Source organism: Nicotiana sylvestris, chromosome 2 (assembly GCF_000393655.2).
Source record: "Nicotiana sylvestris chromosome 2, ASM39365v2, whole genome shotgun sequence".
Taxonomy (NCBI): domain Eukaryota; kingdom Viridiplantae; phylum Streptophyta; class Magnoliopsida; order Solanales; family Solanaceae; genus Nicotiana; species Nicotiana sylvestris.
Window position 1 is genome coordinate 95,657,246 of NC_091058.1, and position 72,089 is coordinate 95,729,334.

Sequence of the window (72,089 nt, forward strand, 5' to 3'; positions counted from 1 at the left end):
ACTTTATTTCTATTATCTCTTAAGGAGGTTGAGTTCATCACTACCTCTCAGTCCATAGTTTGGGCTTGTTACTTACTGAGTTGGTGTACTCAGGTTACCCCCTGCACCTTGTGTGCAGATCCAGGTATCTCGGGCCGCGGTAGCGATTGTTGATCATTATCAGTCGCGGGTTTTCATTGGAAATAACGAGGTAGCTTCCTGGCGATTGCAATCCTGCCTTTCTCCTTCCTTATCTTCCTCTTAGTGTATTGTTGGCTATTCTCAAACTATGTTAGTCTTGTTTATTTCGAACAGTTATAGTATTTTGCTCATGACATAGTGACACCCGAGGTCGGGCTTGTATTTTTCGCATTTTAGTTTTTGAATTTAACTTCTTTTACGGGATTTCTGTATGAAAAGGTTAATATCTGGTTATCAAATGAAATATCAAAATTATTTGGGAATGTGTCGGTTGGCCTAGTTCCATGATAGGTGCCATCACGATCGGGTTAGTTTTGGATCGTGAAAAGTTGGTATCAGAGCCTAGGTTACATAGGTCTCACAAGTCATGAGCGGGTTTAGTAGAGTCTTGCGGATCGGTATGGAGACATCTGTACTTATCTTTGAGAGTCTACATAACCTTTAGGAAACTTTGCATTCTTGAATTCTTATCGTGCGACATTGATTCAGCTTGAAATGTATCTTTTTGAATTCTTTTCACGCGTTCGTATGCGCACATGAGCGCTCGGTATTAGTTGTGAATCGACGGTTTGTGATTCCCTAGATGAGATGCGAGAGGTGTTTTTGTGTGTTGATGTTGGGCCATTTTGGAAAACTTGAGGCTGGGTTTTGTCTGTGGCTTGAGTACTGAGATTTCGATTATGTGAGCACGTGCATTTGGGACTTATATGTTCGTTTGTGTCCTTATTGGTGGGATCGGTGACTGGATGTCTATGGGATGAGTATGATTTGACTACGAGATGTGTTCAGATTGTTCGAATGTGACAAGAAGAGTTTGTTGGAGATGTAGCAAGGGCTATTGGGTTTTTGACTTCTGTTTTGAGTTGGCGTATGGCTTCGAGCTATGGGTTTTCAAGGCCCTTTCGTGTAGTTTAGTTGTGAAGTAAGGTAGATCCTCATGTTGTGTTATGAGTTTAGAATCAGGAGGATTAAGTGATTGCATGATGTACGGTGGAGGGGTATAAAGAGATGTTAGCTTGAGGCGAAGCAGGTGGGTATCTCCTGTAGGGTGTCCTGAGGGTGTGTGATCCTATGTTGTTTTATAGTGAGTCTTCCTTTACCAATAAATTATATGTAGTATGATTTGAGTTTGGATCGTTTATAAGAGTGGACTTGATTGTTACGAGTGTGAATGCGAGATTTGCAGATGATTTGAAACACTAGATGGTTTGTGTTGCATGAGCTTATAAAGGATTTAGTTGAATCTCACTATGGTATTATGGCAGTAATAGAGTATGGGCATTGTGAGTTTTTGTGTGTTTTGATCAATGGGTATGAACCAAGTGGGGGAGTCTGCTATTGATAAGTTGAATGCACGGCTAAGTGTCGTATTAGTATCAGTTTGAGGTATACTAATGAGTCAGCTATGACTGCAGGCGATGAGAGTAAGGATAACTCGAGTAAGGAAATTCTGGATACAGGTTGTATTTCGCTCTATGAGCATGTGGGAGTCATGGAATAATTGAGTGGCTAGTGGTGAAGGATGTGGCGTGCGTAGAGTAGAAGATTGCTCTGTTGCTTAGAAATATGGAATATTTCCTAGGATGTTGGTGTGCAAATGGGGCACGAGTCATTCGGTTCATTTGGTCAAATAATTGAGGCCTGAGTAGAGTGGATGACTCTCGAGAATGGTTCTAATGGATTCAAGATTTATACGTGGCAATTGGGAATCTTCAGGATGTGTGTTGGCTAGAAATTGAGATTTATATGGGAGGATATTAGGACTTGTGGCATTTTTGTATCATTATGGATTCCACATACCAGTATCAGGAAGGCAAAAGTAATGGCTGTAGATTTGCAGAAGGTCTCTTCAAAGCGGGTATCTTAGTCGTGGTACTTTTGGGGGTGCTTCAGAAGAATACAACGGTTTATGAGCCTTAGGGAAGTGTGGTTTTATGCTAAAGTTTGTGGGGCATGTTTAGTTAAGGATAGTGGTGTACTAGCAAGGAAACACATAAGTTTGAAGGTAATTCGGAATGGAACTCAGAGAATTAGGACAGCTTGGTAGTAGGTTGGATCAGCACGGTAATGGATAGGATCAGTTCTTGGGTGCTTATGACGCGGTGGGTTTCTACAGGTATTTCGTGGAAATGCTCTTGGGTTTTGATGGCTTGCGTAGCTTGGTTGAGTTAGAAGGAGTCAATCTTGGTGGTTGGTTTTGTGAAAAGGGGACTCGGAGTGTTCTTGATGATTTCTACCATGGTTGGAGGTGTACATTTTCTACTGGTGTGAGGAGCATGGGATGTATAGTGATTTTCTCCTAGATGGGATCAAATAGGAAAGTTCTTAGCTGGTTAATAGTTGCTTGTAGCTCGGAGTGGACTATGAAGTTCTCATATTTATCATAGGATGGTATGGTATATGCGGTATGTTGTGTGGGGTTGAGGTTTGCATGTGTAAGGTCACGGTTCAGTTTTAAAAGGAAGGTCATAGATTCTTAGGCAGCATGGATAGTTTCAGATGACGAGATAAATAAGATCACTGATTGGTGTAACTTGATGAGGGTATTATGACTTGATGAGGGTATACATTTCAGAAAAAGGGCGATGTGTTTGAGTTATGGATACTTCATTGGTATTGCAGCACTATTTTGTCTGATCGACTGATGATATTCAAAGTTTGCTTGGTGGCATAGAAGAATTTTAGAAGTACCCCTCATGGGATGATCGAGTATTAGGGATATATTAGATATTCGGGCAGTGGAATTGGGATCGGACAAGGTGATTCATGTGCCTTATGGATTTGGAGATCGGGAGTTCTTATAGACAGGTTATGTCGTGGTTGTGGATCGCGTATATCGTTCTTGGGTGGTGACTATTGGAGGTTGGGAGGCCCGAGTGGATTCGTTGTTGCTTAGCATTGTGGATTTTGATTTAATGTTGGGTATGGACTGGTTGTCTCTGTGTCGTGTTATTCTGGACTATTGCGCTAAGACAGCGACATTGGCTATGCCGGGGATGCAACGGATTGAGTGGCGAGGTTCGACGGGTTATGCTCCCAGTAGAGTGATTTCATTTCTGAAGACCCAACTGATGTTTGGGAAGGGTTGTCTTCCTTATTTGGCATTCGTGAGGAATGTCAATGCAGAGACTCCTACCACTGATTCAGTTCCGGTGGTGAGGGATTTTTCGGCTGTGTTTCCTGCTGCCGGACATGCCACCGGACAGGGTTGTTGATTTCAGTATTGATTTGGTGCCAGGCACCGTATCGTATGGCACTAGCGGAGTTAAAGGAGTTGAAGGAGCACTTTCAGGAACTCCTTGATGAGGGGTTCATTGGTAGACCTATATGGATGTGTGTTCTGCATCGAGTCGGCCTTGTTGACTCCAAACTGCTATTGTTGAGGGATGTGCCATTTGATTGTTGTTGAGCCTATTCATGTTCTGGAGTGATCTATGAGTTGCATTTCTGTGTTGCGAGGTGTTATGTTTTGTTGGTCAAAGGCACATATGGTGTGGTCCGATTGGGGTCTCATAGTGGAATTCGAGCAGGAAGAGTATGGGGTATTGCTCGGTGGATGGCGTATTGGTTGTGTCCTTTCGAGTTTGTGTGGTGTTATGTCATTTGTTTCGCCGTGGTTATGATGATTTGCTCTTGGTACTAAACATCAAATTGCACGTGGTTGTTGATTTTGAGCATAGTGACTTGAGATGCTTCATGTGGACCAGTGTTTGGATATGGTTGCAGCGAAGTTATGTGGAGGTAAGATCCTTCGGGTTAGACTCGTGTGTTCTGGGTTCTTAGCATTTGTGTGGTGGTGGTACTGGTGAGCTTGCAGTACGGCTCTCTCATTTGAGTCATTTTTTCATGATTTGAGTATATTTGGGTTGTTGCTTATTGGTGCACGGTTCGCACGGGTGTGGCTCTAGATTGTATCAATGTGTCATGTCCCTAGAGTAATCGCGTTAGATGAGATAAGGTCATTGAGATCTAGAATGAATACTATCGGATTCTATTTCAGTATGTTGGAAGGATAATATCGGGATTCGGCTTAGAAATTTACTATGGTCCTTGCCAAAGGAGAGGGAGTTTCATGAATGGATGATCTGAGGAATGGTTATGACTTTTTGCGTGTTTCTTTCATCATTAGCAGTATACGAAAATGTTGGAATGAAGTTTTGTTTAATAAGAGGTTTATTACAAATATTGTGTTGTTGTGAGCAGCTGCTGTGATTAGAAGTTATCATTATGAGAGTTTGAGTTATGTGTTATATCATGTGATTTCTTGAGTTACGGTTATGGCTTGATACAACTTGTTCGGACTTATACGGTGTATAGATGTGAGATTCTGATCTTATAGATGATTTCGAAAGTGGAAAATTTGTTCTAAGGGTTATGGACTAGGATGGATTGTGAAATTTCAGTTATGTTGTGCTATCGGACTGATATGGGATAGGGTGACGTGGGATCACCCCTGGGTATGTGCTTAGTGAGGATACACGGCGATTTGATGGCTTTTGGAAAAACTCTGGGCACGTTCGAGGACGAACGTATGTTTAAGTGGGGGAGGATGTAATGACCCGATCGGTCGTTTTGAGCACTTGTACTTCGCTCGCCAGTTCTCGAGCATGACTAGCCCCGTATGATGTATTATGACTCATGTAAATCGTCGGTTTTGGTTTTCAGATTAATCGGAATAGATATGGAAGAATGGTTCTCAGCTTGAAGCTTTAAATTTGAAAGGTTTGACCAATTTTGACTTCTTAGTATTTGATATCGGATTTGGATTTTTATGATTTGGTTAGTTCCGTTGGGCGATTTTGGATTAGGAGCGTCTGGAATGGAATTTGGAGGTCCGCGGTAGATTTAGGCTTGAATTGGCGAAATCGGAAAATTTGGCGTTTTCGGTCGCAGTGGAAATTTTGATATTGAGGTCGAAATGAAATTTCGGAAATTGGAGTAGGTCTGTTGTATCATTCGTGACTTGTGTGCAAAATTTTAGGTCATTCGGAGGTGATTTGATAGTTTTCGCCGTTGTTTATGGAATTTGAAAGTTCCTAAGTTCTTAAGCTTGAATCCGAAGTTGATTTAGTGTTTTGGTGTTGTTTTGAGTGATTCGAAGGCTCGACTAAGCTTGAATGATATTATGGGATGTATTGGCATGTTTGGTTGACGTCTTGAGGGCCTCGGAGGTATTTCGGGTGAGTTTTGAGCGAGTATGGGCATTACCGGAACTCAGGCAATGGTTCTGGTGCTTAAATCTACTGCTGGGGCGAAAGTTTTACCGCTGGGGCGGAAAAAGGAGCATTGGCGGTCCAGGGGAGAATCCGCAGGTTCGTTGGTCCGATTTCGAAAGCCTATATCTTTTGATCAACAAGGAATTTTGAGATGATTTAAAAATAAAATTTGTAGCCCTTCGTGTCTAGTTTCCCGAAAAGTAAAGAAATCAAAATTTTGACATCTGTAGAGAAAGTTATGGCCAAAATAATAAGGCCTGTCTGTGCAGCCACCAGAAGCACGGTCAGCGGTGGTTTTACCGCGGTCAGCGGTGATGGGAATCCGAGAGGTGTACTATAAATACGAGATTTGGGGTTTTATTTCATATTTTGACCAAGAGATTTTGGGCTTCGGCGATTTTTTGAGGGATTTTCAAGCAAACCATCGGGATAAGTGATTCTAACTCAATTTTGGCTAAAATACATGATTCTAACGTTGGATTCATCATTTGAGTAGGGATATGGGTTGAAAATTTAGGAAAAATTGCGGAACTTAATAAAATGAATTTTTGGGATTTGAAAGCTGATTCGGAGTCGGAATTGAGTGAAACTAGTATGGGTAGTCTCGTAATTGAATGGATTGTCAGATTTTGAGACTTTGGTCAGATTTTGAGACGTGGGCCCGAGGATCGGGTTTGACCAATTTCGAGATTTTTTATGTAATTTGATTATTTTCGCATGGGCTTTGTTCCCTTAGCATATTTTGATGTTATGGTTCTGATTTTGGTTAAATTTGGGGCATTTGGAGGCTGAGTCGAGAAGCAAGGGCTTCGCGGGTTAGAACTTAGCTTGGCTTGAGGTAAGTAACACTTCCAAACTTGGTTTTGAGGGTTCGAAACCCCGAACTATGTGTTATATGATGGTATTGAGGTGATGCACATGCCAAGTGACTGGCGTGCGAGCGTGCACCATAAGAATTGTGACCAGGTTCATTCCATGGAACCGATTAGTAATTCTATCTTGTTGATATATGTGTTCCTTCATGTGATGAAGTAAATGAACTGTAAATCATGCTAGGGATTTACACCGTTACTGTTGAGACCCGAGGGGTCATTTCTTGTTGTCATCTCATCTCTCCATTGATATTATGTACTTAGTCTTATTCATGCATATCATATCATGACTTAGTCTCAGTTATTATTACTTGGCATATCATATCATTGTTTTGGGCTAGTTCATGGCACTGTGAGCCTGTGTGTGTGAGACTGGAGAGTGATGACTGAGTGGGGCTAAGAGCCTGATTATGAGTGACAGTTATGGGATTGGGCTGCATGTCGCATCGGTTTATTGATATATGCCTTCGTTGGCTTGTGATAGCGCTTAGGCTATAGGAGCCCTCCAGAGTCTGCACAGCCCCCAGCGAGTGCAGTTGATATTATTGAGGAATGTATCTTCCCTGGACATGGATCTTGTCCGAAAACTTATATGTGGAGATGGATCTTCTCCACGAGGCTGGATTAGCCAGTTCCTTGGTACTGCAGACTGACGGTCTATGATGTGTATATATTTCGGGATGGATCTTCCCTAGGCCTTGTGAGCCATATACAGTACCGAGTGGTTGTGAGGTTGATATCGTTATTATTATCTGGAGATGGATCGTCTCCATAGGCTGGATTGGCCTTCCTCAGTACTGAGTGACTACTGTCAGAGACATATATATTCCGGGATGGATCTTCCCTTGGCCGTATGAGCCATATACAGTACTGAGTGGACAAGCATTTGAGATTGTGGGCACATGAGGCACTCAGCATGGTGCATTTCATACAACATGTGCATTGACATGTAGATATAGCACAGTCACATTTCTTTACCATGTTCATATCTTCTATATTCATTGTTTTGAATTGCCTATTTAATTGGAAGCATTCTACGTTTCTGTACTTTATTTCTGTTATCTCTTAAGGAGGTTGAGTTCATCACTACCTCTCAGTTCATAGTTTGGGCTTGTTACTTACTGAGTTGGTGTACTCAGGTTACCCCTTGCACCTTGTGTGCAGATCCAGGTATCTCGGGCCGCGGTAGCGGTTGTTGATCATTATCAGTCGCGGGTTTTCATTGGAGATAGCGAGGTAGCTGTCTGGCGATCGCAGTCCTGCCTTTCTCCTTCCTTATCTTCCTCTTAGTGTATTGTTGGTTATTCTCAGACTATGTTAGTCTTGTTTATTTCGAACAGTTATAGTATTTTGCTCATGACTTAGTGACACCCGAGGTCAGGCTTGTATTTTTCGCATTTTGGTTTTTGAATTTAACTTCTTTTACGGGATTTCAATATGAAAAGGTTAATATTTGGTTTTCAAGTGAAATATCGAAATTATTTGGGAATGTGTCGGCTGGCCTAGTTCCATGATAGGGGCCATTACGACCGGGGTGGTTGTGGGTTGTGACACATAATTAGGATTCCTTTAGTAAAAGGGAGTCTTCATCATTTGTAAAGACCTCACATTCACGAATATCAAAGCAATATAATATTTTTGTCTTTGCTCATCAACTTACTGCTCTTTAACTGTTCTTACTTTGCCAAGCTCGAAGTTTCATTAGCTCGAGGGCATTGACGAAACACTGATTTGCTTTGTATTATTGTCAATTTACGTCATTTATCTTTACGTTTATCAATTAGTATTGTGTGAAATCACATATCCTTAAAATCACATTACAAATGTAATTGTTACTCGATTTTTAGGGTAAACACATAGTAGGTAGTTGCAAACCGAATTTCTTCTACTCTTTAGCAGTGGTGGAGCCACAAAGAAATTAAGAGAAGTTAACATATATTATATACACATAAAATTAAGAATTTAATATATTTATATAATGTAATTTTTCGACTAATGGGTGTCAATTGACTACCCTTGCCAATGAGTGACTCCGGCACTTCTCTTTAGGATTTCTTCCTGTATAAGAGATCGTGTATCGTTATATGAATTTGAGGGTCATAAAAGAGAAAACTAATCGTCAAATCTTAGTGTCATTCTGAGGGTAAGTTCGAACCATAATTAAAAGTAGACCAATTTGCACACATGGAGTCCACTCACTCAATGAAGGAATTCCTTTAATGACAAGTAATATGAGGCGACTCGATAACACAAAGTCACCGAGGACCAAAAGTGTGAGCAATTTCAGGTAGTATAAAGGCAAATTTGGATCTTTTACCTTGTAATTAGTATATCAGCACGAATATACAGACATTAACTATGTCAATTATTTGAGTTATTTGGATTATATGTACATAATCTTAAAATTTAAACATTTTCGATAAATATAGATAATCATTGGTATTAATTAAGAAACACTACGTAAAAAAGATTAACAATTTCTCAAATCTCCTAGTTATAATTTCATTTTTTGGTACTATTTTCACCGGTGTTATTGGATCCTAAAAATAGTCAGAAAGCAAAATAATAACGCATATTTATGGAAAAATAATCAAAGGTTGAGGCTATAAAGGACTCTTTGGATACGACTTGACTTTTTCACTATTACTTGAACTCTTATTTGGTGTGTTGATATCTTTCAAAAAATATTTCTATTTTAAAATTTCAGTTTCTAAAATTTTATTTTTATAATAATGTAAGTGAAAATATTATCCTCAATTCAAAACTTATTTTAGTCGATTATCTAAAAATTTAAAAAATTATTTAAATATAAAAACTTCTTTAACTAGTGAACGTTTTTACTCCATTTTGATATTTGGCATTAACCATGTTAAATATCTGAGTTATTTGAATTATATGTGAATAACCTTAAAATTTAAATCTTCTAGATAATTATAGATAATCTAATTAAGAAATACTAAATGAAAAAAGACTAACACGTTTTCTCAAATCTCGTAGTGATAATTTTATTTTTGCACCATTCTTATGGTGTTATTGGAACCTAAAAATAGGCACAAAGCGAAATAATAACTCGTATTTATGGCAAAGCACAAAGGTTGACACAATATGACGATTCTTTGGTTATGACGTGACTCTTTTACTACGACTTGAACTCTTATTTGGTATGTTGTTATCCTTCAAAAATATTTCTATTTTAAAATTTTAATTTCTAAAACTTTATATATATTTCAATGATATTATCCTTAATTTAAAATTCACTTTAATCGGCTATCTAAAAATTTAAATGATTCTTTAGCCAGCGAAACTTTATTTCAGTATGACTCCGTTCTGAGTTTATCGATATCACTAGCTACAGATTTTAAATTTTGAATACGTTATGCATACAGATTTTTTGTTCTTTGAATCACTAAATATTAAATTAGCTGATTGTTATCATATAACATTGCATATATTATCTGAAATTTGCAAAGTAGTTTTTTCTCGACACCATACTTGGCTTAACCTCAATGCAAACTACTCAAATTGCATTTAAATTCAAAGTCGAATATCATATCAGTTTGTTCGTAATAGTGATTTTTTAAAAACAACACACAACGTAAATTTTAGAAAAATATTCTAAAATATCCTTATCTCATAATCCATGTATTTGAGTTGAAAAAATATTTGAAATCTATGAGATCAGCTTTCAAATTTTTATCCTCAACAACGATGAAATAGAAGAAGAAATTCGTTGTCATTTCTTATTTCTGATTTTTAGATTTTTCATACATTTTTTTTCTTTTATATTATTTTTTATGTCTTTTTATTTTGTTACAAAAAATTACTCCAATTTAATAGAAATTTTCTACATAAGAAATTTATTTATATTTTTAGTTTTTGGTTGAAATTCTTTCATATTTTTCTTTCGGCTTTATCTAATCAAGCTAAATAGGTGCTCACCCAACTACTTAAATTAAAAAATTGAAGGATGTATAATTTATATATAATCCATATATAATATGTGTATAATCGTGTGTTATCGATATATCATCTATGTATATTAGTTATAAAAAATAAACAATACATCTGGCCGGATATTTATGTAAATATTCCATAGGATTTCGGTTTCTTGATTTTATCCATGATATAACTTCTATTATAATAATTTTTTAAACTCTCTACTAAAATTCTAAAATATTTTATCCTTTTATTTTTAAAATTACATTATTTTTTAAAAAATAATCCCACTTCGAATAATTTGTTTACATCTTAAAAACATATTTCACGTCATACGATTTTTTTTTAAAATATACTTTTTGTTACTCTTGAAAATCGTTATAGAAACTATCAATTAGAAACCAATATTCCTCTTGTTGAATTCAATAAAAAAAAATCTTTCACATAATCTAATGATTCAAAACTAATATTCTTCAACGGAAAAAATAGTATACCTTTGCAATGTTGGCTTGACTGCAGCTAAATGAAGAGGTTTCAGCTTATACCCTTCAATTCCTAGAATCACAACTATGGATTCCAATTATTCGATTTTTTCTTTCATCGAATATGATCTACTACTCTTATTTCTTACTCGACCATTAACTTCTTCTTTAAAAAAAGGATTCCAACAATAAAACTGTTTCCACAACTACGAAACGCAAATTTCTATATCTCACAAGGTGCTAAATTGAAATTAATGATAGCAATCGTATAGCCAATATTTTTTTATTTGTTTGATGTCCATTTATACAAATTGACTCTTCAAACAAACATTCTTCAAAATAAAAAGATTTTTTTTTTAATATTGACTGATTTTTGTGATGTTTCTTTCTCCAGCATGTAGGTTTACTTCATTGTATATGTAAGTAAACTTTTATTCGATTTTTAAACTCCTTTTTGTTATCTAGATAAACATAGACGTGTACCCTATGTGTGTGTCTGTGTGTGTCTGTGTGTGTGTATGTCTGTAGGATTTTAAAGAACTATATATCTTTTATTCAAATCTAGATATAGTGTTTTAAAGAACTATAATTATAAGATTTTAAATGTGAAAGATTTTTATAGTTATATGGAGTATTTTTTTTCCTTTTTTGCCAGAGGCGAAGTAGTATTTAAATAATTAAAAAAAATAACAAATATTCCTAACGTGATTGCATATGAACATTAACCGAATCAAGTATGATAACATGATAATAAAAGATAAATTTCTTTTTTTTAATTAAAATTTAAAAACTTTATCTATAAATTCAAAATTAATATATATATATATTTCTTGATTTTATCCATGATATGAATTCTATTATAATAATTTTTCAAACTCTCTACTAAAATAATATATATATATATATATATATATATAGAACAAAGTTACTGTATACTACTGACATATATTAGCTTGCCATTTGGCTTAACCACAATGTCAATTATATATGGTAATTTTATTCCTTTAATATTGTAACGACCCGACCGGTCATTTTGAGATCTAGCACGTCGTTTAGTAGTTTGAAGCCATGAGCAGCTTCACTTCTGGTGTTATGACTCGTACGCGTGGTCGGAATTGAATTCTGGGAAGTTTGGAGTTTATTTGGAATGAAAATTCTCATTTTAAAAGCTTTAAGTTGGAAGAATTGACTAAGATCTGATTTTTGAGTAAACGACCTTGGAATCGGGATTTGAAGATTCCTACAGGTTCGTATGATGATTTTGAACTTGGGCATATGCCCGGGTTGGGTTTTGGATGATCTGGGAGCATTTTGGCACCTATTGTGAAAGCTAGCATTTTTGGAGGAATTTTATAAATTTGGATTGAAGTGCATTTCAATATTATCGATGTTCGTTTGGGATTTCGAGTCTGAGAATAGCTCTGTCTGGTGATTCTGGTATTGGAAGCGCGTCCGGAAGTGGATTCGGAAGTCCGTAGGTCATTTTGGAATCGTTTGGCGAAAGTTAGAAATTTGAAGGTTTTTGAGAAGTTTGACCGGGAGTGAACTTTTTGATATCGGGGTCATATTCAGATTCCGGAAGTTGGAGTAGGTCTGTAATGTCAAATGTGACTTGTGTGCAAAATTTGAGGTCAATCGGACGTGATTTGATTGGTTTCAGCATCGAATGAAGAAGTTTAAAGTTCAGAAGTTCATTAAGCTTAAATGGGAGTGTGATTCATGGTTTTGGCATTGTTGGATATGATTTGAAGGCTTGACTAAGTTCGTAATATGATTTGAGATGTGTTGGTATAGTTGGTTGAGGTCCCGAGGGCCTCGGGTGGAATTCAGATGGTAAAACGGATCGAGTTTGGACTTGAAAAAAGGGTTGTTGCTGCCTTCTGGTGTAACCGCACCTATGAGGTTTTGGCCGCAGGTGCGGACCCGCAGAAGTGGCCAAGAAGGGCGCAGGTGCAATTTTGGTAAGGAGATGCTGAGACCGCAAATGCGATCATTTCGCCGTAGGTAAGGCACAGAAGCGGAGCGAGGAGCTGGGGCATCTCCATAGAAGCGGGTTATTTGCCGCACCTACGGAACCGCAGGTGCGAGGATCGCTGGGCAGTGAGGTCTCTTTAAAGCGCGAGTTCGGCCCATTTTCTCCCATTCTCTCTTGGCTGGACGATTTTTGGAGAGCTTCAAGTGGGGGTTTTTCATCATCAATATCAAGGTAAGTTAATCCCACCTCTTGTTAGTTAAATACATGGTTTTATTATGGATTCAAGCATGAAAATTAATAGAAATTTGAGGGTTTGAAGAAAAACCTAGAAACTGATATTCTTGGATTTTGACCACGAATTTGGGTTTGGAATTGAGAATAAGTTATATATTTGAGTTCGTAACACTATGGGTAAAGTTTATCTTAAAAAATTTTCACGTGGGCCCGCTGGTGATTTTTATCGACTTTTTGATCGGGGTTAGAAATTGTTATAAATAAGATTAAAATGAGTAGTTGATTGTATATTAATGGGTTTGCATAATTATTGCTAGTTTTGGAGCGTTGTGCATCGATTTGAGTTGTTTGAAGGGCTCGGGAGCCGATTATGGAACTTCGGAGCGAGGTAAATCTCCTTTCTAACCTTGTAAGAGGGAATTATCCCTATAGGTGAAATAATTAAATATGTACTTCTATTTGTGGGGGCTACGTGTGCACGAGGTGACGAGGGTCCGTACATAGCTACTATTATGCTTAAGTACGGGTAGTCTAGGACCCAAAAATATGCTTTACTTGTAACATTTGCAACCTTATTGTCAATTTATAATGCTTAAATAATATTGAACTTGGTTAATAAACTTCTAAAAAGCTAAACAGTTTTCTTGATTGTTAAAAGAGGAATTGCATATTCCTTAGATAATTACCCTTTGATGAACTGTTGATTAACTGTTTGAATGTGTTTATCTTTTGTGGAACGGGCTGAACGCCTCGGTAGATTAAATAAATGCATCTATGGTTCGCGCCATTCGACCCTTTGGCAGTGCACAGTTTAAATATTTGTTGGATTGGGTCGTACGACCTCGGCATGATTTGCACGTGCTTGTATTGCTTGCCTTGAAATTTATAAATAATGATATTGCCCCTGACATGAGATAAATTGATAAATGATGAAATATGGTGTAACGATCTGACTGGTCGTTTTGCTTTCTAGAACCCCATTCACCTAAATAAGACTTCCCATACATTCGTTACTGATTTATGACTTGCGGGGATGGTTGGTTCCGGATTTGGAAGAGTTTGGACTAAAATCAGAACACTTGGTTCCTTAATGTTGGCTTAAAAGGCCAAGTTTGACTTTAGTCAATATTTTGAGTAAACGACCTCGGAATCGGGATTTGAAGGTTCCAACAGGTTCATATGATAATTTTGGACTTGGGCGTATGTACGGATTAGGTTTTTGATGACCTGGAAGCATTTTGATGCCTAATAGTGGAAGTTGATTCTTTAAGGATTTTGAAGTTCTTTAAATTTAGTTTAGAGTGGGTTTTTGTTATATCGACCTAGAGTTGTCCCAGTTGCACCGCCAGGGATCCAGCAGGGGATCCTATTATTTAGGAGCAGGGCGAGGTGCCGGCAGCAGAGCCTGCCCCGGTGGATTTCATGACAACGCCGAGCTTTCAGGAGGTCATGGGTCGTATGCTACGGTTCATGGATTCTATGACTCAGGCTGGCTTATTTGTAGCAGACCCAGCCACATCTCAGGCGGGAGGGGGAGCACAAACCCCTACTACTCAGGCTCCTGAATATGCAGTCGCGGTGTATCAGACTCCGGGTACACTACCCGCAGATGGGGCCCAGCCAGTTGCAGCAGTGGCACCTGAGCCCAGACTAGCTGCAGATGGTGATCTGCAGAAGTTATTGGACAGATGGACTAGGCTGCACCCCTATCTTCAGAGATGAGTGTCATGAGGATGCCCAGGATTTCATTGATAGGTACAGGGACAGACTGCATAACAAGAGGATATTGGAGTCTTATGGAGTTCACTTCACTACTTTCCAGCTGGAGGAAAGTGCTCGCAGGTTCCCCTCCCATTAATTGGGGCCAGTTCACACAGCTTTTCTTGGATAGGTATATTCCACCCTCTGAAAGGGAAGAGTTGCGGTATCAGTTTGAGCAGCGTGAGCAGGGTCAGATGTTAGTAACCAACTATGAGGCGAGGTTTTCTGATTTGTCTCGCCATGCACTCATGATACTTCCTATTGATGCAGAGAGAGTGCGGAGATTTGTTGCGGGGTTGCACTCCGGTATTAGGGCCAACATGGCCCGAGAGGTTGAGATGTGGACTTCATAGCAGCTGGTAGTGGAGATTGCTAGGAGGATTGAGGGATACCATCAGAGGGGTAGAGAGAAGATGCAACAGGACAAGAGGGCCCGTTTCTCTGGAGAGTTTAGAGGTCCCTCGACTAGGAGTAGAGGCCAGTTTGGGAGGGTCAGCCTAGCAGGCCCCCATATTCAGCACCACCACCTCCTTGAGGTGCTCCAGCACCCCCCTGTTTCAGCGCCATACCAGAGAGTTCTTACCGCCCACCAGCCATCCAGGGTTCTTCCAGTGGATACTCGGTCACCAGGGTTCTTCCAACTCCTATTTTAGTGCTATATCGGAGAGTTCATGCTACCCACCGGCTATTCAGGCTTCTTCCAGTGGGTCTACAGGCCATCAGGGTCAGATATCAGGGCAGAAGGTCATCGCACTGAGGGGCTGTTTCGAGTGCTGAGATCTCGGTCATATGAGGAGATACTGAACCAGACTTCGAGGCAAGGTAGTGCAGCAGGGTCAGTAGCCCATGATTATAGCACCGACTATCTGGCCGCCCAAAGGCGGAGGGACGACTGGTAGGGGCCATCCTAGAGGTGGAGGCCAGGTAGGGGAGGTCAACCAGCTACTACTCAGTTAGGTGCAGGCCAGCCAGCTGGAGCTCCAGCTAGATTCTATGCTTTTTCGGCCAGACCAGACGCATTGGCCTCAAATGTTGTTATCACATGTATTATTTCCGTCTACGGTAGTAATACTTCAGTACTATTTGATCCAGGGTCTACCTATTCATATGTATCATCTCTGTTTGCTCATTTCCTGGATATTCCTCATGAGTCTTTGGATACTCCTATTTATGTGTCCACTCATGTGTGCGATTCTATGGTTGTGGATCGGATCTATCGGTCTTGTATGGTCACATTCTGTTGTTTCGAGACTATAGAGGATCTCCTTTTACTTAATATGACCGAATTTGAGGTCATCCTGGCATGGACTAGTTATCCCAGCCATCCTAGATTGCCACCAAGACTGTTACTTTAGTGATGCCAGAGTTGCTGAGGTTGGAGTGGAAGGGTTCCTCAGTTAGTACATTTAGTCAGGTTATCTCTTTTCTGAAGGCTCGACATATGGTCGAGAAGGGTTGTTTGGCTTATCTAGCTTATGTTCGGGACACCACCGCAGAGTCTCCGACGATTGATTCAGTGCCAGTGGTCTGGGAATTTGCCGATATATTTCCTTCTGACCTTCCAGGCATGCCACGCCAACGGATCGTGAAATTAATTTCTATATTGATTTGGCTCCAGGCACTCAGCCTATATCTATTCCACCATACTGTATGGCTTCAAAAGAGTTGAAAGAGCAGCTTGAGGAATTGTTAGCAAAGGGGTTTGTGAGACCAAGTGTATCACCTTGGGTGCACCAGTTTTATTTGTGAAGAAGAAAGATGGGACTATGCGGATGTGCATTAATAACCGCCAATTGAACAAAGTTACCATTAAGAACAGGCACCCGTTGCCGCACATTGATGATTTGCTTGACCAGTTGCAGGGTGCTAGGGTGTTTTCTAAGATCGATTTGAGATCGGCATACCATCAGGTTGAAGATTCGGGACTCAGATGTTTCGAAGACTGTGTTCCGTACTAGATATGGCCATTATGAGTTCCTAGTGATATATTTCAGCTTGACTAATGCCCCGACAGTGTTTATGGACTTGACGAACCGAGTGTTTAGGCCTTATATTGATTCTTTTGTCATCTTCTTCATCGATGACATCTTGATTTACTCACATAGCTTAGGGGAGAATTAGCAGCATTTGAGAGTGGTGCTTCAGACATTGAGGGAATAGAAGCTATATGCTAAATTCTCCAAGTGTGAGTTTTGGCTATAGTCTGTGGAAATCTTAGGGCATGTCGTATCAAGAGAGGGTATTAAGGTGGATCCCAAGAAGATTGAGGTAGTTCAGAGTTGGCCACGTCCCACTTTGGTGACTGAGATTAGGAGTTTCCTGGGGCTAGCAGGTTATTATCGCCGATTTGTGAAGGGTTTTTCATCCATTGCATCACCTTTGACTAGGTTGGCCTAGAAGGGTGCTCCTTTCCATTGGTTCGATGATTCAGAAGCTCAAGACAGCTTTGACTACAACACCGATTCTAGTGTTGCCTTCCGGTTCGAGGATGTATACTGTGTATTGCCATGTTTGGGTTGTGTATTGATACAGGGGGGCAGGTTATTACATATGCCTTATGTCAGTTGAAGATTCATGAGAAGAATTACCCTGTGCACGATCTAGAGTTAGAAGCAATTGTTCAAGCTCTTAAGATATGGAGGCATTATCTATATGGGGTGTCATATGAGGTTTATACTGATCATCGCAGCTTACAACATTTGTTCAAATAGTGGGATCTCAATTTGAGGCAATGTAGATGGCTTGAGTTACTGAAGGATTATGACATCACCATTCTTTATCATCCGGGCAAGGCAAATGTGGTCGTGGATGCCTTAAGCAGGAAAGCAGAGAGTATGGGTAGCTTGGCATTCATTTCAGCAGAGGAGAGGCCACTAGCTTTGGACATTCAGTCCTTGGCTAACAGACTTGTGAGGTTGGATATTTTAGAGACCAGTCGAGTTCTTTCATGTGTTGTTGCCCAGTGTTCATTATTGGGGCAGATCATGGCTCGGCAGTTTGATGATCTGCATTTGGCAGTTCTTAGAGAGACAGTACTACAGGGTAGTGCCAAGGAGGTTTCTATTGGCAAGGATGGTGTTCTGCAACTCTAGAGTCGCTGTGTGTTCCTAACGTTGATGGTTTGTGGGAGAGGATTCTAGAGGAGGCACATAGTTCATGGTATTCTATTCTTCCAGGTGCTATAAAGATGTATCATGATCTGAGGCATCATTATTGGTGGTGGCGAATGAAGAAAGACATAATTGAGTATGTGGCTAGGTGCTTGAATTGCCAGCAGATTAAGTATGAGCACCAGAGACCAGGTGTCCTACTTCAGCAGATGTCTATACCTGAGTGGAAATGAGAGCGCATTACTATGGACTTCATAGTTGGGTTGTCGTGGACCTTGTGGAATTTTGATACGGTTTGTGTCATTGTCGACAGGTTGACCAAGTCGGCACACTTCATTCCGACTGTGACTACCTATACTTTAGAGAGGTTGGCCCATATTTATATTCGGGAGATAGTTCGGTTGCACGGTGTGCCTATTTCCATCATATCAGATAGAGGCCCTCAGTTCACTTTCCATTTCTAGAGAGTCGTACAAAGTGAGTTGGGGACCCCCATAGAGCTCAGCACATCATTTCACCCACAGATCGATGGGCAGTCGAAGCGAACAGTATAGATATTGGAGAATATGCTAAGAGCATGTGTGATTGACTTTGGAGGACAGTGAGATCAGTTCTTGCCTTTGGCCGAGTTTGCCTACAACAACAATAATCAGTCCAACATCGAGATGGCTCCATTTGAGGCCTTATATGGTCGGCGATGTCGTTCTCCTATCAGGTGGTTTGAGCATGGTGAGGCTAAGTTATATGGTACAGATTTGGTGAAAGATGCCTTGGAAAGGTAAAGTTGATACAGGAGCGACTTCGCACAGCACAATCCAAACAGAAGCATTACGCATATGGGATGTATCATTCATGGTCGGTGAGAAGGTTCTCTTAAAAGTCTCGCCGATGAAGTGTATTATGAGATTCGGAAAGAAGGGCAAGTTGAGCCCCAGGTTTATAGGTTCATTCGAGGTGTTGCGGCGAGCTGGGGAGGTTGCTTATGAGCTTGCTTTACCCCCCCCCCCCCATCTTATCGGGAGTTCATTCAGTTTTTCACGTGTCTATGCTTCGGAGGTACCACGCCGACTTGTCACATGTGTTAGACTTCAGCACTATTCAACTAGATGAGAGCTTAGGTTATGAGGAGGAGCCAATTGATATTGTTGATAGACAAGATCGCCAGTTGAGATCCAAAAGGATTTTTCCGGTAAAGGTTCATTGGAGGGACCAACCAGTCGAGGAGGCGATTTGGGAGTCCGAGGAGGACATACGGAGCAGATATCCACTTTTAGCACTTCAGGTATGAATCTTAACCCGTTCGAGGACGAACATTTGTTTAAGATGTGGAGAATGTAATGACCCGATTGGTCGGTTTGCTTTCTAGAACCTTGTTCCCCTAAATAAGACTTTTCGTACTTGCTTTTACTGATTTATGACTTGCGGGGATGGTTGGTTAGGGAATTGGAAGAGTTTGGTTTGAAATCGGAACACTTGGTTCCTTAAGGTTGGCTTAAAAGGACAAGTTTAACTTTGGTCAACATTTTGAGTAAACGACCTCTAATTCGGGATTTGAAGGTTCCAACAGGTTCGTATGATGATTTCGGACTTGGGCGTATGTCCGTATCGGCTTTTGGATGACCCGGGAGTGTTTTAGCACCTAATAGTGAAATTTGGTTCTTTAAGGATTTTGAAGTTCTTTAAATTTGGTTTGGGGCGGGTTTTTTTAATATCCAGGTCTGAACGGAATTCCGAGGGTGGGAATAGTTCCGTAGTGTCATTTAAGACTTGCACGCAAAATTTGGTATCATTTCGAGTAGAATAAGTACATTTCGGCACATTGGAAATAGATTGAAAAACTTGAAGTTCATAAGTTTGATTCAATTGGTTTTAAGGTATGATTCTTAATTATAAGATTGTTTCGGGCCTTCCGAGGGTTCGAGTGAGTCCGTTTTATGATTCCAAACTTGTCAGTATGTACGGGCGGGGCCCCGGGGCCCCAAGCGTCAATCGGACGAGGCTCGAACTAAGTTGAAAATTTTAAAAAGGAGTTGAAGCACCAGTTGCTGTCATAACCGCACCTGTAGTTGGCCAGCTGCAGGTGCGAGCTCGCAGGTGCGGTTGAAGCATCGCAGATGCATACAAGGAGAGGAGCCCAGGTTCCGCAGATGGGGCTCCTCTTTCGCAAAAGCAGAACTGCATGAGCGGTCACTTGGCCGCAGGTGCGGCCCCAGCTGGACCAGCCCATTTCCATAGAAACAGATAATCGTCCGCATAAGCGAGACCACAGATGCGGTCAACGCACCGCAGGTGCAAAAATCGCTGAAGGCAGTGGCCTTTATTTAATATGGGAGTTAGTCATTTTTTACTCATTTCATTCCATTGTTGGGCGATTATAGAGCTTCTTGAGAGGGTTTTTCCACCAAGCTTTAGGAGGTAAGTAATTCCTACTATATGTGAGTTAAATACTTAGATTATGGGTTGATTAACATGTAAAGATTAGTGAAGTTTATGGGATTAGAGGAAAACCTAGGGTTTGACAAGAATGAGATTTTTACCACGAATTTGACCATGAAACATAGTAACAATCATATATTTGTGTTCCTTGGGTCTTGGGTAACAACTTTCTTCGAAAATTTACGGAATCCGAGCATGTGAGCCTGGGGGTGAATATTAGGATCCTTGCAATATGGGTTGGGTAATCACTCTACTAGTGGGAATATGAACTTTTGAGCCTATATTAATTAGCTTTTATGTTATTTGGATAGTTTCTGATTGTTCGACACCAAATTAAGGATTTGGGCTTAAGCTTGGACCGGAAAGTAGACCTTGAAGCTAGGTAAGTCTCCTTTCTAACCTTGTAAGAGAAAATTAATCCCCATAGGTGAATTAAATAAATGTATGTACCTATATGTGGTGGGCTACGTATGTACGTAGCTACTATTATGCTAATTTCCAGGTAGTTTAGGACCCGTACCATGCTATACTTGCAATGCTTGCGTCCATACTTGTTACTATAATCAATTAAGTCATGCTGGAAATTGGTAAAACAAATATAGACGGTTATACTCACTTACTTAAGAATTTGTATGAATTACTTGATTGTAAATGGGCAAATGTGTGTTTTTTTTTTTTGAAAATAAATTGTTATTTGTGGATGGGGTTGAGCGCCTAAGTAGTAAATAGATGCATTTGTGGTTCGCACCATTTGACCCTCTGGTAGTGCACAATTTAATATTATGTTGGATCGGACCTTACAACCTCGGCATAGTTTGCGCATGTTATCTATTTGGAGCTTCCCATGATTTATACTGCCTAAATGCTTTGAAATGTAAGTTGTTACATGATATGACTGAAATTGACATGCTGTTTATGAAAGAATATCTAGTAAGTGTCAAGTCGACCCATTGTCACTACTTCTTCGAGGTTAGACTGGATACTTACTGGGTACATATTGTTTATGTACTCATACTATGCTTCTGTACTTAATTGTACAGGATCTGAGGTAGGTGCATCTAGTTATCCTCCAGGCGTGCCTACTTAATTCGGACTGAGACATACGGTGAGCTGCCCCCACCCTAGCCGTTCAGCAGCATACCAGAGTTTCTCTTTTGCTAGTACCTATCTACTTATTTCAGATAGTAGGGTAGTCTTCTTTTGTATATTCTACTAGTTTCCCACACAGTTGTAACACTAGATCCTTGGCACTTATTAGTAGACTTGATTTTGGGTTGTATTCCTATAATTATGATTTCCTTTAGTTATTTCCGTTTCAATTGCCTTAAAAATTCATTATTTATCTAATGTTTTAAATTTAAGTTAAGTAAATGTTGGGATTGTTTAATAAAATAAATGGGAACTCACTAGTTGATCAGTGTTGGCTTGCCTAACAACAATGTTGGGCGCCATCACAATCTATAATGGAATTTGGGTCGTGACAATGAATGTCTAGATTTGGATTGATGGAGTAATGAGACTTGGTATTTTCGAGCGTGGTGGAATTTTCGTCGGTGATGTGGTGTCGTCACCCTTGATTGAATGTGTTAAGTTCGCCAGTGTTATGGTTCTCTTCAATTAGCCTTTGGGGTAGAATATTGTGAATAGTGCCGAAGAAGCGGCTATCAAAGATTGCAGTGTGCGGTGGTTCAGGAGTGAATCGCTGTTTCTTGTGTTGATGACTCGAGAAAAATGACCTTTGAAGGGGTTTAAAGTTAGTAGCGATCTATTGGTTCGAGTGCTACAGAAATAGATTTTCATTTAAGGCAATAACTGGGTAGCGAAGGATGAAGAAGTACATGTGGGGGGGTGCCTTGTGGTGGTTAAATTTTCTATAGGGTTGAGAGTGAGGAATGGAAGTAAAATAGTTGCTTAAAGAAGAGGGTTTGGCTAAAGTGGGAGTGTGGCAGAGTAGCATGTGGGTTCTGTGGTAGGATGACTTCACGTCTTGGCAGGAATTTACAGTGATTTGGGAGTTCAGGGTGGTCAGTGACTGGGTTTACGGGCTTGAGTTGGAATATTGGATATTATACGGCGAGAGGTTGGATGCAATATAAGGAGTTGTTGGATATGAATAAGGATGCAGTATAACTTGGGATTGGAATATATTTTTGAACATTTAGTTGATTTCCATAAAGTGTGAACGGACTGGTACAGTTGGTGAATGGGAACGGGTTCAGGATGGGTTATTGATTCTGTAGTGATTGTACCCCATGCAGCGACGTTGGAAAATGTCGGCATGTAAATTCCATAGGTGGGTTATCTCCTGTGAGCAGGTCAACGGTCGCGTGGTTGGCGAAGCTTCTGCGAAGGATTTTACTGACTATCCAGTAAGAGGTCGAATATGCAAATGTTGCTAGAGATTCAGAGTGTTCGTGAAATGCTAACAGAAGGATTTCGAGGAATTTGGCGGATTGGTTGTGCAAGATCATGACAACAATAAAGAAAGAATCTTGGTGGTTTCCAAAGTTGTGTAATAGTGGCTTCAAGCTAAGTGGGAGAGTTCCACCGCCTACGATTCGGTTGCATCGTTATCTACTTGTGAGGTTTCGGGATTACTAGCATATTGGTGAGTTATTATAGCTAAGGGAAAAGAACATAATTGGTAATTTGAGCAAAAGAATTGATAAAGGTGCGCTATAGTTGGCTTTATTGACTCATGTTCGAGCTTTTGTAGCGTATTAAGATAAGAGGCATGGAATGTTCTATAACATTTTTGACTTGCAGTGTAGCTTTGGAGGAAAAAGAGAAAATAACTTCGAATTCGTAGAGTAATTATTAGAATGGGCGTATCAGTTGAAGATGCGAATGTGCGTGCAAGGAGGGTATGAAAAGGTTCATGGGTTTGTAGACAATGTGGTCTCGTGGAATGGGGTCACTCAAGATGAGAGCGGATTTAGGTTGGTGATGTGAGGAATGGAGCTATTATTATCTCTAAGGCAAATTAAGGATGAATTAGAAGAGGTTAGATTGGTTAGTCATGGTTGAATTGGCATAATGGTGGCAGTGATCAGTTCCTTCAGCGTGATTAAGTTATGCATGTGATTTATGGCGGTACGTGCGAGGTTTGACGTCCGCCGTAATTGATTCTATTTGGAAGTATTCAAGTATTATGGCATGTTATGTTTAGGCAGATCCCGGAAGGGTTATGGTGGTTTAGACCACTGCTTGAGGATTTGAATGTTCTACTGTTATGAGAATTCACTCGTGTGTTGCTATGGTTCTCTTGGAATCAGTTAAGTAAAAAGGTTTCTATATGATGAAGTATTTACCCTATAAGTGGTTCAGGAGTTATGATGAAATTCTTGTACTATCACATATTGGCATGTTAGGTGCAGTGAGTGGTATGAAATTTGAAAGTGAGGGTCAAGGTGGTGGTTCGGTGTTGGCAATGATGTCATGAGCTCGGATGAGCAGGAAAGGATTTAGATGTCTAAAGTTAGCTGGTATTGTTTTCAGCGTCACCGAAGATCGATGTCTTGTGTAAAAGGTTTTGCATACCGATTGTGGATTCTCGATTTGAATCATAGTATTAGTATGGCCGGTGGTATGGGTGTGCAGACTTGTTACCCGGTGCAGGAAGTCGTGGAAGCGTGTTCCACGGGAAGATTGTATAAGTATGGCATGTAGTCACTTGATTGATCGAAGATCGAACCAAGTATGGAGATTGTGGTGATATCGTTAATTGGAGAATTTATGCCTGGAGGGCACTCGGTTTATTGGGTTGTGGACTGTGGAGGTTTACTCCGGTTATGATGGTTGTTCTTGTGAGTTATACGAAGGAGGGGTTATTATGGACCCTTGAAAGGTTATTAGCCTAGTACGGAGCTATCAGAATCGGCTTGTGGTCTGTGAATGGATTTAAATATGAATATGGGATCTATATTAGGCCAGATGTGTTCATTTCAGCATAGCGCTCCTTATGGAGGAGTATTCTAACGTTGGATGTTATTTTCATCGTCGGCTATTTCATGTAATACTGTATTATGCCGTGTGAGTTGTGAAACGGCTTGATAATATTCTTATGTGTTGAGGTTCTGTGTAGCGATGGTGTTATGTGAGAAGGATGGCTCTTGAGATTCAGATCATATATTGCACCTCACTTGTGCTTGAGTTTTGTGGCATGTAGCTTTATCTATCTCCCCAGGGATGGTATTATGCACATAGCGAGCTTGTGGCCAATATTCGATATTTTCTAGTAATGAGCAATTTAGCTCGGTAAGTATCTCCTTATGTGAATTTAATGTGTGGATCGGGTGGCATGCCGCCACGGGTATGTTGTTTGGATCGGGTTGCACGCCGAACAACGAGATGTTGAGTACAGCCCCCTATATCTATCCTCGTGTGTTTTGTTTTTTATTTCCTGAGGAGGATTCATATCATCCCTTCGATTGATTAATTAGTCGTGTAGGCTGAGTAGTTCTTTTTAGAGTTCATTTTCCCTATATCTATATATCATTCGAGCTAGTAGCTTGTTAGCTCATTGTGGCATCATATGAGACTTTTGGTAGTGTCTGATGTGGCTTATTGCCTGAACAGCTTTGGTTCAAAATGAGGTAATAGTTCCTATCAGGAGAATAGACTCAAGGATTCGTCGACTCCGCAGTCGGTTATGAGTTTCTACACATTTATTCCATCGTGGTGGTATTGCAAGAGTTGGAACAAGGCTTATATATGTCATGAGGTGCATTGTGAGCATCAGATTCGGGCAATATCAGCTATTATGATCAGAGAGTGTTATTATGGTCATGTGAATGATGTGGTACATGGTGTGAATTCAGCAAAGGTATGCAGTAATGTTCGGGTACATCGTGTAGTGATTGATACGGTGTTAGTATGTTGGAAGCAGGCCTGGTAGAGAATTCTAGATGTCGGAATTGGGCTATAAGGCTTATTTGCCTAAATGAAAGAGGTTATCATTAGATTTGATCGAGCTAATGTGCTCAGCTGAGTTGTGGTAGCACGGGTAGGTGCACAAAGTGTTAAACAGTAATTTCATACTACTCCAATGCAATTATAAGCATGTTCGAGGACGAACGTATGTTTAAGTGGGAGAGAATATAACGACCCGACCGATCGTTTTGAGCTCTAGCATGTCATTTAGTAGTTTGAAGCCATGAGCAGCTTCACTTCTGGTATTATGACTCGTACGTGTGGTCGGAATTGAATTCCAGGAAGTTTGGAGTTGATTTGGAAAGAAAATTCTCATTTCAAAAGCTTTAAGTTGGAAGAATTGACTAAGATCTGATTTTTGAGTAAACAACAACAGAATCGAGATTTAAAGGTTGTAGCAGGTTTGTATGATGATTTCGAACTTGGGAGTATGTCCGGATCGGGTTTTGGATGACCAGGAAGCGTTTCGGCACCTATTGTGAAAGCTAGCATTTTTAGAGGAATTTCATAAATTTGGATTGAAGTGTATTTAAATGTTATCTATGTTTGTTTTGGGATTCTGAGTCTGAGAGTAGCTCCATATGGTGATTTTGGTATTGGGAGCTCGTCCGGAAGTGGATTCGGAGGTTCGTAGGTCATTTTGGAGTCGTTTGGCAAAAGTTAGAAATTTGAAGATTTTTGAGAAGTTTGACCGGGAGTGGACTTCTTGATATCGGGGTCGAATTTCGATTCCGGAAGTTGGAGTAGGTCCGTAATGTCAAATGTGAATTGTGTGTAAAATTTGAGGTCAATCGGACGTGATTTGATAAGTTTCGGCATCAAATGAAGAAGTTTGAAGTTCGGAAGTTCATTAAGCTTGAATGGGAGTGTGATTCATGGTTTTGGTGTTGTTGGATGTGATTTGATGGCTCGACTAAATTCTTAATGTGATTTGGGATGTGTTGGTATAATTGGTTGAGGTCCCGAGGGCCTCGAGTGGAATTTGGATGGTAAAGCAGATCGAGTGTAGACTTGAAAGAAGGGTTGTTGTTGCCTTCTGGTGTAACTGCACCTGCGAGGTTTTGGCCGCAGGTGTGGAGCCGCATAAGCATCCAAGAAGGGTGCAAGCGCGATTTTGGTAAGGAGATGCTGAGACCGCAGATGCGAGACCACACCTGCGGAAGAGAAGGCATAGAAGCGAAGAGGGGAGATGGGGGCACCTCCGCAGAAGCGGATTATTTGCCGCACCTGCGGAACCGTAGAAGCGGTCAAGTGACCGCAGGTGCGAGGATCGCTGGGCAATGAGTTTTCTTTAAAGCAGGAGTTTGGCCCATTTTCTCCCATTCTCTCTTGGTTGGACGATTTTTGGAGAGCTTCAAGTGGGGGGGTTTTCATCATCTATGTCAAGGTAAGTTAATCCCACTTCTTGTTAGTTAAATACATGATTTTATTATGGATTCAAGCATGAAAATTGGTAGAAAATTGGGGGTTTGAAGAAAACCCTAGAAGTTGGTATTCTTAGATTTTGACCACGAATTTGGGCATGGAATTGGGAATAAATTATATATTTGAGTTTGTAACGCTATGAGTAAAGTTTATCTTCGAAAATTTTCAGAATCTGGGCACATGGGCCTGAGGGTGATTTTTATCGACTTTTTGATCGGGGTTAGAAATTGTTATAAATAAGATGAAAATGAGTAGTTGAGAGTATATTAATAGGTTTGCATAATTATTGCTGGTTTTGGAGCGTTGTGCATTGATTCGAGTTTTTTGAAGGGCTCGGGAGCCGGTTATGGAACTTCGGAGCAATGTGAGTCTCCTTTCTAACTTTGTAAAAGGTAATTATCCCCATAGGTGAAATAATTAAATATATGCTTCTATTTGTGGGGGCTACGTATGCACGAGATGATGAGGGTCCGTGCGTAGCTACTATTATGCTTAAGTCCGGGTAGTCTAGGACCCAAAAGCTTGCTTTACTTGTAACATTTGCAACCTTATTGTCAATTTAAAATGCTTAAATAATATTGAACTTGGTTAATAAACTTCTAAAGAGCTAAACAACATTTTTCGTGACTGTTAAAAGAGGAATTGCCATTTCCTTAGATAATTGCCCTTTGATAAACTGTTGATTAACTGTTTGAATGTGTTTATCTTTTGTGGAACGGGTCGAATGCCTCGATAGATTAAATAGATGTATCTATGGTTCGCACCAATCGACCCTCTAGGAGTGTACAATTTAAATATTCATTGGATCGGGTCGTTCAACCTCGGCATGATTTGCGCGTGATTGTAATACTTGCCTTGAAATTTATAAATAATGATATTGCCTCTGTGGCCTAAGATAAATTGATATCGATTAAATATGGTATAATGACCCGACTGGTTGTTTTGCTTTCTAGAACCTTGTTCCTTTAAATAAGACTTCCCGTGCTTTCTTTTACTGATTTATGACTTGCGGGGATGGTTGGTTCAGGATTTGGAAGAGTTTGGGTTGAAATCGGAACACTTGGTTCCTTAAGGTTGGCTTAAAAGGCCAAGTTTGACTTCGATCAATATTTTGAGTAAACGACCTCAGAATCATGATTTAATGGTTCCAACAAGTTCGTATGATGATTTCGGACTGGAGCGTATGTCCGGATCGGGTTTTGAATGACACAAGAGCATTTTGACGCCTAATAGTAGAAGTTGATTCTTTAAGGATTTTGAAGTTCTTTATATTTGGTTTGGAGCGGATTTTTGTGATATCGATGTTCGAACAGAATTCCGAGATGGGGAATAGTTCCATAATGTCATATAAGACTTGCACGCAAAATTTGGTGTCATTCCGAGTAGTATAAGTACGTTTTGGAGCATTGGAAGTAAATTGAAGAACTTTAAGTTCATAAGTTTGATTCAATTGGTTTTAGGGTGTGATTCTTAGTTTTAATGTTGTTTCGGGCATTTCGAGGGCTCGAGCGAGTCTGTTTTATGATTCAAAACTTGTCGGCATGTTCGGGCGGGTCCCCGAGCGTCAATCGGACGAGGCTCGAACAAAGTTGCAAATTTGAAAAGGAGTTGAAGCTCCAGTTACTGTCATAATTGCACTTGTGGTTGGCCAGCTGCAGGTGCGAGCTCGCATGTGCGGTTAGACCACCGCAGATGCGGCCTAAGGATAGGAGCCTAAGTTTCGCAGATGCGGCTCCTCTTTCGCAGAAGAGGAACAGCAAGAGCAGTCACATGTCTGTAGGTGCGACCCCAGCTGGCCCAGCCCATTTCCATAGAAGCGGACAATTGTCTACAGAAGTGGGACCGCAGATGTGGTCAACGCATCGCAAGTGCGGAAATCGCTGAAGGCAGTTGCTTTCATTTAATACGGGAGTTAGTCATTTTAGGCTCATTTCACTCTATTGTTGGGTGATTTTAGAGCTTTTTGAGAGGGGTTTTACACCAAGCTTTTGGAGGTAAGTAATTCCTATTATATGTGAGTTAAATACTTAGATTTTTGGGTGGATTAACATGTAAAGATTAGTGAAAATCATGGGATTAGAGGACAATCATGGGTTTTGCAAGAATGAGATTTTTACCATGAAATTGACCATGAAACTTAGTCATAATCGTATATTTATGTTCCTTAAGTCATGGGTAACAACTTCCTTCGCAAATTTCAGGAATCCGAGCACGTGGGCCCGGGGATGAATTTTAGGAACCTTGCATTTAGGGTTGGGAAATTACGTTAATAGTTAGAATATGAATTTTGAGCATGTATTGACTAGTTTTTACCCCATTTGAATAGTTTTGGATCGTTCGGCTCCGATTTGAGGATTTAAGCGCATTCTTGAGTTTAGAATTAAGCTTTGAGGCAAGGTAAGTCTCCTTTCTAACCTTGTAAGAGGGAATTAACCCCATAGGTGAATTAAATAAATGTATGTACCTATCTGTGGGGGGCTACGTACGTACGTGGTGACGAGAGTCCATACATAGCTACTATTATGCTAATTTCCAGGTAGTTTAGGGCCCGTACCATGCTATACTTGCAATGCTTGCGTCCATACTTGTTACTATAATCAATTAAGTCATGCTGGAAATTGGTAAGACAAATATAGACGGTTATACTCACTTACTTAAGAATTTGTATGAATTTCTTGACTGTAAATGGGCAATGTGCTTTCTTGAAAATAAATTGTATTTGTTGATCAGGCCTAGCACCTCGATAGTAAATAGATGGATCTATAGTTCGCGCCATTCGACCCTCTGGCAGTGCACAATTTAATATTATGTTGGACCGGACCGTACGACCTCGGCATAATTTGTGCATGTTATTTATTTGGATCATCCCATGATTTATACTGCCTAAATGCTCTGAAATGTAAGTTGTTACATGATATGACTGAAATTGACATGTTGTTTATGAAAGAATATCATACTTCTCCTTGTTCTTAAACTATCATTATTATTCATGCTAGTCATGCTTATCATGACACTTAAATTATATTATTATTGACCCTAGTAAGTGTCAAGTCGACCCCTCGTTACTACTTCTTCGAGGTTAGACTGGATACTTACTGGGTACATATTGTTTATGTGCTCATACTACGCTTCTTTACTTAATTGTACAGGATCTGAGGCAGGTGCATCTAGTTATCCGCTAGGCGCGCATACTTGATTCGGACCGAGACTTACGGTAAGCTGCCCCCACCCTAGCCGTTCAGTAGCATACCGGAGTTTCTCTTTTGCTTGTATCTATCTACTTATTTCAGACAGTAGGGTAGTCTTCTTTTGTATATTCTACTATTTGCTCACACATTTGTGACACTAGATCCTTGGCACTTATTAGTAGACTTGATTTTGAGTTGCATTCCTATAATTATGATTTCCTTTAGTCATTTCCGTTTCAGTTGCCCTATAAATTCATTATTTATTGAATGTTTTAAATTAAGTTAAGTAAATTGGGGATTGTTTAATAAAATAAATGATAACACACTAGTTGATCAGTGTTGGCTTTCCTGACAACGGTGTTGGGCGTCATCACGGCCTATAATGGAATTTGGGCCGTGACAACATGGTATTGGAGCACTAGGTTCACGTAGGTCTCAAAAGATGGCAAGTCCTAATAGAATCTTGCGGATCGGTATAGAGACGTCTGTACTTATTTTCGAGAGGCTATAGGGTGTTAGGAAACTACTCTTTATTCATCTTCTATCGTGTAGTTGATGGTATACTAAATTTTCTTCTTCTATTCCATCACATATGGTGAGGACGCATACGGCTGACGTTCCAGACTCGGGAGGAGCTACCCTCTCCCTCCCGATTGCTAGAGGTTGAGATTGAGGCAGGGGGAGGGCACCGGCCCGAGGTAGGGGACGAGGGCATCCCAGAGCTGCCCCAGTTGCACCACCAGTAGATCCCCCAGGGGATCCTATTGTTGAGAAGCAGGGAGAGGTGCCCGCAGTAGAGCCTACCTCGGTGGATTTCATGACAGCGCTGGGCTTTCAGGAGGTCATAGGTCATATGTTGCGGTTCATTGATTCTTTAACCCAGGCTGCTTTATTTCCAGCAGACCCAGCCACATCTCAAGCGGGAGGGGGAGCACAGACCCCTACTACTCAGGCTCCTGGATATGCAGCTGCGTTGTATTAGATTCCGAGTACACCACCCGCGGATGGGGCCCAGCCAGTTGCAGCGGTGGAACCTGAGCCTAGACCAGCTACGGACGGTGATCCACAGAAGTTATTGGACAGATGGACTAGGCTACACCCTCCTATCTTCGAAGGTGAATGTCATGAGGATGCGTAGGATTTCATTGATAGGTGCAGGGACAGACTGCACAACATGAGGATATTGGAGTCTCATGGGGTTGACTTCACTACTTTCCAGCTGGAGGGCAGAGCCCGTAGATGGTGGCAGTCTTATGTTCTTGGAAGACCAGCGGGTTCCCCTCCCATTACTTGGGGCCAGTTCACACAGCTTTTCCTAGATAGGTATATTCCCCCCTCCGAGAGGGAAGAGTTGCGGTATCAGTTTGAGCAGCTTGAGTAGGGTCAGATGTTAGTTACCGGCTATGAGGCGAGGTTTTCTGAGTTGTCTCGCCATGCACACATGATACTTCCTACTGACGCAGAGAGAGTGCAGAGATTTGTTGCGGGGTTGCACTCTGATATTAGGGCCAACATGGCCCAAGAGGTTGAGATGGGGACTTCTTATCAGCTGGTAGTGGAGATTGCTCGGAGGATTGAGGACTACCATCAGAGGGGTAGAGAGTAGATGCAGCAGGACAAGAGGGCCTATTTCTCTGGAGAGTTTAGAGGTGCCCCAGTTAGGGGTAGAGGTCAGTTTGGGAGGGTTCAGCCTAGCTGGCATCCATATTCAGATCCACCACCTCCTCGAGGTGCTCCAGCGCACCCCTATTTTAGCACAATACCAGAGATTGCTTGCCGTCCACCAGCCATCCAGGGTTTTTCCAGCTCCTATTTTAGTGTTATACCAGAGAGTTCATACCGCCTACCGGCTATTCAGGTGTCACGACCCAGATTTTCCCTCCCTCGGGAGTCGTGATAGCGCCTACTCGTAGAAGCTAGGCAAGCCACGAAATATAGAAATTCTAACTCTTTCATTTTAATCCTTTTTAACAACATGAATTAACAGGTAATCAACATTTAAAAATTTATTATAAACAGAATAAGCAGAAAACTTAAATAGCTAAGATAACCAAGCCAGTACTACAATGCCAATACACTCCTCTACTCGGAATCTGGTGTCACAATATTCACGGACGGACTAAGATTTACTACAACAAATGTCTGAAAGAAATACAATCTGTCTCGAAATCTAAAGAAAACAAAGTACATAATGAAATAGAAGAGAATGTCGGGCCTGCGGATGCCTGCAGGACTACCTCGGGATCTCTGGATGGACTAAAGGCTGACACCCCATGTGCTATTGTCCAAAATCTACTCCGGAATCTGCACATAGTGCAGAGTGTAGCATCAGCACAACCAACCCCATGTGCTGGTAAGTACCTGGCCTAACCCCAGTGAGGTAGTGACGAGGCTAGGACCAGACTCCAGATAAACATGTGCAGCATATATAGTATACAACAGAAAATAAACAGGAATAAACAATTAACATGGGAGGGGGTACATGCTATGGGGAAAATATCAAATCCAGCAGAAACTTAAGAGAAATATGAGAGAACAATTCAAAATCTACAATAAAACAATAATAACACTGTTGCGGCGCGCAACCCGATCCCTTATCATTTAACACTGTTGCGGCGTGCAACCCGATCCATTTATATCACGGTTGCGGCGTGCAACCCGATCCAATTTAACATTATTGCGGCGTGCAACCCGACCCAATATAACATTGTTGCACCGTGCAACCCGGTCCAATATAAAATTATTGCGGCGTGCAACCCGATCCAATATAACATTGTTGCGGTGTGTAACCCGATCCAATATAACATTGTTGTGGCGTGCAACCCGATCCAATATCACATTGTTGCGGCGTGCAATACGATCCATATATTTATGTACCTTTAATAACAACCATACCACGAGTCCCGGCAAAGGATCAACAATAAACTACTCTATCCCGGCAAGGGAGAAACAGCTATAACCAATCTTAACTCAACTTCTACTCATCTCAGCTAACACCAATACTCAATCATGAGTAATTTTCACAGAAACAACTTAATCCTTGCTCAATATCGAGATCATCAATTGAAGCATCCGTAGTATCATTTAAGAACACAACAAATTCCAATTTAAGACTCACGGTCATGCTCGACACCAACGTATAGATACTCCTCACCATGCCTATACGCCGTATTCAACAAGCAGCAAATAGAAAATAGGACACAACTCCTAATCCCTCAAGCTAACGTTAGAACAAACACTTACCTCGAACTTCCACGGCCAACTCAAGCCTCAAACACCGCTTTCCCTTTCGAATTCAGCTCCAAATCAATTGTATCTAGACATAATCGACTTAATAACATCAATAAATGCTAAACAATCCAATTCCAATGCTTAATTATAGCTTTCCAATCATTCTTTCCAAAAGGTCAAAAATCGACTCCGGACCCACTTGGTCAAAACACGAGGTTCGGACCACCACCCGATCACCCATTCACCCACGAGCCCGAATATATAATTTGTTTTGAAATCCGACCCCAAAATGAGGTCAAATTCCCAAATAATCAAAAAGCTCTAACTCTACCCAAATCCCTAATTTTCTACCCTTAATCACATGTTTTAGGCCTAGAAATCTAGTGGGTGTTGATAAAAATGGAAGAAAAAAAGTCAAAGATTACTTACCCAAGAGGTTATGGTGAAGAAGTTCTTCAAAAATCGCCCAAGAGGTGTGGAGAAGAAGAAGTTTGTGAAAAAATGGGTTAAATCTCGTAATGCATTCTGTTTCTGGACTTTTAAAATAACTGGGCGGATTTGGTCATCGCGTTCACGACGAGCTCATCGTGTTCGCGATGAGTTAGGTCTGACAAACCTTTGTGTTCGCGAAAGACGGCTCGCGTTCGCGGAGAAGTTACTCCTCGAGCCTTTGTATTCGCGTCCAGGTGGTCGCGTTCACGTAGGTATAAGTTTCCCTCTCCCCTGACCAGGCCATAAGCCTTAGCGTTCACGATACCAGGCCTGCGTTCGCGAAGTGAAAACCCCCCAAAGATTTACGTTCGCGACTTGGGTTTTGCGTTCGTGTACAAGGAATTTCTTTCAGCATAATTAACTCACCGTGTTCGCGAGGGTCCTCCCGCGAACGCGAAGAAGAAAATACCAAAATACCAGCAACTGAAAACCTGCAACTTTTTAATAGTTTAAAACCTTCCGAAACACATCCGAAACTCACCCGAGCCCTCGGGGCTCCCAACCAAACATACGTACTAACTCAAAAACATCATATGAACTTATCCGTGCAATAAAATCGCCAAAATAACATCATTAACATCGAATTAAACCTGATAAATCAATGTATTATTTCAAAGTTCTTAAAACATCAAATTTTTCATTCAAGGTCTGAATCACATCAAATGACATCCGTTTCTCACCAAATGTCACAGGATCGTCTTAAATCATATATAAGACTTGTACCGGGTGCCGGAACCAAAATACGGGCCCGATACCAATATGTTCTAATTAAAATTCATTTCCAAATCCTTTAAATAATTTCAGAAATAAATTTTCTTTAAGAATTCATTTCTCGGTCTTGGGACCTCAGAATTCGATTCCGGGCACACGCCCAAGTCCCATATTTTTCTACGGACCCTCCAGGACCATCAAATCATGGGTCTGGGTCCGTTTACCCAAAACATTGACCGAAGTCAAATTAATTCATTTTATAGTCAAAATTTATCATTTTTCACATATTTTCACATATAAGCTTTTCGGCTACGCGCCCGGACTATGCACGTAAATCGAGGTGATGCTTGAAGAGGTTTTTAAGGCCTCGGAATGTAGAATTCAATTTAAAAACAAGTGATGACCCATCCTCGAACGGACATAAGAAGGAAGTACCTGAGTCAGAGAAAAGATGGGGATAACAGCTCCGCATATCGGACTCGGACTCCCAGGTCGATGCCTCAGTAGGATAACCTCTCCACTGAACATGAACAGAAGGAAAACTCTTCGACCTCAACTAGCGAACATGTCGGTCTAGTATAGCTACTAGCTCCTCCTCATAAGACAAGTCCATGTCCAACTGGACAGTGCTGAAATCTAGCACGTGGGATGGATCGTCGTAATACTTCCGAAGCATGGACAAATGAAACACTGGATGCATGGCTGATAAGCTCGGCGGCAATGCAAGTCTATAAGCCACCTCTCTCACTCGATCAAGAATCTCAAACGGACCAATAAACCTAGGGCTAAGCTTTCCCTTCTTGGCAAATCTCATCACGCCCTTCATAGGCGACACTCGAAGCAATACCCGCTCACCAACCATGAAAGCCAAATCGCGAACCTTGTGGTTGGCATAACTCTTTTGCCTGGGCTGAGTTGTATGAAGCCTATCCTGAATAATACTGACCTTGTCCAAGGCATCCTGAACCAGATACGTACCTAATAACCAAGCCTCTCCCAGCTCAAACCATCCAATCGGAGACTGACACCGCCTACCATATAAAGCCTCATAAGGAGCCATCTAGATACTCGACTGGTAGCTGTTGTTGTAGGCAAACTCTGCTAAAGGCAAAAACTGATCCCACGAGCCTCCAAAGTCAATGACACAAGCTCGGAGCATATCCTCCAAGATCTGAATGATCCGCTCGGACTGCCCGTCCGTCTGAGGATGAAACGTTGTGCTCAACTCAACCCGAGTGCCCAACTCTTGCTGAACTGCTCTCCAGAAGCGTGAGGTAAACTGCGTACCTCGGTTCAAAATGATAGACATGGGCACACCATGAAGGTTAATAATCTCCCGGATATAGATCTCAACTAACCTCTCAGAAGAATAGGAGACTGCCACAGGAATGAAATGTGCTGACTTGGTCAGCCTATCAACAATGACCCATACCGCGTCGACTTCCTCCGAGTCTGCGGGAGTGCAACAACGAAATCTATAGTGATCCGCTCCCACTTCCACTCGAGAAGCTCAATTCTCTAAAACAAACCACCGGGCCTCTGATGCTCATACTTAACCTGCTGACAATTCAAACACCGAGCCACATATGCAACGATATCCTTCTTCATTCTCTACCACCAATAATGCTGCCACAAATCCTGATACATATTCGCGGCGCCCGGATGAATAGAGTACCAGGAGCTATGGGCATCCTCTAAAATCAACTCCCGAAGCCCATCCATATTAGGCACACAAATTCGACCCTACAATCTCAAAACTCCGTCATCATCTAAGGTAACCTGCTTGGCACCTCCGTACTACACTGTGTCTCTAAGGACACACAAATGGGGATCATCATACTGCCAATCACGGATACACTCCAATAAAGAAGAATGAGCGACCGTGCAAGATAACACCCGACTGGGCTCAGAAATATCCAACCTCACCAACTGATTGGCCAAAGCCTGAACATCCAAAGCAAGCGGTCTCTCACCGACCGGAATATAAGCAAGACTGCCCATACTAGCTGACTTCATACTCAAAGCATCGGCCACCACATTGGCCTTTCCCGGATGATATAAGATGGTGATATCATAATCTTTCAACAACTCCAACCACCTCCTCTGCCTCAAATTCAACTCCTTTTGCTTGAACAAATATTGAAGACTCTTGTGATCCGTGAACACCTCACATGCCATGCCATACAGATAATGCCTCTAAATCTTCAACGCATGAACAATGGCTGCCAACTCCAAATCATGAACCGGATAGTTCTTCTCATGAATCTTCAACTACCGCGAAGCATAGGCAATGACCTTGCCATCCTGCATCAACACTGTACCAAGTCCAATACGAGATGCATCACAATAAACTGTATAAGGCCCTAAACCTGTGGGCAAAACCAATACCGGTGTCGTAGTTAGAGCTGTCTTGAGCTTCTGAAAGCTCGTCTCACACTCATCCGACCATCTGAACTGGGCACCCTTCTGGGTCAACCTGGTTATCGGGGCTGCAATAGACGAAAACCCCTCTATGAACCGATGATAGTAGCCTTCCAATCCGAAGAAACTCCGAATCTCTGTAGCTGATGTTGGCCTAGGCCAGTTCTTGACTGCCTCAATCTTCTTCGGATCAACCTGAATACCCTTTGCTGATACAACATGACCCAAGAATGCAACTGAACTCAACCAGAATTCACACTTCGAGAACTTAGCATATAACTAACTATCCCTCAGCGTCTGAAAAAACCACTCTGGGATGCTGCTCGTGCTCCTCTCGGCTATGGGAATATATCAAAATATCATCAATGAAGACTATCACGAACGAGTCCAAATAAGGCCTGAACACTCGGTTCATTAAATCCATAAAAGCTGTTAGGGTATTTGTTAACTCAAATAACATAACCAAAAACTCATAATGCTCGTACTGAGTGCGGAAAGTTGTCTTAGGGACATCGGATGCCATAATCGTCAACTGATGGTAGCCAGATCTCAAGTCAATCTTCGAAAATACCTTGGCACCCTGAAGCTGATCAAACAAATCATCAATCCTTGGTAATGGACACTTAATCTTGATTGTAACCTTGTTCAACTACCAGTAATCAATACACATTCTCATCGACCCATCCTTCTTCTTAACAAACAACACAGGCGCACCCAAGGTGAAACACTGGGTCTAATGAAACCCTTCTCGAGCAAGTCTTGCAACTGCTCCTTCAACTCTTTCAACTTAGGCGGGGCCATACGATATGGCGGGATAGAAATGGGTTAAGTGCTTGGAGCCAAATCAATGTAAAAATCAATATCCCTGTCGGGTGGCATACTTGGCAGGTCTGAAGGGAATACCTCAGGGAACTCACGAACAACGGGCACAGAATCAATGGAAGGAACCTCAGCACTAGAATCACGAACATATGCCAAATAGGTCAAACACCCCTTCTCGACCATGCGTCGAGTCTTCACATAAGAGATAACACTACAGGTAGAATGACCAGGAGTCCCTCTCACTCTAAACGAGGCAAACCCGGCAAGGCTAAGGTCACAGTCTTGGCATGACAGTCCAAGATAGCGTGGTATGGTGATAACCAGTCCAACCCCAATATGACATCGAAATCAACCATGTCTAAAAACAACAAATCTACACAAGTCTCAAGACCCCCAATCACAACTATACAAGAGCAATGGACTCGATCTACCACAATAGAATCACCCACCGGTGTAGACACATAAATGGGAGCACTCAAAGAATCACCAGGCATGACCAGATATGGTGCAAAATAAGATGACACATACGAGTATGTAGACCCTAGATCAAATAACACTGAAGCATCTCTATCACAAACCAGAACAGTACCTGTGATAACCGTATCTGAAGCCTCAGCCTCGGGCCTGGTTGGGAGAGCATAACATCGGGGCTGGGCCCCACCACTCTGGACTACCTCTCTGGGACGGCCTGCAGCTGGCTGGCCTCCACCTCTAGCAATCGGAGCTCCACCTCTAGCACCTCTACCTCCACCTCTAGCACCTCTACCCCAACCTCTAACTGGTTGGGCGGTCTATGGAACATGTGGTGCCTGAACCATAGCACGGGAACCCTACTGTTATGACTGAGTACCCACCAATCTCGGACAAGCCCTCCTAATATGACCATACTCACCATACTCAAAACATCATCCTGAGTGTTGCGGCTGAGGAAATTGAGACTGACCTTGGCGACCTGAATGACCACCCCGAAAACTCTGGAGCAGCAGTGCACTGAAAGGAGCTGGTAGTGCACTGTAGGGCTACTGATCAGAATACTACATGTGAGAACCACGGCCACCTGACGCACCGTGAGAAACCTGAAGTGCCGACTGAAAGGGCCTAGGAGGATGGCCTCTACCATACAAATCCCTACCTCTAGACGAGGCACCACTGAATCTGCCAAAATGACGGGGCCTCTTATCCGACCCATAACCATCTCTCTGTGACAGAACCATCTCCACTCTCCTGGCCACATTAGCCGCCTCCTGGAAAGTAATCTCACTCCCAGTCTCCCTAGCCATCTAAATATGAATCGGCTGAATAAGACCGTCAATAAACCTCTTCACCCTCTCTCTCTCTATCGGTAGAAAGTATGATAAGAGCATGACGAGCCAAGTCGATGAATCTGGTCTCATACTGGTAATAGTCATAGAACCCTACTGGAGATGCTCAAACTACCTCTGATAGGCCTCTATCTGAGTGATGGGGATAAACTTCTCTAGAAATAGCTGTGTAAACTGCTCCTAAGTCAAAGCTAACGATCCGGCTGGCCTAACCAAACAGAAATCCCTCCACCAAATCTTGGCGGATCCAGATAAGCGAAAAGTAGCAAAATCGACCCCATTGGTCTCAACTATCCCCATGTTCCTGAGAACCTCATAACAGCTTCCTAGATAATCCTGGAGATCCTTAGTAGATGCACCGCTGAAAGTAGTAGTAAAGAGCTTGGTAAACCTATCCAGCCTCCACAAAGCATCGGCAGACATAGCTACTCCATCACCGGTCTGAGCTACCACACCCGGCTGAACTGCTCCAACTAGCTGAACCGCTGGAGTCTGAATCTAGGGAGCTACCTGCTCCGAAGTGCGAGTAGCAGGAGTCTAGGCTCCTCCTCCAGCCTGAGAGACGGCTGGTGCTATAAGAAGCAACCTCGCCCGGGTGACACTCTCCATAAGGCCCACTAGACAGACCAGAGCATCCTGAAGAACTGGGGTAATAATAAACCCCTCTAGGACCTGAGCTGGGCCCACTGGAACTGCTGGGGCCAAAACCTCATCATCAAAGTCAACCTGAGGCTCCGCCGCTGGTGCTGCTACTCTGGGCTGAGCTCTACCCCGGCCTCGGCCTTGCCCTCCGCCCCTCGTGGGAACTACTGCTGGGGGCTTGGGATGCTGGTAGGTGGATGAGGAAGCACGTGTTCTCACCATCTGTGAAAGAACAGAGTAAAACTTCAATTAGCATTGAGAAACCAAACTGCACGACAAGAAAGGACAAATGTGAAGTTTTTCCTAACTCTGTAGCCTCTGGAGGATAAATACAGATGTCTCTGTACCGATCCCTCAGACTCTACTAAGCTTGTCCATAAATTATGAGACCTATGTAACCTAGAGCTCTGATACAACTTGTCACGACCCAGTTTTTCCTACCCTCGGGAGTCGTGATGGTGCCTACTCGTAGAAGCTAGGCAAGCCACGAAATATAAAAATTCTAACTCTTTCATTTTAATCCTTTTTAACAACACGAATTAACAGGTAATCAACATTTTAAAATTTACGATAAACAGAATAAGCGGAAAACTTAAATAGCTAAAGATAACCAAGCTAGTACTACAATGCCAATACACTCCTCTACCCGGAATCTGGTGTCACAATATTCACGGACGGACTAAGATTTACTAGAACAAATGTCTGAAAGAAATACAATCTGTCTCGAAGTCTAATGAAAACAGAGTACATAATATAATAGAAGAGAACGTCGGGCCTACGGATGCCTGCAGGACTACTTCGGGATCTCTGGCTGGACTGAAGGAAGACTCCCCAAGTGCTACTGTCCAAAAGCTACTCCAGAATCTGCATATAGTGCAGAGTGTAGCATCAGCACAACCAACCCCATGTGTTGGTAAGTGCCTGGCCTAACCCCGGCAAGGTAGTGATGAGGCTAGGACCAGACTCCAGATAAACCTGTGCAATATATATAGTATACAACAGAAAATAAACAGGAATAAATAATTAACATGGGAGGGGGTACATGCTATGGGGAAAATATCAAATCCAGCAGAAACTTAAGAGAAATATGAGAGAACAATTCAAAATCTACAACAAAACAATAATAACACTGTTGCGGCGAGCAACCCGATCCCTTATCATTTAACACTGTTGCGGCGTGCAACCTGATCCAATTTAATATTGTTGTGGCGTGCAACCCGATCCAATATAACATTGTTGTGGCGTGCAACCCGATCCAATATAACATTGTTGTGGTGTACAACCCGATCCAATATAACATTGTTGCGACGTGCAACGCGATCCAATATAACATTTTTGCGGCGTGCAACCCGATCCAATATAACATTGTTACGGTGTGCGATCCAATATAACATTGTTGCGGCGTGCAACCCGATCCAATATAATATTGTTGCGGCGTGCAACCCGATCCAATATAACATTGTTGCGGCGTGCAACCCGATCCAATATAACATTGTTGCGGCGTGCAACCCGATCCATATATTTATGTACATTTAATAACAACCAAACCACGAGTCCCGGCAAGGGATCAACAATAAACTACTCTATCCCCGCAAGGGATTCAACAGTAAAAGTAATTACGTCCCGGCAAGGGAGAAATAGCTATAATCTTAACTCAACTTCTACTCATCTCAGCTAATACCAATACTCAATCATAAGTAATTTCCACGGAAACAACTTAATCCTTGCTCAATATCGAGATCATCAATTGAAGCATCAGTAGTATCATTTAAGAATACAACAAATTCTAATTTAAGACTCACGGTCATGCTCGACACCAACGTATAGATACTCGTCACCATGCCTATACATCGTATTCAACAAGAAGCAAATAGCAAATAGGACACAACTCCTAATCCCTCAAGCTAATGTTAGACCAAACACTTACCTCGAACTTCCACAGCCAACTCAAGCCTCAAACTCTGCTTTCCCTCTCGAATTCTGCTCCAAATCAATTGTATCTAGACATAATCGACTTAATAACATCAATAAACGCTAAACAATCCAATTCCAATGCTTAATTATAGCTTTCCAATCATTCTTTCCAAAAAGTCAAAAATCGACCCCGGGCCCGCTTGGTCAAAACACGAGGTTCGGACCAACACCCGATCACCCATTCACCCATGATCCCGAATATATAATTTATTTTGAAATCCGACCCAAAATGAGGTCAAATTCCCAAATAATCAAAAAGCCCTAACTCTACCCAAATCCCTAATTTTTTTACCCTTAATCATATGTTTTAGGCCTAGAAATCTAGTGGGTGTTGATTAAAATGGAAGAAAACAAGTCAAAGATTACTTACCCAAGAGGTTATGGTGAAGAAGTTCTTCATAAATCGCCCAAGAGGTGTGGAGAAGAAGAAGTTTGTGAAAAATGGGTTAAATCTTGTAATGCATTCTGTTTCTGGACTTTTAAAATAACTGGGCGGATTTGGTCATCGCGTTCGCGATGAGTTAGGTCTGACAGACCTTTGCATTCGTGAAAGACGGCTTGCGTTTGCAGATAAGTAACTCCTCGAGCCTTCGCGTTCGTGTCCAGGTGGTCACGTTCGCGTAGGTATAAGTTTCCCTCTCCCCTGACAAGGCCATAAGCCTTCGCTTTCACTATACCAGGCCAGCGTTCACGAAGGGAAAACCCCCAAAGCTTCACATTCGTGACCTAGGTCTCGCGTTCGCGTAGAAGGAATTTCCTTCATCATAATTAACTCACCGTGTTCGCGAGGGTCCTCCCCCGAATGGGAAGAAGAAAATACCAGAATACCAGCAACTGAAAACCTGCAACTTTTTAAGAGTTTAAAACCTTCCGAAACACATTCGAAACTCACCCGAGCTCTCGGGGCTCCCAACCAAACATACGTACTAACTCAAAAATATCATACGAACTTATCTGTGTGATCAAATTGCCAAAATAACATCATTAACAATGAATTAAACCTCAAAATCAATGTATTATTTCAAACTTCTTAAAACATCAAATTTTGCATTCAAGGTCCGAATCACGTCAAATGACATCCGTTTCGCACCAAACTTCACAGGATCGTCTTAAATCATATATAGGACCTGTACCGGGCACCAGAACCAAAATACAGGCCCGATACCAACATGTTCTAATCAAAATTCATTTCCAAATCGTTTAAATAATTTCAGAAAATAATTTTCTTTAGAAATTCATTTCTCGGGCTTGGGACCTCGGAATTCGATTCCGGGCACATGACCAAGTCCCATATTTTCCTACGGACCCTTCAAGGCTGTCAAATCATGGTTCCGGGTCCGTTTACCCAAAACGTTGACCAAAGTCAAATTAATTCATTTTATAGTCAAAATTTATCATTTTTCACAAATTTTCACATATAAGCTTTGAAGCTACGTGCCCGGACTATGCATGCAAATCGAGATGATGCTAGAAGAGGTTTTTAAGGCCTCAAAATGCAGAATTCAATTTAAAACAAGTGGTGACCTTTTGGGTCATCACATCAGGCTTCTTCTAGTGGGTCTACAGGCCATCAGGGTCAGACATCAGGGCAGCAGGTCATCGCACTGAGGGGCTATTTTGGAGTGTGGAGATCTGTTACTGCCCCAAACTTTGGGGCAAGGCAGTGCAGCAGGATTAGCAGCCCATGATTTCAGCATTGGTTGTCCGGCCGCCCAGAGGCAGAGGGCAGACTGGTAGGGGCCGTCTTAGAGGTGGAGGCTAGGCAGGGGGAGGTCAGCCAGCTACTGTTCAGTCAGGTGGAGGCCATCCAGCCGGCGCTCTAGCTAGATTCTATGTTTTTCGGCCAGACCAGATGCATTGGCTTTAGATACCATTATCACAAGTATTATTTCTGTCTGCGATAGGGATGTTTTAGTACTATTTTATCCAGAGTCTACTTATTCATATGTATCATCTTTGTTTGCTCATTTTCTAGATATCCCTCGTGAGTCTTTGGATACTCCTGTTTATGTGTCCACTCCTATAGATGATTCTGTGGTTGTAGATCAGATCTACTGATCCTATGTGGTTACATTATGTGGTTACAAGACTAGAGCAAACCTTCTATTACTTGATATGATCGACTTTAAGGTCATCCTGGGCATGGATTGGTTATCTCTATCACATCCTTGATTGTCATGCCAAGACTGTTAGTTTAGAAATGCCAGAATTTCTGAGATTAGAGTGGAAGGGTTCCTCCGTTAGTACATCTAGTCAGGTTATCTCTTTTCTAACGGCTAGACATCTGGTCGAGAAGGGTTGTTTGGCGTATCTAGCATATGTTCGGGACACCACCGCAGAGTCTCCGATGGTTGATTCAGTGCCAGTAGTCGGGGAGTTCACTGATGTGTTTTCTTCTAACCTTCTAGACATGCCATCGGATCGTGATATGATTTTTTTATGGATTTGGCTCTAGGTACCCAGCCTATATCTATCCCATTGTACCGTATGGCTCCGAAATAGTTGAAGGAGTTGAAGAAGCAGCTTGAGGAGTTGTTAGCAAAGAGATTTGTGAGACCAAGTGTGTCACCTTGGGCTGCACCAGTGTTTTTTGTGAAGAAGAAGAAGGAGGATGGGACTATGCGGATGTGCATTGATTACCGCCAAATGAACAAGATTACCATCAAGAACAAATACCCATTGCCGCACATTGATGATCTGTTTGACCAGTTGCAGGGTGCTAAGTTGTTCTCTAAGATCGACTTGAGATCAGGGTATCATCAGCTGAAGATTCGGGACTTAGATGTCCCAAAAACTGCTTTCCGTACTAGATGTGGCCATTATTAGTTTTTGGTAATGTCCTTCGGCTTAACTAATGCCCCAGCGGCATTTATGGATTTTATGAACATGGTGTTCAGGCCTTATATTGATTCCTTTGTTATTGTCTTCATTAATGACATCTTGATCTACTCACGTAGCCTAGGGGAGCACGAGTAACATTTGAGAGTACTGCTTCAGACATTGCGAGAGTAGAAGTTATATGCTAAGTTCTCCAAGTGTGAGTTTTGGCTAGAGTCAGCAGCATTCTTGGGGCATGTTATAGCGGGAGAGGGTATTAAGGTGGATCCCAAGAAGATTGAGGCAGTTCAGAGTTGGCCACGTCCCACTTTGGTGACTGAGATCAGGAGTTTCTTGGGGTTAGCAAGTTATTATTACCGATTTGTGCAGGGTTTTTCATCCATTGGATCACCTTTGACTAGATTGACCTAGAAGGGTGCTCCTTTCCGTTGGTCCGATGATTGTGAGGCGAGCTTTCAAAAGCTCAAGACAGCTTTGACTACAGCACCAGTTCTAGTATTGCCTTCCGGTTTGGGGATGTATATTGTGTATTGCGACGCCTCATGCATTGTTATTGATTGTGTATTGATGCAGGAGGGGCGAGTAACTGCAAATGCTTCACGTCAGTTGAAGATTTATGAGAAGAATTACCTTGTGCATGATCTAGAGTTAGCAGCGGTTGTTCATGCTCTTAAGATATAGAGGCATTATCTGTATGGGGTGTCATGTGAGGTTTATATTGATCATCGCAGCTTACAGCATTTGTTCAAGCAGAGGGATCTCAATTTGAGGCAGTATAGATGGCTTGAGTTACTGAAGGATTATGACATCACCATTCTTTATCATCTGGGCAAGGCAAATATGGTTGCGGATGCCTTAAGCAGGAAAGCAGAGAGTATGGGTAGGTTTGCATTCATTTTAGCGGAGGAGAGACCACTAGCTTCGGACATTCAGTCCTTGGCTAACAGACTTGTAAGGTTGGATATTTCAGAGCCCAATTAAGTTCTTTTGTGTGTTGTTGCCCAGTCTTCACTATCGGGACAGATCAAGGCTCGGCAGTTTGATGAACCGCATTTGGCAGTTCTCAGAGAGACGGTACTACGGGTAGTGCCAAGGAGGTTTATATTGGAGAGGATGGTGTTCTGCGGCTCCAGGGTCGTCTACGTGTTCCTAATGTCGATGGCTTGAGGGAGAGGATTCAAAAGGAGACACACAGTTCATGGTATTCTATTCATCTAGGTGCTACGAAGATGTATCATGACCTGAGGCAGCGTTATTGGTGGAAATGGGAATGCATTACTATGGACTTCGTAGTTGGGTTGCCGCGGACCTTGCGGAAGTTTGATGCAGTTTGGGTCATTGTCGATAGGTTGACCAAGTCGACACACTTCATTCCAGTTGTGACTACCTATACCTCAGAGAGGTTGGCTCAGATTTATATTCGGGAGATAGTTCGGTTGCACAGTGTGCCTGTTTCCATCATATCATATAGAGGCCCTCAAATCACTTCCCATTTCTGGAGAGCCATACAGAGTAAGTTGAGGACCCGCGTAGAGCTCAGCACAGCATTTCACTCACAGACCGACGGGCAGTCGGAGTGGACAATTCAAATATTGGAGGATATGCTAAGAGCATGTGTGATTGACTTTGGAGGGCAGTGGGATCAGTTTTTGCCTTTGGCCGAGTTTGCTTACAACAACAGTTATCAGTCCAGCATCGAGATGGCTCCATTTGAGGCCTTATATGGTCGGCGATGTCGTTCTCCTACCAGGTGGTTTGAACCTGGTGAGGTTAAGTTATATGGTACAGATTTGGTAAAAGATGCCTTGGAAAAGGTAAAGTTGATCCAGGAGTGGCTTCCACAGCATAGTCCAAACAGAAGAGTTACGCGGATCAAAAGGCGTGGGATGTATCATTCATGGTCGGCGAGAAGGTTCTCTTGAAAGTCTCACCGATGAAGGGTATTATGAGATTAGGAAAGAAGGGAAAGTTGAACCCCAGGTTTATAGGCCCGTTTGAGGTGTTGAGGCGAGTTGGGGAGGTTGCTTATGAGCTTTCTTTACCCCCCAGCCTATCGGGAGTTCAATCGGTTTTTCACATGTCTATGCTCCGGACGTACCATGCCAACTTGTCTCTTGTGTTAGACTTCAATACTATTCATCTAGATGAGAGCTTGGGTTATGAGGAGGAGCCAGTTGCTATTGTTGATAAACAGGATCGCCAGTTGATATCCGAGAGGATTTCTACAGTAAAGGTTCAATTGAGGGGCCAATCAGTCGAAAAGGCGACTTGGGAGTCCGAGGAGGATGTGCGGAGCAGATATCTACACTTATTTAGCACTTCAGGTATAAATCTAAACCCATTCGAGGATGAACGTTTGTTTAAGAAGTGGAGAATGTAACGACCCGACTGGTCATTTTGCTCTCTAGAACCTCATTCCCTTAAATAAGACTTCTCGTACTTGCTTTTACTGATTTATTACTTGCAGGGATGGTCGGTTCGGGATTTAGAAGAGTGTGGGTTCAAATCAGAACACTTGGTTCCTTAAGGTTGGCTTAAAAGTCCAAGTTTGACTTCAGCCAACATTTTGAGTAAATGACCTCGGAATCGAGATTTGAAGGTTCTAACAGGTTTGTATGATGATTTCGGACTTAGGCGTATATCCGGATCGGGTTTTGGATAATCCGGGAGCGTTTTGACTCCTAATAGTGGAAGTTGATTCTTTAAGGATTTTGAAGTTCTTTAAATTTGGTTTGGAGCGGGTTTTTGTGATATCGAGGTCTGAACGGAATTCCAAGAACGAAAATAGTTCAATAATGTCATATAAGACTTGCACACAAAATTTGGTGTCATTCCAAATAGTATAAGTACGTTTTGGCGCATTAGAAGTAAATTGAAGAACTTGAAGTTCATAAGTTTGATTCAATTGGCTTACTCTTATTGTTGTTTCGGGCATTCCGAGGGTTCGAGTGAGTCCTTTTTATGATTCTAAATTTGTCGACATTCAGGCGGGGCCCCTGGGACCCCGAGCGTCAATCGGACAAGGCTCGAACTAAGTTGAAAATTTGAGAAGGAGCTGAAGCTCCAGGTGCGAGCTTGCAAGTGCGGTAGAGCACCGCAGATGCGGCTTAAGGAGAGGAGCCCAGGTTCCGCAGATGCGGCTCCTCTTCCGCATAAGTGGAACCGCAGGAGAGGTCACCTGTCCGCAGGTGAAGCCCCAGCTAGCCCAGCCCATTTCTGCAAAAGCGGACAATTGTCCGCAGAAGCGGGACAGCAGATGCAGTCAACGCACCGCAGGTGCAAAAATCGCTAAAAGCAGTGTCCTTCATTTAATACAAGAGTTAGTCATTTTTGGCTCATTTCACTCCATTGTTGGGAGATTTTAGAGCTTCTAGAGAGGGGGTTTTCACCAAGCTTTTGGAGGTAAGTAATTCCTACTATATATGAGTTAAATACTTAGATTTTGGGTAGATTAACATGTAAAGATTAGTAAAAATTATGGGATTAGAGGAAAACCTAGGGTTTTGCAAGAATGAGATTTTTACCACGAAATTGACCATGAAACTTAGTGATAATCGTATATTTATGTTCTTTAAGTCATGGGTAACAACTTCCTTTGAAAATTTTGGAATCCGGGTACGTAGGCCCGGGATGAATTTTAGGAACCTTGCATTTAGGGTTGGAAAATTATGTTAATAGTTAGATATGAACTCTTGAGCATGTATTGACTAGTTTTTACCCCATTTGAATAGTTTTGGATTGTTCGGCTCCGATTTGAGGGTTTGAGCGCATTCTTGAGTTTGGAAGTAAGTTTTGAGGCAAGGTAAGTTTCCTTTTTAACCTTGTAAGAAGGAATGAACCCTATAGGTGAATTAAATAAATGTATGTACCTATCTGTGGGGGACTACGTACGTACGTAGTGATAAGAGTCCGTACGTAGCTACTATTATGCTAATTGTCCGGGTAATTTAGGACCTGTATCATGCTATACTTTGCAATGCTTGCATTCTTACTTGTTACTATAATCACTTAAGTCATGCTGGAAATTAGTAAAACAAATATAGACGGTTATACTCACTTACTGAAGAATTTGTATGAATTACTTGACTGTAAAGGGGCAATGTGTTTTCTTGAAAATAAATTATTATTTGTGGATCGGGTCGAGCGCCTCGATAATAAATAGATGCATCTGTGGTTCGCGTCATTCGACCCTGTGACAGTGCACAGTTTAATATTATGTTGGACCGGACCGGACGACCTCGGCATAATTTGCGCATGTTATTCCCATGATTTATACTGCCTAAATGCTTTGAAATGTAAGTTGTTACATGATATGAATGAAATTGACATGTTATTTATGAAAGAATATCCTACTTCTCCCTGTTCTTAAACTGTCATTATTATTCATGCTAGTCATGCTTAGCGTAACACTTAAATTATATTATTATTGGCCCTAGTAAGTGTCAAGTCGATCTCTCGTTACTATTTCTTCGAGGTTAGACTGGATACTTACTAGGTACATATTATTTATGTGCTCACACTACGCTTCTGTACTTAATTGTACCGGATCTGAGGCAGGTGCATCTAGTTATCCGTCAGGCGCACATACTTGATTCGGACTAAGACTTACGGTAGCTGCCCCCACCCTAGCCGTTCAGCAGCATACCGGAGTTTCTCTTTTGCTTATATATGTCTACTTATTTCAGACAGTATTCTACTAGTTGCCCACACACTTGTGACACTAGATCCTTGCACTTATTAGTAGACTTGATTTTGGATTGTATTCCTATAATTATGATTTCCTTTAGTCATTTCCGTTTCAATTGCCCTATAAATTCGTTATTTATCGAATGTTTTAAATTTAAGTTAAGTAAATTGGGGATTGTTTAATAAAATAAATGAGAACTCACTAGTTGATCAGTGTTGGCTTGCCTAACAATGGTGTTGGGCGCCATTACGACCTATAATGGAATTTGGGTTGTGACATATGGAATTTGAAATCTCTTATTACCAAACGCATTGTTTACTTGCTTCATGATTCGCTTGAGTTTATTACTGTTTTTAATAAACCCACGATTGATTATTTTATTGATGTCCATAGTAAGTGTCGAAGTCGACCTCTCGTTACTACCTCTTCGAGATTAGGTTGGATACTTATTGGGTACACATTGTTTTTGTACTCATACTAAACTTGTTGTGCATTTTGTTGCACAGGCACATGTATGTCTAGTGCCTCGTTGGGCGCAGCGGCATGGTTGATACAGAGACTTAGGTGAGCTGCATCTCTCGTGACGACCTGCAGCCACCAGAGTCTCTTTCAGGGTATTGTATTTTGTTTTCTGTCCAATTTGTATTCCGGACAGTTGTTGTTTTACATTTTATTTTCTAGAAATTGCTCATGCACTTGTGACACCGGGTTCTGGGATGTATATGGGATTATTCAGTATTGAAAATTTATTAAAGACATTATTATTTACTCGGTGAAGTTCATTATTTATTGTTTAATGCAAGAAAAAAATGATTTCAAAAATACTAAAATGAGAATTTAATTAACTTCTTGGTGTTGGTTTGCCTGACAGTGGTTCTGGCGCCATCACGACCGTTAATGGATTTTGGGTCGTGACATATATATATATAGATAGATAGAGAGAGAGAGAGTCAAATATAGAATAAAGTTACCATATACAATTGGCATTTATTAGCTTGTCACTTGGCTTAACCACAACGCCAATTATATATGGTAACTTTATTCCTTTAATATAGATATAAATATAGATAATTAACAAATCAGCTATGTTTAAATTTATATTAAATCAACAAAACGTACTTTCGATATTGGTTTGGTATAGAATGAAGGTAAATTCACCTACTTGCTATGTTCTTTCTTATTCTTAACAAAGGGAAGTGATGAAACAAACAAATAATTAAGGAAACGATACAGGAAATTGGAATAGTCTTGACGCGTGATATCGTAGATAACTGAATTTTCCGATAGAAAATGACCATGCACTATGCTTTAAACTTCTAAATGTGATTGCATTGGGTGATATAATTCATTACCACATAGGCACATACAATTTATCTTTCTTTTATAATGACCGACCAGATGTACTAAATTTTTAAGCATACTTCTTAACAAATCATCAAATAATTATATATCAGTTAATACTATATTGATAGAAGAAAAAAAAAGAGTTTCTGACTTGAAAGAAAGAAAACCGTGTCATATTGTTTTTCTATTCTTAGGAAGGAAGGGTATTAAATTTAGAACATTTTACAATATCTTTTTGGTATTTGGTAAAGAAAACACAGTTTCTTTTGATTTGGAAGCTCTCAGTCTATTTCTGCACCACAAGGAAATAACACGCAAGTTTTAGATGTAATGAAGCTTTTTCGCCTTTCTTAACATAATTATGCTCCGTTTTTCCTTTCGATCTAAGCTTAATATCAAGTTTCGGCCAGTCAAGCATTATTTCAGCTAATTTTGTTTCATAAATTGACATTTTCGATTGAAGCAACATAAGACCTAGAAGACATGATTTGTTTGGATGTTTGGTCTGATACTAATCGGCCTCTTTAATTAAAACGGTTTTAGTATACTAAAATCAATAGTTGGCTGGTGTACCTCAAAAATACTTTTTAACAGATAACCAAACTATAGTTTATGCTATTGATGAATTTTAACTAAGGCCAAATACATATACAACTCATTCAACGTGGCCCCATTTTTTAAATTGGCACTCTATCTCAACCCTGTTCCATTTTGGCCCTCCAACTCTATTTTATATGTTTTATTTTGGCTCTCCAACTCTATTTCTTATGTTCCACTTTAACACAAAAGCTAAAACCAGTGCAAAAAATATAACGCGAGTATATACACAAATCTGAGGTGTAATAAATATACAATTAAATGTTGCCACATAATTTTTTCATCGATGTCAAACGGTTCAATACTAAAATATCCAAACCCGACCATATTTTTTCATCCACTATTGCCACATCTTCATTCTCAAAGTTCCAAAGCTTTCATCTACCGATTTCATACCTGTCCATCTAAAAAATTTCAAACTTTTGCAATTTTATAGTTCGTTTATTTATTCTGATTTTTTTTATGGGTTTATTTCATCTAAGCTTGAAGTTTGAAGTGAATCCATGTCTCAAAGAAAATTATATTTTCATAATGGAATGAATATTTGTTCTTGTGGATTTCAAGTTGAACTGAAAGTATCATGGACACCAAAAAATCCAGGTCGACGCTTTTATAGGTGTAAATTTGACAAACTAAGTGAACCATTTTCGAATTTCATTTTCAGTGTTGTCATTTTCTTGAGAAGCGGACTTAATTTTACCCAAAAATGATCGGGTTTAGATATTTTAGTATTGACCCGATTGACATGGATAAAAAAAATCAGGTGGCAACATTTAATTGGATATTTATTACACCTCAGATTTGTGTATGCATACACGCTATATTTTTTGCACTGGTTTCAACTTTTGTGTTAAAGTGAAACATAAAAAATAGAGTTGGAGAGCCAAAATGAAACATATAAAATAGAATTGAAGGGCCAAAATAGAACAAGGTTAAGATAGAGTACCAAAATAAAAATTAGTGCCAAGTTTAAATGGCTTATTTAAGTAAAATATAAAATAGAAACAGAAATGCAGTATGCATGCCAGTAACTCTTAAACTTTGCACTAATTTGTCATTTAAGAAGACATTTTACGGTACACTGATGCTTCTTTCTTTTTACAAATATTGCCATTCAACTTATAATACGAAAATAGCACCTTGTTGGAGTATGATGATTAGCACATTACACATAAGTTCTATTCTTGTTCCAGTTCCATTCATAGCAACAAAGCCATACTATCTATTAGTGTACATAAGCGAGGTGATTCGAATTTTGCAATTACCAAATCAAATCAATTGTTTCGGATTATTAAATTTAAAGATCAAACCAATAAAATTAGGATTTTTCAATCTCGGTTTTTCTCGGATTATCCGGGTTTTTCTGAGTTTTTTTCAGTAAAATCTTCGTGGCACAAAACATATAATATGTGCTCAAAATATTTTTTAAATCCTAGTAAGATACAATTATATAAAGTATTTTCCAAGAAAATAATATAAAATATGAGATGTATCATGGCATTATCCTAAAATATTCAACAATAAAGACATTAAAATTATGTAATATAAATATTGTTAATTAAAAAGACATAATAAAAATAAACATAATCTAAAAGTACTAAGTCATGCTAAAATAAGTAGACTAATAATGGAGTATTAATTAGATGACTAAACACTTAAAAAAATAGGTTATGCATTTTTATCTAAATTATTGCAAAAAAAAATAGATATTCAATACATTGTCGTTCGTAGTATTGAGTTGAATGTCTTTTGTTAGCATTAGTATTGATTTGATTTTGGTTTAGGCTTTTGTTAGCATTATTTAAGGGGATTTTTACCTAGATATATTATAATAGAAACTTATTTACTACCTTTATTTAGGTTCCTTATTAATTACTTTATATACCTATATTTACTAGTTTTATACAAAACCATAAAAAGGAGGAAATGAAACATACCTTAACTATTGGGTATTAGTTACACATAATCCCCTACATTTAAGATACTCTTCCTTTTTCCAAGGAAAACTATATCTGTCTTTGTACTTACCCAAAATCATCACCTCTCTTTGTACTTACTCAAAATCATCACCGTAAGAAACCAACTGAACCCCAAAATCATCACCTCTCTTTGTACTTACCCACAGTAAGAAACTCATTGATACTCATAATCTTTCTAACCCAAAAATCTCGCTTACTCACCCCTCTTCCACTATTATCCCAAAAAATTGCAGATTCTTTCCTCTTCCAAAGCTGTTGATATACGATTTCTCTCTTTAATCGTCCAAAATCTCTTTCTTATTTATACAATACAGAAGAAATTCGAAGATTTGCTCTACAATTAAGTTGTGGGTAAGCTTCACTCTACATTAAAGTTGGTTTTAGGTTGAATTTCATAATGAAACTCGAGGAAGATGAAGTTTTGAAATTGTATTACGATTGTATGATAAATGTATCATAAGTATCTGAGTTGTATTTGATACATCAATATCTAAGACAATTCTGATACAATACTAATACTATTAAAATACAATATTGTATTATAATTTAAGTTTAGAGTTGGTTCTAGGTGGATGTTTTAAATTGAAACTTGAAAAAGATGATGATCGAAGTTGTATCATAATTTAGAATTGTAGCACAATTTGTACCTAAAACAATACATGATACAATACTAATACAAGTATAATACGATATTGTATCAGTTTAAGTTTAGAGTCGGTTTTAAGTTGTATCATAATTGTATCAGAATTGTGTAAGAATTCTTTTAGGATTATATCAAATTTGTATTTGAATTATGAGCAGTTGTGAGATCGTGACGAATTTCACAGTTTGTATCACAAATATATGATAATTATATATTAATTTATTAGTATTGTATTAGGTATTATTTTGGATATTAACGTACCATCTACAAGTTATATAATTGTGATACAAGTATGATACAATTACGTTTTACGTATTGATGTATCTGATACAATTTAAATGCAATTATGATACATTTATCATACAATTCCTGAATATTTCTTCATTTTCAGTGTTGTCCGGTCTCCCGGCAAAAGAACGATGTAATTGATGATTTAATAATGTAAAATTGTCGGCAATGGTGGGAACAGAGAAGATGGAGATTCTGGACGTAGATTAAGGAATCGTGTTGTAAAAAAAGGAGAGAGAAGAGGAGAGGGGAAAAAAAGGAAAGAATACAATTAAATCCCTTAATTGAAGGCACTAATAATGGGGTGGGAGCCTTTTAAGGAGCAATCTACACAATTTGTAAGAAAAACCTAGATAATTATTAAAAACTACAACACATAGAGAACATTGGTAAGTTTCTAATATAGTATAACTAAGTAAACGTCCCTTATTTAAGTTACTTAATAGCTATAAAACTTATTGGAACATTCAAAAGTTCTAAGTTCAACCTTGAAATAATACCTTAAAAGATATAATTATGAAAAAATTTAAGAAATATTTATAAGTTACATCAGAATAAGTATATTTATATATTACATATATCTAAAATTCCTATATAGGTAGGTAAGGTCGGGTTGGTTTTGTTTCGGTGTGACTTTCTTTAGTTAAAACCAAACCAAACCAAACCAATTATTGTCGCTTTTTTTTCCAACACTAAACCAAATCAAACCAAACCATAGTCGGATTTTTTTTTCCGATTTGACTCGGATTATCGGGTTGGTGCGATTTGTCGATTTCCTTTGTACACCCCTACTAACTATGGGACGGCAGGGGGAAACTTCTGTAAGAAAAAGAGGAAATATTACTTTTACAAATTATTATTATTAAGTTCTCAACTAGCTGAAGAAGGGGCTCTACCCATTCATGGAGATGAAGTTTCAACATGATAACTGGAAGTTCTTTCTATTAATTACCCGGCAGCCACTGTCGAGAAACATAGTTCAAAACCTACTCAAAGAAAATAACTTTAATCCACATTAATTCTAGAAACACAATTAAGCCGTTATAAAAACTTTCAAGAACTGGGACAGGTGCGCGGTGGCGTTTATTAGATCACTTGGTAATATAATCAGTTAATCACCAACAACAAGGCACGATAATATTTATTGAACATTCCAGCCAAAGGCCGAAGCCCGCAGACATCCATTAAAAACAAAGCATATGTACAAAACACTATGTAGGGATTACCAACTCCAACTACTACAACAATATGCATCGAACAAGAAAGTAGCACACAAGCCACACATAAACACTAGATACTTCAACCTTTATTAAATCCTGCAAGAGCGGGCAGGCCACAAATTCTTCAGTGCAATACCAAACAATCTTGAGGCATATGTGAGGCAACTTGCGGACCAGGAGAATCTGGAATTTCCTTCTCTGGGTCTAGTTCTGGATTGATGCTTTTATCCTCCGCTTCTTGCAAATCAGCTGCTTCAGAAATATAACCCTTCACCTCTTCAAATCTCTCCTCCGATAAAGAAACTTCAGAAAGAAGTTTCCATGCATATTCCTCTGACGCATCATTGTAATCTTTTCTTCGCTTAAGCACCATATGTCCACTAATTTCCCACACAGCAGGGTTCACCTGAGTGTCGAGGAGCTCCTGGTCTACAACTCCAAGTGCTTGCTTCTCTGCATAGCACTAAGCAATAATCCCAGAAAAAGATGAAGTAAGCTTCTTTAACCATCAGAGAGAGATTTGAAAGCACAAGTCCCAAAAATTTCTATTTTCAAGATGAAATCATGTGTTCATGCACCCCTGCTATTCTACTATAGCTCAAACTCGGTTTTAAAACCAGCTAAAAGTTGAATGTTTCGAGATCCCTCGCAACTTAATTGACAACTAATGCTAAAAGATCAAAAGTGTAACTAATTGCTTTTATTTTCGTTATGATATTGGTGAAGAACCTTCTTTCTTTTATGTGCAGTTGTTGACAGACACTGAGAATTCATGGGAATAAAAACATTACTGAGAATTCATGGGAATAAAAACATCATATGTGTGAAGGATATAAAGATAACTTCTACTTGCATCTGATACGAATGCAGATTCTAGTGGAAACATCCATATCTCCAAAGGTGTGCCTTGAGGCAATGGTTGGCAAGGCCCAACCAGGTAGACCGATGTCCAACAATGGGTTTCATAATGAGCTTGTCCTTTATGTTTTTAGCTGAGGTTTCTGCTTTCTTGTGCTTATAGGATGTGTGGCTTTTGGAATTTTTCGTCTTTTTTTGCCCTTGAAATTTCTGACCAATAAGGGGGTAATTCAGTCATCCTAAGCCTATCTGATTTGTTTGCTTAGTTAAATTTAAAGAAAAGAGCAAACTAATCAGCAAGCCCTTGTCTGAAACCCTCTATCTGCCATCTCTCTATGATCCGGTTGCAGGTAATTTTCTCAACATGAATCTACAAAGTTTGACTCAGATAAATCAAGTTCTTGTAAAACCTCATCTAGGTTTTGCATTTGCCAACTAGAAAGCAACGAGAGGACAAAAAATATAGTTTGAATCTGGGATTTGTCCAGAAGCATATTCTTGAAATAACCAAGTAATAAATGTGACTCATTGTCCGCGTCTCATGCAATTTACCTTGGTGCTTGTAGAAGTGGCTTCTCCTCAGGAGAACCCAAGTGGGTTCAACAGGATTAAATAAATTGGCATGCACTATCTAATCTGACTAGCTAAATCAGATGATCATTTAAAATAGCAAAACTTACATATGAAACCCCTGGATCTAAAGCCTCTATCTGTCTCCTCTCTCCCTCTTATTGCTCTCTTTCGATTGTAACTGCTGCACTGGCAAAACCAATAGCTGGTGCTCAGATATGTTGCCTATCTATTCTCTGCTTTTTCATGCTCTGTTTCTCTCTATTCATGTTACTTTTCTCTGTTTCTACTTTTTTCCCAATTTTAAATAATTTATTCTGTTAATTTACTGGAAAATGAGTCCTTAAAAGGCATTCACATTGCACCATGAGGCATGCACCTTGACTTGCCTCCCTTGCCCTTTTTGGCTTTTATCCATTGTCTTCGCCCCTTTCCCTATGCACTGCCGCTTCCCATCAGGCCATCACCCCTGTTTTCCCCACCAAATCCAAACCCCAAACCACCGCCCAAACTACAAATCCACATCCAGTTGACGAACCAAACATGCAATGAAAGTACATCAATCCCATCACAACCCTGTCAGGTATCACTAACAATCCCCTCATTATAACTCGTTCCAACATCATTATAATTCTGCCATATTATAATCCGACTTTATCCTGTTTCCAATCCCTAGCCCGTAGAGATTTGTCAAGCAAAATTGACTTCCTACATATGTTCACTGATTTGCAATCAATATGTATTAACTGATCAGCTATGGATTCTTCAGTCGCATCTTAATTGGTATATTTGCATTCTCAAAAAATCTGACAAGTATTTTTTTTATCGAACAAGTATTCATAAAAGCTTCTCAACAGCAGAGTATGACAAATTCCATGACTGTACTGGTGAACCTAAGAGAAAACCTTCTAAAAGCGCTCTAGCAACAGTCTACGAATTTAAAGAAGGGAGATTTATTACCTGAGGAAACAGAAATATCTTCTTCCCACACTGAGCAATGAGAATGTTGAAAGGTATATTCTTATTCTGAAGGGAGATGCAGGAATTGACAACAGCATCAGACAAATCACGCACTGTACTTCCATTTCCACCCTCAAAAGAAAAACCTCGTACAGGGTAATTTAATAACTTGGAAACAATCACTCCAGCGTCACCCAGCCCCTTCCCTCTCATTATCCTACGCATTGGTGCTTTCTCAACTGGAAATGGCACTGACAAGTAATATGCCTGTCATGAACAGCAGTAAGAGAACGTCATATAGACAGTTACCTCATGCGAAACAAATAATTAGACATTATTTGGTTAACCTATAACCTGGAAGTGGAGGTGGTTTATGGTGGCGAAAGCGCCCAAACTGTTATAACCAACCCTAAAGAAGGGATCCGCCAGTTCTCTGGCGAAATGGAGAGCAACTGTGAAACTATCACGATCAATTCTCTGAGGTAAGTAATCAAGAACTCGAGGTATCAAAAGTACATGGCCATACTCAATTGGGCTCACCTGAAAAACAAGATTTCATCAGCCAAAATGCATCTGATCATAACTATCAGAAAAAGCACCAAAGTAACAGTTTCCTTACATTGATAGCAACAATACTAGGTGAAATACCAACATCTACTCCCACGCCCGAAAAGTAGCGGGCCTTGTAGTCAGTACTTGGCTCAAACCTGAAAAGCACTTCGTCCTGGCCCACTTTGGTAAAATTGAATTTGTTCTCGTCAAAAGGCTGAAGAACCTGATCAATGCGAAACTCTGTTGGTCGCTTCTTCAGGTGGCGCCCCTCATTCAGCTGTGCAATAAAACCATATCTCCCAGGAATGACTTTCGTCTCACAGGTTGTCACATCATATCGAAACAGTCCCTGGCTCATCCGCTCTTCCCATAGACCTAACAGCAAATCGTTCAGAAAAGATATCTGACAATCCTCCCCAGGCAAGGTATCAATATTGTTTTCAATTGGCTCATTGTCATCATTCTTGAATGCATATAGAGGAAGCCTGGAAACTGAAATCAAGCAAGATTTATCCATATACATAAAACTGCAAATGACTACAATATAAAATGCATTTTTAACACTTTTAACTTACTAATATTTAGCCTCTAAGGAACAAGAACCAAATAATTTATTATATAAATAAAATCATCAAAGGCACTCTCCTTTCACTTTTGAGTTCCTAAGAAAACACGAGATATTTGCTAAAGTGATAAGTCTGCATTAAAGAATCTGCGAAGTGATACTTTTGCCTCAAACTTTCAAGTAGGGGCAGAATTAGGAGGCCGGACGGGGAACCCCTCTCGCTGGAAAATCACACTATATATATAAGGTAAAATCCAATTTGTGCCTCTATATATTATATTTTGAATACCCTTGACATAGCCCAAAAGCATAGCTCAGTGGTCAAGGGGGGTCAAAACCTTTCTGAGGTCGCTTGTTCAATTCCCACTAGCCACAGTCTCTTTTAATTTTTAATTTTTTTAACCCCTTAGCGTTTTTTATTTTTTTAACCCCTTAGCGGAAATCCTGCCTCGGCCACTGCTTTCAAGTTTCAACTTTCAACTACGATATACACGAAGTTATATCAGCAGTAAGCAACATCAACGCCACAAATAGTGAACTACAAGTTCACCATTTTAAAAGCTAAATTTCGCAAAATTGTTAAAATACAAACTTTTTCCGTAGATTGTCTGCTAAATTCTAACTTAAAGCAACCATCTTTTTGTTAACCATTATACCCACATAAAAAATAGTATTAAACAAAAACCAGTGTAACTTAAACCAGACATAAAGGAAAAAGGCCACCCAACTTCTGTTGCGCAAAAGCTACACGAGCTTAGCACTAAGAAATTAATAATCACGGCAATTCATAAAAGATAAGAGAAATTTAAGAATAGAAGACAAACCAGGCAAGCAGCAAAATCCAAGGCAATTGCGGCCACAACCCACTACGTTGTTGCTTTCGGGAACATCCTCTTGGTAATTGGAAACAAGGGTCGGCACCCTTTTAATAGTCAGCATCCCCTCCTATTATTCTTGGATGGATAATGAATAATATATTTTCTGCGTATGCTATACGTAATATACAGCAGTATCTAAATCCGTATGTGCGCTTTACAAATAAGAAAAGTTAGGAGAGAGGAAGAAGGGACCGCCGCCGGCGAGGAAGAGGAGATCGGAGGGGCAACCGCCTTCAGAAGGAGATGCACCCCTACCGCCGTGAGGGGAAGGGATCCGGTGCTTGTCGTCCACCAGAAGACTTGGATTGTCAACGGTCACCACTTTCCGGCGATGATCAATTGTTAGAATAAAAGCGAAAGATCCGAGAAGAGCCGTGATTGAATTTTGTAGGATCAACGAATGATTAGCGGGGGAAATCCTCCTTCATTGTTTTTTGGGAAGATCAAATTGGAATTATACAAAAATTGAATTGAATTATAATAATAAAGATTAAAGGGGGTGCCCCGGTGCTCTCTCCTTCGCCGCTTTTGAGCGCTCTCTCTCTCTCTCTCTCTTTTGGGTATAGTGGTTGGTCGTCAGTTTGAACGTTGAATTCATGCTCTTATTGGAATGGCTACTTTTCCAAATGACCAAATTTAATGCAAATTACACTTTGGATCATGGCTCGGGGGCCCAATACTATTTTAATGCTGTTGGACAAAAAATAAACATAAATAAAGAGAAAATAAGATAGAATCGTGAAGAATTTTGGTGGAATCAAAATATGTTTAGAGATACATTTTTAAGGAAACTAGTCTTAGGGCACGCGCGTTGCGCGTGTATCCCGTCTCGGTGAGTACAAACTTTCAAAAAATACTTATAATGTGTTAAGTTATAAAATAAAATTTTAAAAAAGTGTATGTTTTCAAAAACTAAGACTATTGATCATATTTAGCTAATTTAATATAGGAAGCCCCGTAAAAATCTTTAGTCTTCTCAGTCAATCTATTTAATTTAAAATTTGTCCAGTTTTATAATTGCTTACTTCAATTTCAGAAGTAATCATGGGCAAAAACACATAGCTCTTGAATATTTAAGAGGTTTTTTAGTTTTTTTTTTTTTTTTTGGAAAAGGCATATTCTTAAGGCAATACCCCATCACCTTGGAGTTTATGGTCGCACTTTATTCTAGAAGGCATAAATACTTAAATGGTGTTAGTTAATAATGGAAGCAGTCTTTTTTTCTCGTGAGCAAAATGCACAATATTCTAATTTCATTAATCAATAAAATATACTTTAGGAATTATTTTCAACAAATTAGAAAAGAAAAGTTTTCTATCGCAAAAGAAGAGTCCAACCTATCACCTGAATCATGATTATCGTTCCTGAATGAAAAAATAACAAAGAAATATAAAAAGCTACAAAATGTTTACAAAAATTATGGCTCAATAATTGTGCATCCAACCTCAAGATTATCAATTATTTTTTATCTTCTACAAGTCTTTACCCAAAAGAAGTGCAAACAATACTCAGTGAACAAGCAGGCACTGTTGTTCTTACTTATGGTGGCAATGAAATTAATCCAATAATGGGAAAAATATCTTGTTGTCACTTGGATCCTGAAAGTCCATACACCAAAGCCAAAAAGTAGTTATACTTCAAAGTTTCGAATATATTAATTTAGCTAAAGTTTAAGATATTAATATAGTTACAAGTTTGGTTGTAAATTTACCTTTTAAAGGATATAATGTTGGTCAAATAAGGAAAGCATTTATATAAGATAATTTTAATTGCTTTAAAAATCCTAAATATTTGAAGTTCCTGCATAATTCTATCAAAAAATTAATATGTAAAATTTTAATTGATATTAAAGTTCTAAATATTAGGAAAATAATAAAATAATAATTTTATTCAATGTAAAATATATTTTAAAATTATATAAAGATCAATATTTCGTAATGGGGTTTTGTGCTACATCATATTAATGACTACATAATGTTAAAAAGATATGTTAATATTGTTGATTAATATATATGAGTTATAAAATAAAAATTTAAAAAGTGTAAGTTATCGAAAAGAATAAATGTTATCTCTCGACTTTCATGAGTGACGATTGAAAAAATTTATAATTATGAAGTTCCTTACTTCTATGTCATTTAAGTAAGGAATATATTTATAACCAGTGCCAATTAAAAAAAGGCAATAATTGAGTTTAGTTTATATAGATGTCAAGCCATCACAATATACATGTCAGAAAAGTCCTAAAATTTTCTCGGTTTCTGCTATGTACTTTTGGTCGATTAGAAACCAAAAAGAAAATTAAAGAAGATTGTTATATTATAAATTAAATGTTGCTGCAATCAAATTCACGTGTATCAAATCAGTGTAGCCCCATCTCAACTCAAACTTACTACGGAACAAATCGTACTAAAATTTACAATTCATGAACAAATATACTTCTTTATAAAGAGAGAAATATATGCTCCGGTAATATTTTATTGACATTTAAAAATTAGAAGGAATTATGCTATTTAAGGAAAGAGATTTAATTCACCGTCTGCATAGTGATGTATCTATAGTTAAAATCCAAGAGTACAATAAAAATTATTAAAAAAAGACATAAGAAGCTTGCCCCAGAAAGGGTTGAATGTAAACAATTCGTGGGCGATACAGATTGTATCCCATTATGATATTTACACGTACGAATTGTAATTTACTTAACACGGGAAACAAAGTTCTTGTTGGTCAACCTCATAATTTGGCACTTAGCAAAAATTATTTTTCTCCATTAATTAGAGATTCTGGAAAAATAGGATAGCAATATCTAAAAAATAAACATAAAAATAACTAATTGGAGAATCGTACCTGAAGCAACGACGCCGCAACAAAAATATATAGAGAAATTAACTACAATCATACATATAAAATCCCGAAATAAAATTTAAAAATATATAGAACAAAAACCTAAATAGATCCAGAATCATACCTGCGAATTACAATTCTCTTTTGGTACCAATAAACGAAACTAAACTGCAAAATAGATAGGAAATCAAGTAAATTTAACTTGCAAGTCCTTATCTTGAACTTAGGTGCGACGTGAATTATACTTTAGCATTGCGCAACAATTGAAAGACCTGCCATTTACAACCACAAACAAGTAAAATATATAAATCAATTAGGGGGGAAAATCGCATAAGTTGGATAACAAAAATCTATTAATACTTAAAAGTATTGATTAATGAATGAATGAGTTACGCAAAAATATATTTTCTTTATATAACTTGTTTATACTATATTAGACAGTTACTAGGAGTAACAAATGTTTAGTAGCATATATTTTAGTCGATTTCAAACTCTTAAATATATGTAATAATTAAATTACTATTTTGCCTAGTGTGAAATATTTTTGAAGTGTAAAAAAGGCGAACGACATTTCGCTAAGGGCCTTCGTGCTTTTAATTTAATATAGATATTCTATATTTTTTTTATATATATATTGTCATTTTTAGGACGAAGAAGATAGAGTCCGGAACCAAAGTGTGGTTCTTTTGGACTTAAGCGACACAAATAGGTAAAAAAAAACTGAGTATAATTTTATATATAGCTCGATGAATAACCGCGCTCTATTTGAACTTAAAATGGGCGGTAGGTATAGCGCGCATATATAAGGCGTTATAGTATAGCGTCTTATATATGCGCACTATACCTATGTAAAAAATCGTGTCATCCTTCCCCCACCATACGCGAACCAGAAGAACCCCCAAAACAAAAAAATCGGTCCCCCCCCCCCCATTTTTAAAGAAAAAAAAACTCAGTAGAGGTCACCCGTCCCATAAAAAGCGTATCTTCTCCATAGTGTAGCAAGCTAAAACCGAATCTAAGGCGTTATTGCGTAGTGGTTTGCTCGTTTCGGCCCCCAAACCATCAAATCGTCACCTTTTAAAGAATTGTAAATCGAGGTATTCCAACTTAGTTTTTGTTAAAACTCATGTATAAAAAATGCGTATTAGTTGTTTTTTATTGTGGTCTATGTTTTTCCGTGATTGTTTTGTGATTTCATTAATTTATTATTTTTTATCTGGATTAGATTATATTTGTGCTAAATAATTAGTAAAACAGAGAAATTGTTATTTTATGAATAATTAATGTTATTAGTTGTTATAAAAAATGTTTATTAGTTATTTTTTTAAATATGGTATGTGTATTTTCGTGATTATTTTGTGATTAATTGATTTATTATTTATTATCCGGATTAGATTATTTATATGCTAAAAGATTAGTAAAATTGATAAATTGTTATTTTATGAATAATTAATGTTATTTAGATTTTATTGTTGTACATATATTAATATGTGACTTTATTGTTGTTTAGTGACCTTTAGTGTTATGTTGTGCCCGTAGTTTTAATGTAGTGCTCGTAATTATAATGTAGTGCCCTTTAGCGTAGTATCTTGGTAGTTATTGAAATTAATAATTTAATTATCTATTAACTATCTGGAAAAAAATGATAGTTCAAACACAAACTCTCTCGAATTTTAGTCAACAAATGTAAGAAAATAACATTAAAAATAACAGTATTTATCAAACTAAGTATTTTTATATGAACACTTATTAATTGTATCATGTATGGTTATGAAAATTAATTATTTAGTTCTGTTATACCCAAAAATAGGTGTGTAATAAACTAAGAAAGAATTACAGGAAAATACACGTGACGTCACACTATAATAAAAAATGGCCCATATTTTTAAGTTTTACTGGACCTAGCCCATATTGTAAAATATTTTGAAAACACTAGCAAAATCAAAATTTGTGTTCTTACAACCATTGCTTCTAAAACTATGGAGTTAAATCTGTGTTCTCGCAATCATTGCTTTCGCTCTCTCTTCTTCTCACATCTTCTATATATGCTTCAATGGACCGTGTATTTTCTGCTTCTCTCCCTGTGTCACCAGGTTGCAATGAAAGAAAATTGAAGCATAAAAGTCCACCATTGAAGGTCATTCAAAGCTTTAATTTTGAAAATAGAATTTTTGATTTGTTAGTTTTTTGGATTGGGTGTTGTTCCAATTGATTGAAAATATCAAAAAGCATTCAAAATTTAAATTTGAAGTAATTTGGAGTAGATTTGAGTTAAATTTCAGAAAAGATGCAAGGAAGAAGACGAAGTCAGTTTTTTTTGTATAATTATGTATAATCTTGTATAATAGTGTATATGAGTGTAGAAACACATCTAATATACTATTATACACCTTTATACAAGCGTCTGTAGACGAACTTTTTTTCCGATTTTCAGTTACAATTCTTGTTCAAAACCAGTTTAATTCTCCATTAAATGACTTTAAATTTTATATACAACCTCTTATACTATTTCTAACAAGTCTAAATAACACTCACTCCAAATTTCTCACAAAATCAAATTTGGAATTTAAACCCACATATTTAAGCTTGTTAAAAATTTAATTTTCACCACCCAAATAGATTTGGTTTGTTGAACTAATATTTGAGTCACAGTTACTGATTCGAAAATTAACTTAAAAGCTTGAGCAATCTTTTTCAAAAATTAAATAATAATTTTGAGAACCTATTGGAGTTGGATATTGAATTTTAGCCTATTATTTTTTATCTAGTTGGTTGTAAATTAAAATATGGGCTATAAAATTAAAAAGTAGGGAACTCAGTTGTTCTTATGTGAAATTTTTCCATAAACTAACATATAAAATAATAAACAAACATATAAAATAAGAACACAAACATAGAAAATGTCACGACCCAAACCGATGGGCCGCGATGGGCACCCAGTACCTTATGCAATTGAGTACCAACATAACGTATCTTTTCATGTCATACTATCATAAATAACTAAGCCGGAGAGGCTGCCGTGAAATAGCTAAAATACAACAGGTAATGCCAAATTATACATAAGACATATGGGCCTTTAAGACCAAAATAACCACTTGAACATCGAACATAGGCCGACAAAGCCATACGATCTTTTACGTACATGACATCTGTCTACAAGCCTCTAAGGATACATAATTTTCATAAAGGTCAGGACAGAGTCCTGCCATACCAAACAATACACATCTAACTCATACTAACCAAACAAGCAACTCCGAAGCAAATGGAGCACACCAACTTCTTCCGCTGAGCTGATAGCCTAATTGAAGGGCTCTTGACCTGTCTATCGGGACCTGCGGGCATGAAACGCAGCGTCCCCTGGCAAAAAGGGACATCAGTACGAATAATGTACTGAGTGTGTAAGGCACATAAATAAGTACATAACAGACATGTAGGACATATAGAGTAAATGACTCCACCTGTAAATCTGGATAACTTTGTAAATCATGAAATAATTATAGTGTCATGCATATGCGTATGAATGTCATGTCGTGCATAAGTACATGTTTCATAACATCATCAGCCTCTGAGGGCGTTCCATCATATCATCTCGGCCATTGTGGGCAAAATCATCAACGTATACCAGCTGATCAGGTGGTGGTGCGTATATAACGCCATAACCTTTCCCATATCCCATATATATACATATATATACATACATACATACATATATACGCATATATAACGCCATTTGGTCATGGGTCAATGTGCATGTATGAATGCATGAAATGCATATGAAATGCGTTAATAAAATCTCTCGGTACGTCATAAGGCCATTATGCCTCTGATTAATATCATGAAATAAACTTTACCAACTTACATATTTCTGAGACCCATGAACAGATGATAGAATAATATGACACATGGGAGAATAAGAATATACACATCTCTAGCATTTCTACGAATAGAGTAATTTACGGAAGTTGTGCATTTGCTCATTTTGCTTGTGTATATCTTGGATCATGCCAAAAAGAAAGAAGGGATAGCCTTAACATACCTGGGGTAAGGAAAAATCAGTATGATATTCTTGGAAAAGGTTGCACCGTACTCCGTTAAAATCGAAAAAATTTTACGTTGTTAAGTTTCCAATAATCCTCGTTGTATTTTGGTTGAAAAATGTTTTATTGAAAGCTTGCTAACGTTCTGGTAAGGATTTTTGGTTGAATGGCTAATATTCAATCTTTGGTTGAAAGAAGTCTTGTAGTAAGAATGTTTAACATTCTGATCTTTCGTATAGAAATATGTTTGGTAAAAAAAAGAAGTCTTGTTGTAAGAATGAAATGATTGTGTAATATGGTGCCACCTTTTAATTTGTGGTATGAGTCATTCCAATTGCATGGGGGGCTGCCACCTCATACTTTTTTAATACTTATCCAATATATCCCCAATTAACTAGGTAATGTCCCGTTAACCGGGAATTAACCAATTACCCGCATAATTAAGAATTATCTCAACTTACTTAAAATACTACTCTCTTTTAACATACCTTGTACACCTTACTAGCATGGTCATGTAGTACCTTGTATGGCACTAGTCCATAAATACTGGGTATTTTATCTCGGGCCGTATTTTACCCCAAAATGCCAAACTTTGACAAAAATTCATTTTCTTTGACTTCTTTTCCCTTTCGCCTTTACGAATTTACTCATCAATTGTGAAATAGCATAATCCTTATAATCTCTAAATAATCTTTTACTTGGACTGATGTCAATTACCTTACGATAAATTCAACGTATAATACTACAGGGTACAACATCGTCGTAACTTAATACTGCGAAACATAACATCACCGTAATGTAATACTGCAGGGTGCAATATTGTCGTAACTTAATACTACAAAACGTAACATCATCGTAATGTAATACTGCAAGACGTAACATCATCGTAATATAATACTGCATGACGTAACATTATCATAATATAATACTGCAGGACGTAACATCATTGTAATATTGCGGGGTGTAACAGAAAATAATAAACTAATATATAAAATAATAAACTAACATATAAAACAATAAACTAACATATAAAATAAGGAACAAACATATAAAATAATAAACTAACATATAAAATAATAAATTAACATATAAAATAATAATGCAGAAAGTGTATCAATGTAAGTACTAATATTGTAAAAATATCGATTAAATATTAATATAAAAGATATTGCAATATATTTAAAGATGTTAATCAATTAAAAAGAATAATACTTTAATTAATATTGTTCAATTTACAGACATCGTCATAGATATTCCTCTTGTGCATCCCGGACCTACATCTCGAGAGTTACTGTTGCTATAGGGCAGCCATAGGTCTTCATAAATCTGGGAGGGCAGTGTTTGTCCTAGACATTCCGCCCCAGACGTATAGACGATATGCGGGAGTTCGTCAAGTACCACCCACTCCATCCTTGTATAGTTAGACGCCTTCAGGATACATGTTTCTACAGGATCATAGAGATCGGTCAGTTGCAGTTCGACTGGCGTTGATCACGACTATGATAGAGCGGTGGCGACTGGAGACACACATGTTTCATCTACCCATCGGCGAGGCTTCCATCACACTTGAGGACATGGAGGTTATTTTCGGGCTATCGGTTGATGGATTACCTGTAGCTTACCCCCATGCGCTTAGAGACTGTAGGGGATTGCATTACCTGCATTTGTTATAGCGGCTCACCGGTTTCCATACAGCGGAGGAGACTGCATTGAGTGTGGTCAGTCATTTGCAGTTGGCACCTATCCGATAGTATCTGGTGGTGATGGATGCGGAGATTACCGATGAGTCACTGCCGGAGGATATCGACCGGCACATGAGATTATTGCTGCTGATGATGCTTGGTGGTGTACTGTTCCCGAACACTTCGGGAAACCTAGTCAGTTTGAGATTTCTACATCATCTGGAATGGCTAGATTTTTTACCTAGTTACAGCTGGGGTGCAGCTGTTCTAGGTTACCTGTATAGGCAGATGTGTCGGGCGTGCATGGGCACCCAGAGAGACGTTGTTGGATTTTTACCGCTACTGCAGGTGAAAACATAGTCAATTTTTTTCATGATTATAACATACATGGTAAAAAAATACCTTAAATTTTACGTCCACAATCTATATTTAGGTTTGGGCCTTAGAGAGCTTCCTGCAGTTCCAGTCACCTCTACCACTGAATGCTCTGGTTGCACCACCTCCATCATTTCTCCCTTTAGCTTGGAGGTGGGTTGATAGGTGAGGCTACGGACGCGAGGTCGAGGCTCGACATCATCTCCCAGAGATTTGTTGGATTTGCTTGAAGGCGCGCAGGTACATATATACTTAAGTTTACTTGGCCTGGCTTTGTATATGTTGTGTTTACTCACGATTCTGGTGTTTAATTAATAGTTCATGTGGAGGCCATACAACGATGCGCTCATAGTTGGTTTGCCCGATTATTGCTCCCGCGGCCGAGGTATGTGGAGCTCTTCCGTCCCATTGATATGTCTCGATATTATCTAGTAGTATGCCACTAAGCGAATCCTTCGCCATTTTAATCGACCACAACTTGTACCTATTCTGCCCACTTAGCTTAGGACACATTACTAGCGGGATGATCGTACCAGGGTTGACCAAACATACTTGGCCTGGTACGAGGCCCATATTGAGATTTGGGACCAGAGGTATGACCTGATTCGGCCACCCCCTCCATCTGGGCGTACGAATGGCGAGCATGAGTATATGGGTTGGTATCGCAGTATTACCCAACTTCTCGTCGGGAATCCCGTTCATTGCGTTGGTGGTCGGTACAATCCATACACCGGGAGTCATGAGGCACTGGTATGTTATTTATTATACTTACTAATAACATTACATTATCCTTTCATAATTACTATTTTACATGTTATGCAGGCTATTGGCTTGCATCAATTCTACCAGTTGGGACTGAAAATGATGCAACATACCGGCGAGGAAGTGACAGCTTTACACGTGTTTGGCCGGCAGGTTACTGATCTGGCTGCCGAGACATTGAGATATGCCCGAGATGATGAGTGATTAGGATACGGTGCTGTTTATGTTCCACCAGAGGAGTACCATCATGGGCCACCAGTGGATCCTGAACGTGGTAGACGTGGCAGGCGTGGCCAGAGAGGAAGGGGTGTCCCACGAGGTCGTGGTAGTCAGCGAGGACGGGGTCCCCAACAAGGGAGCGTTGAGGCACAAGTGGAGGATATTAGAGATAATCAGCCGGGTGAACACCGTGAACCGCACGATGTTCCTCGTGATGTTGTCATTCAGCCTTTAGCTATCGCTAGGGACTTCACAAGTGACCCCATCAACTCTATTGTTGATCGCGGGCACGACCAATATGCGACAGGAGTGGGATCAGTATTTTCCTAATCCCCTAGAACCATCGACGGTTGCTGATGATCGTCCGATACGAGATGTGCATAGGGGGACGAATGAGTTGTGGCTCATCTTCGAGGAATGTTGAGGATCTATAACATACGCAGGTTTGTTTGTATTAATATTATTTCTATTTGTTTATCTCATTGATTAGTAAGCAATATCTAAAGCATTTTTATTTATTTAAAGACATCATCATCGCCTGTCAAGGAGGCCACTTTGTGCAATACTGACATGCTAGAGACAAACGTTTTTTGGCTAACACGTACGTTAGTAATTTATATTTCATACACTAAAATATCTTATTATTCTGTAGGTTACTACTGGCCCGACATCTGCTTCTACCGAGTTTGCCAACCTTACTGACGATCATGCTGCAGCGCATCCTCCGATAAAGAGGCGATGTGATGAGGATGATCTTGATAGCGTAGCCGGCCGGGATGGGATACGCTTCAGACCAACCAATGCTTTAAAGCATACAGGCTGTGGGACACATTGACATTTATTATTATCTTTATATATGACATTAAATATATAATAGCAATATTATTTATGTTTTACATAATTTGAGCATGTGTTTTTATTTCTCGGGTTATTTATTAGTTTAATACTAGAACACAAAAAAGAACGATAACTTAACATAAATTTAAATTAGGCACAATTAAAGAAAATACATGACACGTACAACATAAAGATAAAATACTACACTCAACACTTCCATGTGGTTGCTTAGACACTATCGCCCATTATTCTGTGCTTCAACCACTTAAATTTCTCTTCCAACCTATTTTTTTCTTTTTCTGCCCCTTTTAGTTTCTCCTTCACAGCTGCAAGTTGTTCTTGTAGTTTAATGATCTCGAGTTCGTATTCACCGGTCAAATTCCAAATGTTTAGCAAATATGATTTGTAGTACTCCTTGTTAATAGGTTCATCATACAATTCTTAAAATCCACATTGATTTTTTCCCTACCAATGGGGATTACAACACAACACTATTAATTAATATATTATATAAAAAATATTAATAAATATTTTTTCCAAAAATAATAACTTACAAGTTGTTGACAGATCTAGCATCTGCGCTCCAGATTGTAATTTGACTAACATGGCTTCAAAATTGCACGTTTGCCACAGTAACACCTTGGTACGTTATTGCGTCTAGACATTTCGTAATGCAAGAAAAATAAAAAATTAATGAAAAGTTGTTCTATATGTTTCATTAAACGCAAATAATAACATAAATGCATGAGGTTTTTGTAGGTAGCTAAGAGTGATTTTAGGTTACATAACACATATTGGTGGCACACTATGTTTCGTGTGATAATGATTCTTTAGAGTACAAGACAGCTTTTCCAGGTCGATAGCTTTTTCAAGTCGACATGACAATACACATAGCACATATTGGTGGCGTGCTATGTTTCGCGTGATAATGATTCTTTAGAGCACAAAACAGCTTTTCCAGAACGGCAGCTTTTTCAGGTTGACAAGACAATACACATAACGCATATTGGTAGCGCGCGCTATGTTTCGCGTGATAATAATTCTTTAGGGTACAAGACAATTTTTTCAGGTCGGTAGCTTTTTCAGGTTGACATGGCAAAATACATAACGTATATTGGTGGCGCACTATATTACGCGTGATAATGATTCTTTAGGGTACAAGACAGCTTTTTCAAGTCGACATGACAATACACATAACGCATATTGGTGGCGGGTTATATTATGCGTGATAATGATTCTTTAGGGTATAAGGCAGCTTCTTAAACTGAACCAAGAGATCTGTATTCAAAGACCATTTACATTACAACATCCATTTCAAAAAATGCCACTAACATTTAATAAGTGGTTCAAGAAGAAGCAAAAGGGTGAAGGTAGTTCAACAGATCCACATGGAACACATTTTTAACACAATCGATCCCTACCTTAAAAAAAATATACTAGGTTGCTATACTGATTTGGTTGATGACAAGTGGTATGGTGTTCTGTGTCCCTTGAAAAATAAGCCTATCAATATACACACTGATCTCAAAGTTGCAGGGCACATTATTGAGGGCGAAATGCATTCTACTTAATCCTGGAGGTATGCGCATTTGAGGCAAAAAACTACAATGGGTTCCCCTTTACTCAAAAACGATATGATTATGAAGTACTATGTCACTGGCATGGGCTTGTTGTACCACAAGCACTGTCTGCAACCTTCCAAACAAACACACACAAATATGAACCAGAAGTGATTCGACATTTGATGAAGGAGATTCTAGAGATGAAAAAGGCACTAGTTGTTCATCATGCAATGGATGATCTTAACTACCTGGAAGGAACGGAGGAAAAGTACTGGGATTTATTAGAAAATAAAAAATTGCATAGAGATAATGAATATCTTGTTTTCCCAACAGTTGTCGAGTGGAAGGGACTACCTAAGTTTCTACCACAGACGTTGGATGTATGCGTCCCATATTGTTGTAGAAATCAAGCAAGTGATCGTATTGATGATAG

General features: G+C 39.4%; 2 protein-coding genes across 3 annotated transcripts; one reads left to right on the forward strand and one right to left on the reverse strand.

Annotated features, from left to right (window-relative positions):
- Window positions 1-45,040: 45,040 nt before the first annotated feature.
- On the forward strand, window positions 45,041-46,738 carry LOC138885269 (uncharacterized). Its single transcript, XM_070166202.1, has 4 exons — window positions 45,041-45,156; window positions 45,261-45,712; window positions 46,345-46,524; window positions 46,668-46,738. The coding sequence occupies exons 1-4, from the start codon at window positions 45,041-45,043 to the stop codon at window positions 46,736-46,738; spliced, it is 819 nt and encodes a 272-aa protein (XP_070022303.1).
- Window positions 46,739-54,789: 8,051 nt separating this feature from the next.
- Window positions 54,790-59,919, reverse strand: LOC104233088 (GDP-L-galactose phosphorylase 2-like). 2 transcript variants are annotated; one of them, XM_009786392.2, is made up of 5 exons: window positions 59,288-59,919; window positions 57,966-58,390; window positions 57,701-57,886; window positions 57,347-57,613; window positions 54,790-55,421 (listed from the first exon to the last, which is right to left on the reverse strand). In XM_009786392.2, exons 1-5 carry the CDS (start codon window positions 59,400-59,402, stop codon window positions 55,083-55,085), a joined length of 1,332 nt encoding a protein of 443 aa, XP_009784694.1. In that variant the 5' UTR covers window positions 59,403-59,919; the 3' UTR covers window positions 54,790-55,082. The 2 variants fall into 2 exon arrangements, with proteins under 2 accessions (XP_009784694.1, XP_070024195.1); XM_070168094.1 differs by having other exon boundaries at window positions 57,966-58,273; window positions 59,288-59,547.
- Between the last annotated feature and the right edge of the window lie 12,170 nt (window positions 59,920-72,089).

Excerpts from the sequence above, each read along its gene's own strand:
- LOC138885269 (XM_070166202.1), top strand. The coding sequence starts at position 45,041 with ATGGTTGCGGATGCCTTAAGCAGGAAAGCAGAGAGTATGGGTAGGTTT. Across the intron at positions 45,713-46,344 it reads TTTCTGGAGAGCCATACAGA|ATGAGAGCTTGGGTTATGAG; the intron begins GTAAGTTGAGGA and ends CTATTCATCTAG. Across the intron at positions 46,525-46,667 it reads ACACTTATTTAGCACTTCAG|GGATGGTCGGTTCGGGATTT; the intron begins GTATAAATCTAA and ends TATTACTTGCAG.
- LOC104233088 (XM_009786392.2), bottom strand. The coding sequence starts at position 59,402 with ATGCTGACTATTAAAAGGGTGCCGACCCTTGTTTCCAATTACCAAGAG. Across the intron at positions 58,391-59,287 it reads TGGATTTTGCTGCTTGCCTG|TTTCCAGGCTTCCTCTATAT; the intron begins GTTTGTCTTCTA and ends GCTTGATTTCAG. Across the intron at positions 57,614-57,700 it reads TAAACCACCTCCACTTCCAG|GCATATTACTTGTCAGTGCC; the intron begins GTTATAGGTTAA and ends TGTTCATGACAG.